The 72,089-nt window shown below is 37.6% G+C and overlaps 1 long non-coding RNA gene and 1 other non-coding gene across 2 annotated transcripts; both read left to right on the plus strand.

The window, feature by feature from the left end:
* The first annotated feature begins 36,319 nt into the window (after positions 1-36,319).
* Positions 36,320-54,429, plus strand: LOC127493989 (uncharacterized). Its single transcript, XR_007924682.2, has 3 exons — positions 36,320-36,395; positions 37,489-37,629; positions 54,303-54,429. It is a non-coding gene; the product is annotated as an uncharacterized lncRNA (long non-coding RNA).
* On the plus strand, positions 50,518-50,624 carry LOC127483031 (U6 spliceosomal RNA). The gene has a single exon (XR_007909005.1). It is a non-coding gene; the product is annotated as a U6 spliceosomal RNA (small nuclear RNA).
* Positions 54,430-72,089: the final 17,660 nt, after the last annotated feature.

Consider the following 72,089-nt stretch of genomic DNA (forward strand, 5'->3'; position numbering starts at 1 on the left):
CAAGAGTGTCAATTTGTTAAGTTAACAACAAGAGTCACTGTGCACTTACTCCTCATGTAGGATCTTTGTCCTTAGTGTGCTGTATATTGTGATTTAATGCTATAACTAGTACTCAAATAGTATTTTTCACTTTATGTTTCTGTGTGGCAGCAAACTGTTGAAATCTTTACTTAATATATGCTAAACTGAGCTTCTGTATATAAAGAGAAACCAAAATGAATCTTGATGTGAATGGAAGGGGAGAGGGAGTGGGCAAGGGGAGGGTTGTGGGTGGGAGGGAAGTTATGGGGAGGGAAGCCATTGTAATCCATAAGCTGTACTTTGGAAATTTATATTCATTAAATAAAAGTTTAAAAAAATGTTGTCTTTGAGCCAGAATCATTCAAAATATATTTATTGTCAAAACTCTTTATAATTCTTTACTGTACTGAAATGTCTGAAATTACCATACAACATCTACCATATCTCCTTAAAATTTCATGCATGGAAAAAATTATACAAGATTTCATTATTTAGCAAGAGACAGTTTTAAAACAAGCTTGGTGAAAATAGTTTGGAGACTCCTCAGAAAACTAAAAGTAGATTTACAGAAGTTCAAAGGTGGCAGAGTTGGGAGGGTGCTTACTGCTCTAGACCAGGAGAGGATAGTTTAAAAAAAAAAGTGGAGAGAATGCAATCTCAGGGAAGAGTTAGTGAGAAAATGGCAGAGGAAACTCTATGTAAGTTAGAGGAAAATGGTGGACCTACTTGAAGGGAGTGGATGCTCACAACTCAGGATTCCAGAAGCTGAGAGCCTATGTACCAGTGTTTGAAAGTGAGGTGAGGGGGGTGGTGCTGTGGCACAGCAGGTTAATGCCCTGGCCTAAAGTGCCAGCATCCCATATCTGTGCTGGTTTAGTCCTGGCTGCTTTTTTCCCAATCCAGCTCTCTTCTTTAAAAAAAAAAAAAAAAAAAAAAAAAAAAATTTTATTTAATGAATACAAATTTCCAAAGTACAGCTTATGGATTACAAAGGCTCCCCCCCCATATCTTCCCTCCCACCTGCAACCCTCCCCCTTCCCCCTCCCTCCCCCCTTCCACTCTCATCAAGATTCACCCTCAACTCTCTCCATATACAGAAGATCAGTTCAGCACACACTAAGCAAAGATTTCAACAGTCTGCACCCACACAGAAACACAAAGTGAAAAATACTGTTCTAGCACTCTTGACAGCATCAAATCACAATGCACAGCACATCAAGGACAGAGATCCTACATGAGGAGCAAGTGCACAGTGACTCCCGCTATTGACCCAACAAATGAACACTCTTTTTTTTTTTCAACAGGCAGAGTGGACAGTGAGAGAAAGAGACAGAGAGAAAGGTCTTCTGTTTTGCCGTTGGTTCACCCTCCAATGGCCACCACGGCTGGCACGCTGCGGCCGGCGGCACCAGCAAATCAACACTCTTGCTTATGGCATCAGCAGCCACCCCAGGCTCTTGTCATGAGTTGCCAAGGCCATGGAAGCCCCCTGAGTTCACCAACTCCGATCATATTTAGACAAGGTCGTAGTCAAAGTGGAAGTTCTCTCCTCCCTTCAGAGAAAGGTACCTCCTTCTTTGATGACCTGTTCTTTCCACTGGGATCTCACTCGCGGAGATCTTTTATGTAAGGTTTTTTTTTTTTTTTTTTTTTTTTTTTTCCCAGGGTGTTTTGTCTTTCCATGCCTGAAATACTCTCATGGGCTTTTCAGCCAGATCCACGTGCCTTAAGGGCTGATTCTGAGGCCAGAGTGCTGTTTAGGACATCTGCCATTCCATGGGTCCGCTGTGCATCCCACCTCCCATGTTGGATCGTTTTCTCCCTTTTTTATTCTATGAGCTAGTATTTGCAGACATTAGTCTTGTTTAAGTGCTCCCTTTGGCTCTTAGTCCTATCATTATGATCAATTGTGAATAGAAATTGATCACTGGGACTAGTGAGATGACATTGGTACATGCCACCTTGATGGGATTGAATTGGAATCCCCTGGTATGTTTCCAACTCTACCGTTTGAGGTAAGTCATTTTGAGCTTGTCCTGAATTGCACATCTCTTCCCTCTCTTATTCCCACTCTCATATTTAACAGTGATCACTTTTCAATTAAGTTTCAGCACTTAAGAAGAATTGTGTATTGATTACAGTATTCAACCAAAAGTATTAAGTAGAACAAACAAAAAAAATACTAAGAGGGATAACGTATTAAGTTGTTCATCAGCAGTCTGGGCAAGGGCTGATCAATTCACCATTTCTCATAGTGTTCATTTCACTTTAACAGGTTTCCTTTTTGGTGCTCAGTTAGTTGTCACCGATCATGGAGAACATATGATATTTGTCCCCTTGGGACTCGCTTATTTCACTCAGCATAATGTTCTCCAAATTCTTAACAGGGATCACATTTCAGTTAAAATTTAAACACCTAAGAATAATTGTGTGTCAATTACAGAGTTCAACCAATAGTACTAGAACAAAGCAAAGAGAAAATACTAAAATGGATAAAGTATTACATTGTACATCAACAGTCAGGACAAGAGCTGACCAAGTCACTGCTTCTCATAGTGTCCATTTCACCTCAACAAGTTTCCCCCTTGGCGCTCAGTTAGTTGTCGCCGATCAGGGAGAAAATATGATATTTGTCCCTTTGGGACTGGCTCAATTCACTCAGCACGATGCTTTCCACACTCCCCCATCCCGTTGCAAATGACCGGGTTTCATTGTTCTCTTCTGTGGCCTGAGAAGGCAGTACAGGATGGCCCAAGTCCTTGGGAGAGACTCCTGGTTCCTGTATTCGGATAGGTGCAGCTCTTTCCATTGTGGTCAACTGTGGAATGAACCAGCAGGTGGAAGACCTCTTTCTCTCTGCCTCTCCTCTGTCTGTGTAACTCTGAACTTCAAATAAATAAATAAATCTTAAAATAAAAGAACGTGAGGTGAGACCAGACAACAGATGACAGCAGTTCAAGCCACTGGTGATAAAGCTTCAGGAAAGTGTAGAGGTAATCTGGCTTGGAGCCCCTTCGGGAATAGTTTAACTGCCAACTAGAAGAGAAAAAAAAGGAGGTACATGTTTCTCTTTCCCCAAGCACTTTACAATGGTGTACTGTAACAAGCCAATAGAGCAAGTACCATTTTGGACATACAAATAGTGTCTGCTCCAAGCAACCAGCTGAGTGGAGATTCCAGATGCTTCAGCTTAGCAGAATAAATTTTCATTGTGATAAAAAAGAGGAGATTTAATGCCCCAAACTTGAGTGTGTCACCTTAGGCACTCCCTTTACCCTGGTAAACTGAACAGAACTCCCCAGACAAAGTCACTCAAGCCTCTATATATTCACTGAATGCAGACTCTCCACTTATCTACAGAATCATAATACAAAGATAAAAGCCACCACAGGGGAAAAAAAGAGGAAGAAACCAAGGAATGTCTCCACAAATGCTAAAAAACAAACAATCAAGAAATAAGAATAAGGAAGACAGTATGATGCTCCCAAACAACACAAAATTTTAATTCTAGATTGTGAAAATGATGTGATGGAAGAAATGCAAAAAATGGAACTCAAGAACTTGATAATAAGATTACATAGAAGTAATCAGAAGCAAATGCATGAACTACTGAAATTTATACAGGACATGAAAGAAAATTTCTTCCAAGAAATTGAGATCTTAAATAGAAATAAAAATGAAATGAAGAATTTGATAGAACAAATAAAAATGTAGTGGAAAGACTTAACAACAGAATCAGTGAAGCAGAAGAAATAATATCCAACCATGAAGACAAAGCACAGGAAATTATACAGTCAAACCAAAAGCAAGAAGAGGAAATTAGAAAATTAAAAAACACAGTTGAAAATCTACACGATATTATCAAATGACCCGACATACAGGCTCTAGGAGTTCCTTAAGCCGTGGAAAGAGAGAAAGGCCTAAAAGGCCTTTTTAGTGAAATAATAACAGAAAACTTCCTTAATTTTGAGAAACAAGGGGACTTTTTTTCCATGTACAGGAAGCAAATAGAAATTCTAAGAGACATGACAAGAAAAGATTTTCACCATGACACATTGTAATCAAACTCACCAGAGTAAAACATAAAGAAAATAATCTAAAATGTGCATGAGAAGAACACCAGATTACTTCCAGAGGCTTTCCAATTAGACTCACAGAGGACTTTTCATCAGAAATCCTATAGGCTAGGAGAGAATGGTGAGATATATTTCAAGTCTTAAGAGAAAGAAAAATCAAACCAGAATACTGAACCTGGCAAAACTCTCATTTATGAATGAAGGTAAAATAAAGACATTCCAAAACAAGTAGAAATTGAAAGAATTTGTCACCATTTGTTCAGCCCTGCAGAGCATGTTTAAGGAGGTGCTGCACACAAAAACACAGAAACATGTTCATCACTGCAAAAGAGGGTAAAGGAAGAAAATATCTCAATAAAAGTTCAAAGGAAATTCAAAGTAAAAGTAGAAATATTTTTGGAAAATTGGCATGGCAGAGTTGTTACTTATCAATAGCCACCTTAAATGCAAATGGTCTCAACTCTCCAGTTAAAAGACAGACTGGGGGCTGGCGCTGTGGTGCAGTGGGTTAACACCCTGCCTGGAAGTGCTGGCATTCCATATGGACACCAATTTGAGAGCCGGCTGCTCCACTTCCTGTGCAGCTCTCTGCTATGGCCTGGGAAAGCAGTAGAAAATGGCCCAAATCCTTGGGCCCCTGCACCTGTGTGGGAGACCTGGAGGAAGCTCCTGGCTCCTGGCTTCAGATCGGCACAGCTGTTGGTAGCAGCCAATTGGGAAGTGAATCATTGGATGGAAGACCTCTTTCTCACTCTCTCTCTGCCTCTCCTCTCTCTGTGTAACTCTGATTTTCAAGTAAAATAAATAAATATTTAAAAAATAATCTAAAAAGACACAGACTGGCTGAAATTATTTAAAAACAAAGCCCATCTATTGTCACCTACAAGAAAGACATCTCACCAACAAAGATGAACAGACTGAAAGTGAAAGGATGGAAAAAGATATTCCATGGTTACAAAAATCAAAAAAGAACTGGTGTAGCCATCCTAACATCAGACAAAATTTACTTTAACAAAAAACTTTTAAAAGAGCAAAGAAGGGCATGATATAATGAATAAGGGACCAATTCAGCAGGAAGATGTACATATTATAAACATATATGCACCTAATTACAGGGTACCTGGTTACTTAAAAGAAATGTTACGGGATCTAATTGGAGACATAGACTCAAATACTATAGTTATAGGGGACCTCAATACCCCACTTTTAGCAAAGGATAGATTACCAGACAGAAAGTCAGCAAGGAAACAGCAGATTTGGTCAACTCTATAGATTAAATGGACCTAACAGATAGCTACAGAATTTTTCATCCTACAGTTGCAGAATATACATCCTTTTCACCAGTGCATGGAACTTTCTCTACGATTTACTGCATAATAGACCATAAAAAAAGTCTCAGAAAATTTAGAAGAATTGAAATCATACCATAAATCTTCTCAGTACATAACTGAATGAAGCTGGAAATCAGCAACTCAGGAATCAATAGAACATATGTAATCATATGGAGACTGAAAAAATATGCTCCTGAATAAACAGTGGGCCATAGAATAAACAAAAAGAGAAATAAAAATATTTCTGGAAACAAATGGAGATGATGACACAACATAACAAATCTTATGGAATACAGCAAGAGTAGTGTTAAGAGGAAAGTCTGTAGAACTAGGAGCCCACATTAAGAAATTGGAAAGGCACCAAAAACATGGGCTATCAATGCATCTCAAAGATCTGGAAAAATAATAGCAATCCAAACCCAAAAGAAGGAGAAAAGAAATAATTAAAATTAGAGAAGAAATCAATACAATTGAATCCAAAAAATACAAAAGATCGGAAAAATTAAGAGCTGATTAAAAAAATTGACACACCATTGGCCCAACTAACCAAAAAAAGGAGAGAAAAAACCCAAATCAATAAAATTAGAGATGAAAATGAAACATAACAACAGACACCACATAAATAAAAAAGAATCATCAGAGCTTACTACAAATCACTGTATGCCAACAAACTGGGAAATGCAGAAGAAATGGATAGATTCCTGGACACATACAACCTACCTAAATTAAGCCATTAAGACATAGAATACCTGAACAGACCCATAACCAACATGGAAATTGAATCAGTAATAAAGGCCATACTAACAAAGAAAAGTCCAAGAACAAATGGCTTCACTGCTGAATTCTACAAGTCATTTAAAGAACTAATTTTAATTTTTCTCAAGTTATTCAAAGCAATTTAAAGGGATAGAATACTCCCAAAATTCTTTTAATAAAGCCAGCATCACCTTAATACCTAAACCTGAAAAATATGCACCAGCTAAAGATAATTACAGATCAATTTCCCTGATGAACATAAATGCAAAAAGTCCACAAGAAAATTATAGCCAATTGTGGCTGGAGCTAGAGCCATTAGTAAGAAAATGAAATCAAAGTGTTACAAATTGGGAAGGAGGTAGTCAAACTATCCCTTTTTGCAGATAAAATGATTCCACATAAACAGGATCCAAAAGACTCCACTAAGAATTTGGAACTCATAGAAGAATTTGGGAAAGTAGCAGAATATAAAGTCAATACACAAAAATCAATAGCCTTTGTATACACAGAGAATGCCAAGGCTGAGAAAGATCTTCTAACATCAATCCCATTCATAATAGTACAAAAAATTCACATACTTTGGAATAAATTTAAACAAGGATGTCAAAGATCTCTATGATGATAATTACAAAACATTAAAGAAATAAATAGAAGGTACAAAAAAATGGGAAAATCTTCTATGTTTGTGGATTGGAAGAATCAGTATTACGAAAATGTCTATTCTTCTAAAAACAATCCACAGATTCAATGTGTCACCAATCAAAATACCAAAGATATCCTCATATCTAGAAAACATGATGCCAAAATTCATATGAAAGCACAAGAGACCTCAAGTAGCCTAAGCAATTTTATGCAACAAAAACAATGTTGGAGTTATCACAATACCAGTTTTCAAGACAAACTACAGTGCAGTTATGGTCAACACAGCCTGGTATTGGTACAAAAACAGATTGATAGACCAATGGAACAGAATAGAAACACCAGAAATCAATGCAAACATCTACAGCCAACTTATATTTGATCAGGGAGCTAAAACCAATCCCTGGAGCAAGGACAGTCTCTTCAACAAATGATGCTGATAAGACTGGATTTCTACATGCAGAAGTATGAAGCAAGACTCCTTCCTTACACCTTACACAAAAATTCACTCAACATGGATTAATGATATAAATCTATGACCCAACCCCATCAAATTATTAAAGACCATTGGAGAAACCCTGAAAGACATTGTCAAAGCAAAGACTTCTTGAAAAAGACCCCAGAGGCACAGGCAAAAAAAGCCAAAATTAACAAATGGGATTACATCAAATTGAGAAGTTTCTGTACTGCAAAGGAAACATTCAGGAAAGTGAAGAGGCAACCGACAGAATGAGAGAAATTATTTGTAAAGTATACAACTGATAAAGGATTAATAATCAGAATCTACAAAGAGATCAAGAAACTCCACAACAACAAAACAAACAATCCAGTTAAGAGATAGGGCAAGGACTTAAACAGACATGTTTCAAAAAGGAAATCCAAATGGCCAACAGACATATGAAAAAATGTTCAGGATCACTAGCCATCAGGGAAATGTAAATCAAATCCACGATAAGGTTTCACCTCACCCCAGTAAGAATGGTTTTCAAACAGAAGTCAACAAACAAAAAAATCACTAAATTTTAAATGTATTAATAATAAACTGTTAAAAATTGTACTCGATTTTAATAATCTGAACATTGCAAAATAATTGAAATCGATCTAATATTATTAAAAAGCATGCACTAGTCAGAAGTAGTTCCTAAATAGAACAGAAACATAATATGATCATTTTTAATGTTTTCCTATTAGTATTTATACTCTATACTTTTACCTCTTGCTAAATTCTAACTGTAGTCAATAAATTTTATTCTAGAGAAAGAAAAGAGCTGGAATTATGATTCAGGTAACAAGTTCATGTTAAGTCCTGCTCTAGAAGTGTTGCTTTTGAATAATCTCTTGTCTTATAAGTAAATGATAGTGCATATTATTAATTTCTTGAGAAAACTTCACTTATAGTTAATGCTATTTTCAATAGTGGCTGCAGCATTCTACTGTACAAAAAACTATAAGTAAGGGTACCATGTTTTCCAAATTCTCTCTAACATATCATTTTTTAAATAATAGGCATCCTAATAGGTGTGATGAAATATTGGGGTTTTATTTTCATTTCGCTGATGATTAGTGACATTAAGCAACTTATCTTCTATCTGTTGGTCACTTGTATGATTTCACTGGAGTAATGCAAATTCACAGTCTATTCAATAAATGGTGCTGGGAAAATTGGATTTCCACGTGCAGAATCATGAAGCAAGGCCCCTACCTTACACCTTACACAAAAATCCACTCAACATGGATTAAAGACCTAAATCTACGACCTGACACCATCAAGTTACTAGAGAACATTGGAGAAACCCTTCAAGATATTGGCACAGGCAAAGAATTTCTGGAAAAGACCCGGGAGGCACAGGCAGTCAAAGCCAAAATCAACTATTGGGATTGCATCAAATTGAGAAGTTTCTGTACTGCAAAAGAAACAGTCAGGAGAGTGAAAAGACAACCGACAGAATGGGAAAAAATATTTGCAAACTATGCAACAGACAAAGGGTTAATAACCAGAATCTACAAAGAGATCAAGAAACTCCACAAAAACAAAACCAACAACCCACTTAAGAGATGGGCCAAGGACCTCAATAGACATTTTTCAAAAGAGGAAATCCAAATGGCCAACAGGCACATGAAAAAATGTTCAAGGTCATTAGCAATCAGGGAAATGCAAATCAAAAGCACAATGAGGTTTCACCTCACCCCGGTTAGAATGGCTCACATGCAGAAATCTACCAACAACAGATGCTGGCGAGGATGTGGGGAAAAAGGGACACTAACCCACTGTTGGTGGGAATGCAAACTGGTCAAGCCACTATGGAAGTCAGTCTGGAGATTCCTCAGAAACCTGAAGATAACCCTACCGTTCGACCCAGCCATCCCACTCCTTGGAATTTACCCAAAGGAATTTAAATTGGCAAACAAAAAAGAGGTCTGCACCCTAATGTTTATTGCAGCTCAATTCACAATAGCTAAGACCTGGAACCAACCTAAATGCCCATCAACGATAGACTGGATAAAGAAATTATGGGATATGTACTCTTTAGAATACTATACCGCAGTAAGAAACAATGAAATCCAGTCATTTGCAACAAAATGGAGGAATCTGGAACACATCATGCTGAGTGAAATAAGCCAGTCCCAAAGGGACAAATACCATATGTTCTCCCTGATCGGTGACGACTGACTGAACACCAAGAGGGAAACCTGTTGGAGTGAGGTGGACACTATGGGAAATGGTGGCTTGATCAGCATAGCCCTGACTGTTAATTAACAACTAAATACATTATCCCTCTTAGTAGTTTTTTTTATCTGTTCTACTTAATATGACTGGTTTAGATCTGTAATTGATGCACAGTTATTCTTAAGTGTTGAAAATTAACTGAAATGTGATCCCTGTTGAACATGGTGGTGGGAATGGGAGAGGGAAGAGATGTATAATTTGGGACATGCTCAGGCTGACTTGCCCCAAGTGGTGGAGTTGGAAGCATACCAGGGGATTCCAATTCAATCCCATCGAGGTGGCATGTACCAATGCCATCTCACTGTTCCAGGTGATCAGTTTCAGTTCACAGTTGGTCATGGTGGAGGGACTGGGAGTCAAAGGGAGCACATAGACAAGTCTAGTACCTGCTAACGCTAACTGATGGAGTAAATAAAGGGGAGAGTGATCCAACATGGGAAGTGAGATACTCAGCAGACTCATAGAATGGCAGATGTCCTAAATAGCACTCTGGCCTCAGAATCAGCCCTAAAGGCACTCGGATCTGGCTGAAAAGCCCATGAGAGTATTTCAGGCATGGAAAGCCAAGACACTCTGGCAAAAGATCTCTGTGAGTGAGATCCCAGTGGAAAGAACAGGTCTTCAAAGAAGGAGGTACCTTTCTCTGAAGGGAGGAGAGAACCTCCACTTTGACTATGACCTTGTCTAAACAAGATAAGAATCGGAGAACTCAGAGGGCTTCCATAGCCTTGGAAACTCATGACTGGAGCATAGGGAGATTACTGATGCCATAGACAGGAGTGTCAATTGGTAAAGTCAACAACAGGAGTCACTGTGCACTTACTCCTCATGTAGGATCTCTATCCTTAATGTGCTGTGCATTGAGATTTAATGCTATAACGAGTACTCAAACAATATATTTCACTTTGTGTTTCTATGGGGGTGCAAACTGTTGAAATCCTTACTTAATGCATACTAAACTGATCCTCTGTAAAAAAAAAAAAAAAAAAAAAAATTATCAATTCTCAACTTGACTCTCACTGGGATTAAACATGACAATAGGTCTGCTCTGATTTCATCATCATTTTAAAAAATCATCTATTATTTTTCACTTTATGTTTCTGTGTGGGAGCAAACTGTTGAAATCCATACTTAATGTATACTAAGCTGATCTTCTGTATATTAAGATAATCGAAAATGAATCTTGATGTGAATGGAAGGGGAGAGGGAGTGGGAAAGGGGAGGGTTGTGGGTGGGAGGGACGCTATGGGGGGAAAGCCATTGTAACCCATAAGTCGTACTTTGGAAATTTATATACATTAAATAAAAGTTAAAAAAAAATTAGGTTGTTTTATTACTGTTGAGTTATTGGAGATTCTTTAATATTTTGAATATTAGATTGTTTGCAAGTATTTTCTCCAAATCTGCAGGATGTCTTTTCACTATTTGATTTTATCTTTTTCTGTATAGAAGCTTTAAATATGATAGAGTCCTTTTTATCTGTTTTTGATTCTGCAGCCTGTGTTTCTCATGTCAATTCTAAGAAATCATTGCCAAGATCATTGTCACAAAATTCTCTGCTTATCTTTTTTTGATGGCATTTTACAATTATGTATCTTATCTTAAAGTCTAACCTATTTGAATAATTTCTGTGTTTGGAACAAGATAATATCCAATTTCTTTCCTTTACCAATTTTCCGAACATCATTTCCTGAAGAGATTAACATCATGCATTTTCTTGGCACCCTTGTCAATTAGTTGAAAGCTATATATATGTGTACATTTATTTCTGAGTTATCTAATCTGCTCCATTACTTTATATATCTGTCCCTATATGACCACTGTAGTGATTTTTTAAATGTTTACAATGGCATACTGCGTCTGTATGTATTTTAGAGGTTCTATGTGATATTTTAATGCATTTATACACTGTGCAATGTACAAATCAGGGTAAGCACATCTATATTGCCAAACATTTATCATTTATTTATGATGAGAACACACAAAATCCTATTTTAACTTTTTAAAATATACAATACATTATCATTATTTATAGTCTGGTGCAATAAAGCACCAGAAATTTTTTCTCATAACTCAATGTACTTTGTCAACTTTCATCAACCGTTCCTTATTCCTTCCTCTGCATTATTCTCCCTACACACTGGTAACCTCTATTCTCTTTCAGCTATGTGAGATTAAGTTCTGTAGGTTCACATGTAAAAAAGTTCATATAGTACTTGTCCTTCTCTGCCTGGTGTATTATGTTTAATGTAATGTCCTTCAGTCCTACCACTGTTGTTTCAAATGGTATGATTTAATATTTTATGACAGAATAAATAATATTCTGCTATACATACATATATCTCATTTTCTTTGGACACTTAATTTAATTCCATTCCGTGGTTATAATGAATAATGCCATAAAAAACATGGGAATACAGATGTCTCTGACATACTGATGACATTTTCATTGGATATACTTTCCTGCTTTGTTCTTTTAGTTCAAGATTATTTGGGTTATTCAGATCTTTTTGTGGTTCTATACATATTTGGGGATTTTTTTTCTATTTCTATGAGGAAATCCATTGGAGTTTTGGAGATTTCTTTGTATCTGTAGATTGCTTTGTCTGTTATGGACATTTTAACAATATTGATTTTTCTGATCTATGAACACTGGATATCTTTTATTTTTGTGCATCCTTTTCAATTTCTTTTTATCTGTGTTTTATGGTTTTCATTATAAGTTTTCAGAATTATTTGGTTAAACTTATTTTTAGGGATTTTATTTTATATTTTGGTGTGTGTTTATCTGTGCATGTGTATATATTTTTTTGACAGCCAGAGTTAGACAGTGAGAGAGAGAGAGACAGAGAGAAAGTTCTTCCTTTTTCCATTGGTTCACCTCCTAAGTGGTCACTACAGTTGGTGCATTGTGGCAGGTGTGCTGCACCAATCTGAAGCCAGGAGCCAAGTGCTTCCTCCTGGTCTCCCATGTGGGTGCAGGGCCCAAGGACCTGGGACATCCTCCACTGCACTCCCGGGCCACAGCAGAGAGCTGAACTGGAAGAGGAGCAACCGGGACAGAATATGGTGCCCCAACTGGGACTAGAACCTGGGGTGCTGGCGCCACAGGCGGAGGATGTCAAGTGAGCCGTGGCATCGGCTGCATGTGTATATTTTAAATGAAGATGATTTCTTGATTTCCTTTTCAGAAAAGTTTCTATGGTATAAAGCATTGGTAAGAATTTTTGTTGGTTGAATTTGTATCCTGCAAATTTACAGAATTTATTTTACTATTTCAAATAGGTTTTTCATGGAATATTTATGATTTTGTATATATAAAGTTGCATTCTCTGCAAAAAACAAAACTTCGACTACCTTCTTTCCAATTTGGATATAATTTACTTATTTCTCTGTCCTACCTTCTCTGGTTAATAATTTCAGTCCTATGTTAAATAAAAATATGGACAGTTGGATTCTTGTTTTATTCCAGATCTTAGAGAAAAACATTCAACTTTTCCTTATTCAGTATAATGTTAGCTCTAGGCTTACTACATATAGTTTTATTAATTGAGATACATTCATTCTTTATCTAAAATTTTCAAACTCTTATTATGGGAAATGTTAATTTTGCTAAATATTTTTTCTACATCTATTCAGTTGATCATATGGTGTTGGCCTTCAGTCTGTAAATGTGGCACACCCTGCTGGATTTATGTGCAGATTTTAAAACTATATAATTAATGGAAAGCAAAATGATAGACAGAAAGAGACATACACTCACAGAGAGGGAGAGAGAGAGAGAGAGAGAGAAAGAGAGAAAAAGAGAGTGAGGGAAAGAGGGAGAGAATTCACCCCACAAATGTGTACAACAGCCAAAAGCTCAGGGCCAATCAGATCTCTTATGGGGTTTGCAAAAAAGCAATATGTGGGCTATCATCTGCCGCCTCCCAGGCATACTAACAAGAAGGTAGGTCAGAAGCTGAGTAGCCAGAACTCTGATATGGGATATGAGCAATCCAAGTGATGGCTTAATCTACTAGGCTATACCACTGGTTCCATGAAATGTATGTTTTTAAATATCCTTGTATCCCTGGAAGGAATCGCACTTCATCACTGTAAATAATCTGCATATGTGCTGCTGGGTTTGCTTTGCTATAAATTGTCTGAATTTTTTTTTTAATCTACATTCATTAGTAACATTGGTTTGTATCTTTCTTTTCTTGTGCATTGTCTCAATTTAGCCCAGAGCACTGCTGGTCTCATATAGTGAGTTTTAAATTTTTCAATAATTGAGAAGAATTGATATTTGTTTTCCTTAGATGTTTGCTAGAAATTATCAGTGAAATTATTAGGTGCTGGATTACTTCAGTGGAAGACTTTATGATTATTTATTAAGTCCATTTACTTAATAATGGTCTGCTCCGCCGGCGCCATGGCTCACTAGGTTAATCCTCCGCCTGCGACACTGGCACCCCAGGTTCTAGTGCTTGTTTGGGCGCAAGATTCTGTCCCAGTTGCTCCTCTTCCTGTCCAGCTCTCTGCTATGGCCCGGGAAGGCAGTGGAGGAAGGCCCAAGTCCTTGGGCCCTGCACCCCACGGGAGACCAGGAGAAGCACCTGGCTCCTGTCTTCCGATCAGCATGGTGCACTGGCCGCAGCGCGCTGACCACAGCGGCCATTGGGGGGTGAACCAACGGAAAAAGGAAGACCTTTCTCTCTGTCTCTCTCTCTCACTGTCCACTCTGCCTGTCAAAAAGAAAAAAAAAAAATGGTCTGCTCAATTTTTCTGTTTCTTCATTATTCAACCTTGGTAAGTTGCATATATCCAGGAATTTTCTTATTCTTCTATATTATCAAATTTTTGGCACATAATTGATCACAATGATAACTAATTATCTTTTATATTTTTGTGCTGTCAGTTATATTATCTCCTTTTCCCCTCTGATATTATTTTAATATTTTTCTTAGTTATTCTAGTTAAGAATGTGCCAATTTTATTTATTTTTTCAAAAAAATTTCTTTTTAATGATCCCATTTTTATGTCTCCATTTCTTTGATTTTCTCTACTGATTTGGGGTTTGGTTTATTTTTGTTTATATAATTCCAACAGGGATAGGGTTGTTATTTGAGATCATTCTTTTTTTTATGTTGTCTTTAATGTTTATACACACTTCACTTAGTACTGTTTTTCTTGTATTCTGTAGGTTTTGTTATGCTGCAAATTCATTATCATTTGTTTCAAGAAATTTTTAATATGTATTTATTTATAAGAAAGGCAGAGTTACAGGGACAGAGAGAGGAGAGACAGAGAGAGTGAACTTCCTTCTGCTGGCCTACTCCCCAAATGGCCTCAAGATCAGATCTGAGCCAGGCCAAAGCCAAGAGCCAGGAGCTCTCTCTGAGCCTCCCACATGGGTAGCAGGGGCCCAAATACTTGGGCTATCCTCTGCTGCCATCAGCAGAGAGTTGGATCAGATGCAGAGTAGGTGGGACATGAACCATGTCCGTATGGGATGCCAGTGTCACAGGCAGCAGCTTTAACAACTATTCTACTGCCCTGGCGCCTTTCAAGAAATTTTTAATGTTTATTTTCATCTACTTGAAAGGGACTGAGGAAGAGAGAGAGAGAGAAAGAGAAAGAGAGTGAGAAATCTATAGAGATCTTTTATATCCTGGTTAACTCCCCCAAAAATGCCATAAAGGCAAGAGCTCGATTGGGACAAAACCAGGAATCCAGAATTCCATCTGAGTCTTCTACAGAAAAAGAAACCCAATTATAGACCCATTATCTATTATCTTCCACTAAAAGAACCTGGGACTGAACTAGTACTGTGATACATTATACCAGCATCCCCAAGCATTGATTTAATCAATAGCACCTGACTCATGAGAAAATTTGCAATTTCCCTTTTAAAATTTTTCACTCATCCCTTGGTTATGCAGGAGTGAGATATTTAATTTCCATTTATTTTTATTATTTCTAAAGTTTCTCTTTTTTCATTTCTAGCTTTATTGCATTATGGTCAGCAAAGACACTCAAAATTATTTCTGTTTTAAAAATTTGTTGAGATTTGTTGTATTGCATATCATGTGTTCTATTTTGGAAAATGTTCTACACATTTTTGAGAAGATCGTGTGTTGCATATATGTTACATGCAATGTTCTGTATGTGTCTGTTACATCCATTTCATTTAGGGCAAAATTTAACTCTTGTTTTTGTTTACTTGTTTTTGTTTTTTTGCTATCTAGATGATCTGTCTATCGTTCAAATTTGGGTGATGCTAAAATCCACTATATTATTCTACTGGAGTTTATCTTTTCTCCTAGGTCTGTGAATATTTGCTTTGTATTTTTAGGTACTCTGATATATAGTTACAATTGACTTTCCCTCTTGCTGAGATGACCTCTTCATCATTAAATAATGACTTTTTTTTGTCACTATTTCTTTTTATTTAAAATCTATTTTAGTTGACATATGTATAGCTATTCTTGATCTTCTTTGGATTCCATTTGCACAGAACGTCCTTTTCCAATCCTTTACTTTCTGTATATGCATATCCTTAGAATTGAATTGAGTTTCTTCTAATTAACATATAGTTTGTTCTTATTTTTTTAATTCTTTTAATCATTCTATGTCATTTAATTAGTGAATGTAATTTAAGGTAACTGAAAAGCCTTACTATCAACATTTTGTTACTTTTTTTCCCTTCCTTATACTATTTTTGTTTGTCTTTTTTTGTGGGGGGAGGTATTGGAGTACTTTCCTATGATAGATATTCTGCTGCCTTATAGCTTCTGGTATGTTTAATATTAGAAAGTTTGGCTTTGTGGCTACCATGAAGATTATGAAAATATATATTTTTGTTATAACAAATAATTTCAACTTTAGCAAGCTAATCAAAGATAAAAGAGATAATCAAAAAGGAAAAAATATAAAAAAGTCATCATTTGCATTGTATCACACTTTTAATTTTTGGTATCCTGTTTTACATCTTATATTATTATTTCTTAATAAATTAATGAAGTTATTTGTATTAACAGTCTGCTTTATAACCTTCATATTAAAGATATAAATGGTTTACACAATTGTCACAAGATTATGGCATTCTGAGTTCATCTGTACAGCTGTTTTTACTAGTATATTTTATCCTTTCTGACGCTTTCTTGTTACTCATTGATTTCTTTCTTTTCATTTGAAAAAGTCCCTGCAGCATATTTTACTAAGCAGGTTTAGTGGTTATTAAGTTTCTTTTCATTTGGTAATATCTTTATCTCTATGCTGGATACAATATTCTTATTTGGTAATTGCTCCTAATTGCTGTCCACTTTAGCATATTGCTTTTTTTAAAGATTTTATTTATTTATTTAAAAATTTATTTATAAAGTTAGAGTTACAGACAGTGAGAAGGAGAGACAGAGAGAAAGGTTTTCCATCCGCTGATTCACTCCCCAAATGGCCACAATGACCAGAGCTGCACCAACTCGAAGCCAGGAGCCAGGAGCTTCCTCTGGTCTCCCACACAGATGCAGGGGCCCAAGGACTTGGGCCATCTTCTACTGCTTTCCTAGGCCACAGCAGAGAGCTGGCTTGGAAGAGGATCTGCTGGGACTAGAACCAGTGCCCATATAGGATGCTGGCACCGCAGGCAGAGGATTAACCTACTGCACCACAGCTTCGGTTCCCACTTTAGCACTTCGAATATGTTTTCCCATTCCCTTTCAGCTTATAAAAAGCTCAAAAAAAGTCTACTGCCATGTTAATTGGAACACTCATCTGCTATTCATTTCTCTTCTTTGTCTGCTTTCAGAATCTCCCTTATTTACTTTTTATTTTACTTTTTAATTAGCTTTTATCAGATTCAATATCATTTGTAGATACAATTATTAGAACATAATGATATTTCCTTCCTCCCTCTCTTCCTCGGTCTGTCCTCTCTTTCCTCCTTTCTTCTCCCTTTTTTTTTTTTTTTTTTTTTTTTTTTTTTTTTTTAGTTTTCAAGATGGCATATATTAAATTTACATTGTAGTAAAAGACTTACTACTTCACTGAATAAGAAGTTAAGAAGTTAAACAAGTAAAAAGCAACAAGGCCCTAGCATCCACTACCCCTTTTGACCATTGAGAACATAATTACAATATATGTTTGGATAGACTTGTTTGACTTGAATATGATATGTTACTTTTGATTTTATTGTACCTGAATATTTGGATCTTTCTCTATGCTTAATAGGTTTTCTGATATTTTCTCTGTGAATAAGCTTCCTACACATATGGAATTCTCAAGTTTTTCAACAATCCCAATAATGTGAACACTTGATATTTTGATTATGTTTTACAATACTGAAACGTTATCTACATAGCTTTGTTTCTCTTTTTTCCTATCTCCTCAGACTGTGTCCTCTCAAATAATATTTGAGTTCATTGAATCCTTTTGCTGTTGGAGTGATTCTATTATCGATGCCTTCCGTTTCACTTTTCATTTTATTTAGTGTATTTTTCAGTTCTAAGGTTTCTCTTTTTTTTGAAATCACTTCAATCTCCCTGCTAATGTTTTCTGGTAAATTATTGAATTATTTTTCTCTTTTCTTTCAATTTGCTATAAATAGCTATTGCAAATTCTTTGTCTGGGAGATCACATAAATCCATCATTTTACGCTTGTCTTTTGGCACCTTATTTTGTCATTTGTGTGATGCCATATATCCATAACTGTTCTGGCTGCTTATTATCCTACACATGCACATTGAAGGATTATGTATTTATTCCACATTTTAAAATTTGTCTTTGTTTGGAATCATCCTTCTAGAAATTATAAGCAGAATCTTTATCATGTTCTTTTAGATTGTGGTGATTGCCGCTATATCAGCACTGGATAGAGTCATTAGCTCAGGTTTTTCCAAGTGAACAGTTGGTGTCTTATCAATTTCAGCACTAGAAGGCACCGAAAGCTAAAGTTTTTCACAAATATATAGCTGTTCTGTTCAAAATGGACTTGGGAAGTGTTTAAGCAGGCTAATATGTCTCACTGAGTCTGTAAATCTTTGTCTGGGGAAATGGTAGGTTTAGACACCATGTCCAAAGTCACTGGGTCATAGTCAGGTGCCACAGGATTCTGCTAAGATCTGGGCCTTACCATAGTGAGACTGGCTTTGAATTCCAAAGCAATATTTTGCAGCTATTTCTGTATTTTATCCCTCATTGAAGAATTTTTATCATGATGTGATAGAAAGCAAGCAATTTCATTGCCAACATGACTACCACAATGCTGTTATATACTTAGTACCTCCAGCCCATTGAGCTCAATACAGTGGAAGAAATAAAACCATGTTGGACTAGCCATGGTGAGGGGAGGGATGGTAGAAGCAGGAAGTTCCTTGGCTACCAAGAATGAAGCTCATTTAGGTCACATCTGAAGAGTACAGCTATAGAGATAGTTGCAGTCCTGAGATCACTCTCTAGACTTAAGCCATAAATAGTAGTAGTGCAGATGGAAAATGTATATCATCAGTTATGGTCATGGATTTATACCTGAATGGTCAATATCTTGGATGAGGGGGATGTTCCATTTTCTGCCATGGAGGGTGGGACTTCCATCCAAGGTGGAAGATGGTGGCCTCCATTAAAAACATATATTTGGTCAGCGCCGCAGCTCACTAGGCTAATCCTCTGCCTGTGGCGCCAGCACCCCGGGTTCTAGTCCCCTTTGGAGTGCTGGTTCTGTCCTGGTTGCTCCTCTTCCAGTCCAGCTCTCTGCTGTGGCCCAGGAAGGCAGTGGAGGATGGCCCAAGTGCTTGGGCCCTGCACTCGCATGGGAGACCAGGAGGAAGCACCTGGCTCGTGGCTTCGGATCGGCACAGCGCACCAGCCGTATTAACCATTTGGGGGGTGAACCAATGGAAGGAAGACCTTTCTGTCTCTCTCTCTCTCATTATCTAACTCTGCCTGTCCAAAAAAAAAAAAAAAAAACACATATATTTGTCCATATGGTGGTCTCCATGGGGACTTCTGCCCTTAAAAGAAAATGGGTAACAGACTCCATCCCAATCACGAGATCCCTGTGGCTGGCCACAGGCTGCATATCTGGTTATCAGAGTGACTTTTTATTTTGGTCTTTTTTAGTTTCTTTAAAAATTATTTTAGCTTATTATTTAAGTTATAAAATAAATAATTATTTTAGTTATGTTTTGGCTGTGTGCTAGACGGTGGAATTCTTGGATTCCCACTCTTTTGTAGTAGACTTTGTTGTGTTTGGGCTGTGAATTGGATTGTGGAATTCTTGGATTCCTATTTTTTAATCTGCTTAGCTTTTTTTGGCTTTGCACTGGTGTTGGCACCAGGTTAAAGTGGATGGAATGCTTCAACATGGGAAATACTCCATACAGAATAGTCATGGATTAGCAATTGCTGTAAGTAACAATTAGCGGCCTGAGAGTCAGCCCATAAGGCATTCTGGTCATGCTGAAAAGCCCATGAGAGAATTTCAGGCATAGAAAGCCAGGACAGTGTTGTAAAAAGTGCCCCCCTCCAGTGAAGGACCTCTCTGGTTGAGACCCCAAGTGGAAAGAAGTGGTCATCAAAGAATGTACTCCTCTCTGAAGGGAGGAGAGAACTTCAACTTTGCTCATAGCCTTCTCTGAAATCTGATGGGGTTTGCAGCTCAAGAGGCTTCCATAGCCTATGTGTCTCATGTCAAGAGCCTCATGTGATCACTGACATCATTCAAAAGAGGTTTAATTATTAAATTAACAACAGTGTCACTGTGTACTAATGTCCCTTGCAGGACCTCTGTCCTCAAAAATTTGTACTATTAGAGTTATTTGTAAAACTTGGTCTCAAATATTTACTTTCTTTAGTGTGTTAAGTACAGGATATTCTTATGCCTCATATATTTTAGTTATGTCTAAGTGTCCAATATATTGCTTATAAGAGATTTTTTAAAATGCTTAGGTGCTTTATTTGTGCTCTTGTATTTAAATTCTTTAATTTTATTTGGTTTAAGGAATACAGCTTTATGCATTTAATATATACAGATTAGAGAACATGATGATTCTTACCTCCCACCTCTCTCACACCCACATTCCAGCCCTTCTTACTCTTTCCTCTTTTCCTTTTCTTATTTTTTACAGAGATCAATTTTTTATTTAATTTTTATACTCATAAAATTAACCCTACACTAAGTAGGGAGTTCATCCATTAGTATGAAGAGAAAAGAAACAAATCAAGAGACAAACTAGAAAAAATATATTGTTCCTTGACAGTCAAGTCAAAGTCTGTTCAAAATCAACATACCTCAAAGTGCAATTTCACTCCTATTGATTACATTTTAGGTACTCTATTAGTTACCACAGATCAAAAGACCATATAATATTTGTCTTTTTGTGACTGGCTTATTTTAGTAAATATAATAGTTTCTACTTGTATCCATTTTGTTGCAAACAATAGGATTTCATTTTGTATTTATTTGCCACTGTGTGGAATTCCATTATGTATATATACCATAATTTTTTATCCAGTAACCAGTTGATGGACATTTGGGTTGATTCTATATCTTAGCTATTTTAAATTGAACTGAGATGAACATGGGGATACAGATCACTCTTTCATATGCTGATTTCATTTCCTTTGGAAAAATTTCCAGGAGTGGGATGCCTGGATCATATAGTAGGTTATATTCATTTTTTTTTCTGAGATATCTCAACATTATCTTCCAAAGTGTTCATACCAATTTACATTTCCACAAACAGTGGATTAAGGTACCCTTCTCCTCACATCCTCTCCAGCATTTGTTGTTTGTTCATTTCTGTACGAGGGCCATTCTAATGGGGGTGAGGTGAAACCTCATTGTGGTTTTGATTTTCATTTCCCTGATGTCTAGCAATCCTGAACATTTTTTCATGTGTCTATTGGCCATTTGAATTTCCTCTCTTGATGTCTGTTCAGGTCCTTTGCGTATATCTTGAGTAAGTTGTTTTGTGGTTGTTTAGTTTCTTGTGGTCTTTATATATTCTGGAAGTTAATCCTTTGTCAGTTGCATAGTTTGCAAATATTTTCTTCCATTCTGTTGGTTGCTTCTTCACTTTGCTGAGTGTTACTTTTGCAGTGCAAAGGTTTTCAGTTTGATGTAATCCCATTTGTTAATTTTGGCTCTGATTGTGCTTCTGGGGTCTTTTGCCAGAAGTCTTTCCCTATGCCAATGTCTTGAGGGTTTCCCTAATATTCTCTAGTAATTTCATGGTATCACAGTATAGATTTATGTCTCTGATACATTTTGGGTTGATTTTTGTGTAAGGTGTAAGGTAAAGTTCTTGTTTCATGCTTCTGCATGCAAAGATCCAGTTTTCCTAGTGCATTTGTTGAGAAGACTGTCTTCGCTCCAGGGGTAGATTTTTGCTCCTTTCTCAAAGATAAGTTGGTTGTAGATGTGTGAATTAATTTCTAGGGTTTCTATTCTGTTACATTGGTCTACCTGTATTTTTTCTTTTTCTTTTTGCAAGAACCAGACTGATTTGATTATATCTGCTCTTAGTATGTCTTGAATCTAGCATTGTGATGCCTCCAGCTTTGTATTTACTGTTTAAGATTTCTTTAGCTATTTTGGTCCCTTGTTTTCCATGTGAATTTTAGCATAATTTTTTCTGTATCTGGGAGGAATGTCATTGGTATTTTGATTGGGATCACATTGAATCTGTAGACTACTTTCAGTAGTATGGACATTTTAAAGATGTTGATTCTTCCAATCCATAAACATGGAAGATTTTTCCACTTTTATATATCTTCTTCTCTTTCTTTCTTCAATATTTTGTAATTTTCATTATAGAGATCTTTGTCATCCTTGGTTAAGTTTATTCCAAGGTATTTAAATATTTTTGTAGCTATTGCGAGTGGGATTGATTTTAGTTCTTTCTCAGCTATGGCATTGACTATGTATACAAAGGCTGTTGAATTTTCTGTGTTGATTTTATATCCTGAACCTCACTAAACACTTTTAAAAGTTCCAATTTTCACTTTATGGAGTCTTTTGGGTTCCCTATATAAAGAATCATGTCAGCACCAGAGATAGCTTGAATTTTTCCTTCCCTATTTGTATCCCTTTGATTTATTTTCTTACCTGATGCTTCTTGCTAAAACTTTCAGAACTATATTAAAATAGCAGTAGTGAGAATGGTCATCCTTGTCTGGAACCAGACCTTAATGAATTGCCTCCAATTTTTCCTCATTCAGGAGGATGTTGATGGTGGGTTTGCTATAAATTATTTTGATTATTTTGAGGAATGTTCCTTCTATACTAACTTTGCTTAAGTTTTTCATCATAATAGAGGTTGAATTTTATTGAAAGTTTCCTCTGCATCTTTTGAGATAACTATGTCAAATTTGGTCTTCAAACTGTTAATGTGAAGTATCAAATTTATTGATTTTTGGTTGTTGAACCATTCCTGCATACCACAGAAAAATTCCACGTGGACCAGATGAATGATTTTTCTGATGTGTTGTTGGATTTGATAGGTTAGTATTTTGTTGAGGATTTTTGAATCTATGTTCATCAAGGATATTGTTCTATAGAAGAGATGTACAATTTGGGACATGCTCAAGCTGACTTGCCCCAAATGGTAGAGTTAGAAACATACCAGGGGATTCCAATTCAATCCCATCAAGGTGGCATATACCAATGCCATCTCACTAGTCCCAGTGATCAATTTCTGTTCACAATTGATCATAATGATAGGACTAAGAACCAAAGGGATCACAGAAACAAGACTAGTGTCTGCAAATACTAGCTGATAGAATAAAAAAAGGAGAGAACAATACAACATGGGAAGCGAGATACACAGCAGACTCATAGAATGGCAGATGTCCTAAACAGCACTCTGGCCTCAAAATCAGCCCTTAAGGCACGAGGATCTGGCTGAAAAGCCCGTGAGAGTATTTCAGGCATGGAAAGCCAAGACACTCTGGCAAAAAAAAAACAAAAAAAAAACAAAAAAAAAAACAAAAAAAAACCAAACCACCTAAATGGAAGATCTCCACGAGTGAGATCCCAGTGGAAAGAACAGGTCATCAAAGAAGGAGGTACCTTTCTCTGAAGGGAGGAGAGAACTTCCACTTTGACTATGACCTTGTCTAAATATGATCAGAGTCGGTGAACTCAAAAGGCTTCCATAGCCTTGGCAACTCATGACAAGAGCCTAGGGTGATTACTGAAGCCATAAACAAGAGTGTCAATTTGTCAAGTCAACAACAGGAGTCCCTGTGCACTTAATCCTCATGTAGGATCTCTGTCCTTATGTGCTGTACATTGAGATTTAATGCTATAACTAGTACTCAAACAGTATTTTTCACTTTGTGTTTCTATGCGGGTACAAACTGTTGAAATCTTTACTTAATATATGCTAAACTGATCTTCTGTATATAAAGAGAAAGGAAAATGAATCTTGATGTGAATGGAAGGGGGGAGGGAGCGGGAAAGGGGAGGGTTGCGGGTGGAGGGAAGTTATGGGGAGGGAAGCCATTGTAATCCATAAGCTGTACTTTGGAAATTTATATTCATTAAATAAATGTTAAAAAAAAAAAAAAAACTGATGTGATGGCAAGGCAAAAATAAAGTTACATTTCTCTGTCATGTCTTTTTCCGGGTTAAGTATTAATGTGATGCAGGCTACATAAAAGGAATTTGGGAGGATTCCTTATGATAGATTGTTTTGAATAACTTGAGAAGAATTGGGATTAGTTCTTCTTTAAATGTCTGGTAGAATTCAGTAGTGAAGCTATCAGGACTGGGCTTTTTTTTGTTGAAAGGGTTTTTATTAATGATTCAATCTCTGTCTTGGTTATTAGTTTTTGTAGGCATATGTCTTCATGATTCAATTTAGGTAGGTTGAATGTGTCCACAAATCTATCCAATTCTTCTAGGTTTCTTGATTTTTTTGGCATACAGTTCCTTATAGTAATTCTTGATGGTTCTTTTTATTTCTTATTTTTAAAGATTTGTTTATTTATTTGACAGAGTGAGTAGGAGAGGCAGAGAGGGAGAGAGAGGTCTTCTATCCACTGGTTCATTCCTTAGCTGGCCACAATGGCCAGAGCTGTGCCAATGTGAAGCCAGGAGCCAAGAAGTTCTTCCAGGTCTCCCACACAGGTTCAGGGGCCCAAGGACTTGCGCCATCTACTACTGCTTTTCCAGGCCACAGTAGAGTGCTGAATCAGAAGTGATTCAGAGCTGAACCAGCACCCACATGGGATGCTGGCACTACAGGTAGTGGCTTTACCCACTACACCACAATGTCAGCCCTGATTCTTCTTATTTCTGTGGTATCTTTTGTTATATTTCATCTCTGATTATGTTGATTTCTCTCTCTTTTTGGTCAGTTGAGTTAATAGTATGTCAATTTTATTAATTTCTTCAAAAAAAAGTTCTTAATTTTATTGATCTTTTGGATTTTTTTGGTTCGAATTTAGTGAATTTCTTCCTGAATTTTAATTATTTCTTTCCTCCTACTAATTTGTGGTTTTGTTTGGTATTGTTTTTCTAGGTTCTGGAAATACATTGACAGCTCATTTATTTGTTGACTTTCCAGTTTCTTGATATAGGCATTAATTGCTGTAAAATTTCTTCCTAACATTGTTTTTGCTGTCTCCCATGGTTTTGATATGCATTATTGTTATCTAGATTTGTTTCCTGAAATTTTTTTATTTCTCTTTGGATTTCTTTTATGATCTGATTTTCATTTAGGAACATATTGTTTAGTCTCCATGTATTTGCATATATCCTTGAGATTTTCGAGTTTTGGTTTTGAGCTTCAATCCATTGTGATCTGAATAGGCTCATGGTTGATTTTGATTTTTTTGTATTTGCTGAGACTTTATGGCCTAGTATATGGTCTATCTTAGGGAAAGTTCCATACATTGCTGAGAATAATATGTGTTCTTCCACTGTGGGATGAAATTTTCTGTAGATATGGGTTAGGTCCAATTGGTCCATAGTGTCGATTAGCTCTGTTTTATTTATTTTTTTTTTTTTTCTGTCTGGTTGATCTAGCCAGTGAAGAAAGTGGGGAATTGAAGTTCCCCATTATTGTATTGAAATCTATATCTCCTTTTAGATTTGCTAACATCCTTTTAAATAGCCAGGCACCTTGTATTTGGGTGTACATACATTTATTATTGTCATGTCTTCCTGTTGCATTGATCCCTTAATCATTATATCGTGTCCTTCTTTGTCTCTTTTAACAATTTTTTGTGTTAAAGTCTATTTTGTTTGATGTTAGGATGGCTACACCTGCCCTTTCTTTTCTCCATTAGCATGTGGTATCTTTCTCCATCCTTTCACTTTCAGTCTATGTGTATCTTTGTTGGTGAGCTGTGTTTCTTGTAGGCAGTAAATAGATGGGTTTTGTTTTTTCATCTGTTTTTAACTGAACAGTTGAGGCCATTTACATTCAGGTTAATTATTGATAAGTAATGGCTTGGCCTTTCCATTTTTTCATGAATGTGGGAATTACCTGAAAGTGTGGAAAGAGAGAAGGAACTAGAAAGGCTACTTAGTGAAATAATTACAGAAAACTTCTCTAACTTGGAAAAAGAATGGAATGTCCAAGTACAGAATGCGCATAGAACTCCTAACAGATATGACCAGAAAAGACCTATACCATGACACATAATAATCAAACTTTCAACAATAGAGCATAAAGGAAAGATTCTAAAAGGTGCACTGGAGAAATGCCAAATTGTTTCTTTAACACCATTTTTAAGTTTTCTAATTTCCTCTTTTTGTTTTTGGTTTGACTGTAAAATTTCCAGAGATTTGTCTTTTAGTTCAAATATTCTTGCTTCTACCTCACCAACTCTGCTTTTAAGACTATACACTGCACTTTTATTTTATCTAAAGAATCCTTCATTTCTTATTTTATTTTGCTTTCTCTTTAAGATCCCGATTTCATGGGAATATTTTTATTCATGTAATAAATAGTTATCTTTTGTTCATGAATTTGCTTCTGATTACTTTTGAGTAATCTGATGATTAATTTTTAATTCCATTTTCATCATATCCTCAATCTCTTCATCTTCACATTCTAATATTAAAATGTTATAGTGTTTCTTTGGGGGCCTCATAATGTCTTCTTTATTCTTGTTTCTTGAATTTTTGCTTTAATTTTTAGCATTTATAGAATAATTTTTTATGTGTGTCTGATGGATTTTATTTTTGATTTGTGCCTCTGTGGCTTGGTGGAACATCTACACTTTCACTTCCCAAAACTTCTGTCTGTGTGTCTTCCAGTCCACTGGATCAAGTCTGATCCTTTCAACAAGATTCAATGTCAGTGAGGAACATTGGTTTTCTCTCTGGTTACATCAGTGGTTTGCAGGTGCACAAAGTACCCGCCCTCCACAGCCCCCCTCCATTCAAGATTGTGCTGGCACATTTAAGATTCCTGCATGTGTCTCTTCCCTACTATAGGGGTGGCTCTCCCACCCCTCATGTTGCTGGGTGGGTACAAATGGTGTGGTGGAGTCCTTCTCCCTCAGTTTCTCCTGAATTATTGTGATGGCCCTCACCAACTGTGAGGGGGGTGACCCCAGTAACTTCTGGATGCATGTACAGAATCTGGGGTGGCTGCTACCTGCCTATGTCCAAAAATAGTGCCTGCCCTCCCACCACTGGCTGCAGGTATCTTTAGAAGCAGGGAGTCGGGGGAGAGAGACTGCTCCCCCGCCCCAGCCTCTGGGGGTCTGGGTAGGACTGTAAAAGGAGCAGTTCATTAAGCTCTCCCTTCTACTGTTTCAGAAGCTCCATGGGCTCTTGGAGTCTGCTCTCACATAGTTTGCCAGGGCAGACACCTCATCCCCAGATCCAAGCTGGTGGCTTATTTGTTGTGTGTCTGCTCTTTCAGCATGGGTCTGGACCATTTCTAGTGCTTTCACAGGATTTCCCACTGTGGTTCCCCTGCAGCTTTACCCTGAGAATGTACTTTCTCCTTTTTTAAATATTAGTTTTGCCTAGCTTAAATCAGGCTGTCCTGTTTCTATTCTGCCATCTTGGGTGCCCTCCCCTCCTTAGGTGCTTCTTAAAGTTAATTAAGTTTTCAAACATGGACTCTTGGATCCATATCTTCCTGTACTACTCCTATCTTGTATATTTGAAAGTCAAATGGGAAGTACAAAATATTTAAAGGCCCCAGGGATATTAATGAGAATCTAGATGTTGAGTAGTTTACTGCTAGAAGAAGCTACGTGAAGGAAGGAATTAGAAAGGATGTAATGCAATAGTAGATCTTACCCAGGTAATAGAAGCTCATGCATTGCCAAGTAATACTTCAGCTCAAAGTGCTGAACTTATTGCAATAACTAAAGCCTTATAATTAGGAAAAGGCAGCAATTTAATAAGTATACAGACTCCAAATACACTTTCCTTGTGTTATATGTACATGCAGAAATTTAGAAAGAAAGGTTTATTGACTGCAAAAGAAATTCCCCTGTTAAATATGCATAGGAGATATTAGCTGTATTTCAGGTAGTACTGTAACATTCAGCAGTAGCTGTCATTCATTGTAAGGAACATCAGAAGGAAGACAATTATGTTTGCAAGGGAAATGTACTTGCAGACAAAGAAGCAAAAAGAGCTGATACATAGGAAGTTCTGGAAATGGCTCTAATACCTCAGCCTACAGCAATGACTATAAAGCCTCACTATACTGAGTCTGAAATAGAATGGCCCCAACAGTGGGGTTATGCTAAAGATGCTAGCGGATGGTGGACTTTAGATAAGATTATGCTTCCAATGTCTTCTCAATGGGAAATTATTAAGGGAATGTATGACTCCACCCATCTGAGGAAAAGAGCTTTAATGCGTATTTGGATGATAAGGACTATGTGCTGTCATAAAGGAAAAACTTGTTATTGCCCACTTTGTTTAAAAAATAATTCTGGTGTTTAGGTAAAGCCACCTCCCTTGCTTACGCCTGTACAAAGGAGAGGGATATACCCAGGTGAAGACTGGCAGGTTGACTTTACTAACACGCCTCCAAAGAATAATTATAGATATCTTCTAGTTTTTATTGATACTTTCACAGGATGGATAAAAGCTTTCCCAACCCCAATAGAAAAGATACAAGAGGTATCCAAAACCTTGTGAAGGACATTGTGCAATGCTTTGGACTCCCATGGTCACTCCCAAGTGACAATGGACCTTCATTTTTGTCTAAAATAACTCAACAGGTAGCTGCTACTCTAGGAATTTCTTACCATCTCCATGTCTTAGACACCTCAGTCATCAGGTTAATTTGAAATGGCTAACTATAGTCTTAAGAAATCCTAGCTAAGCTTTGCCAAGAGAACTCGGAAATGTGGCTTCAACTATTGCCTATTGCCCTCCTTAGAATAGCATCCAAGACTGACGTAAACCTTATGAGGATGCTATATGGAAAGCCTTTCCTCACCTCTCACCTCCTCTCTTTTTTTTTTTTTTTGACAGGCAGAGTGGACAGTGAGGGAGAGAGACAGAGAGAAAGGTCTTCCTTTGCCATTGGTTCACCCTCCAATGGCCGCCGCGGCCAGCGCACTGCGGCCGGCACACCGCGCTGATCCAAAGGCAGGAGCCAGGAGCCAGGTGCTTCTCCTGGTCTCCCATGGGGTGCAGGGCCCAAGGACTTGGGCCATCCTCCACTGCACTCCCGGGCCACAGCAGAGAGCTGGCCTGGAAGAGGGGCAACCGGGACAGAATCCGGTGCCCCGACCAGGACTAGAACCCTGTGTGCCGGCGCCGCAAGGCAGAGGATTAGCCTAGTGAGCCACGGCGCCGGCCTCACCTCCTCTTTAATTCATAGATTCAAGATCAGATAAAGTATATTATCAATTTAGGTCAAATACAAAAGGCTTTGATATAGTGTGGTAATAAAGTTCTGCCAGTGCCAGATTCTAAGACTCATGAGCAGCCTATTTCCCCAGGAAATTTAATTTTATTAAAAAACTAGGAAGGAAGGATCAGGCCAATTGCATCCTAACTGGAAGGGTCACTATCAGGTGCTGCTGAGCACACCTACCACAATGAAATTACAGGGCCTCTCAAGCTGGGTTTGCCAATCATTAAAGTTCTACCTCTTGAGTCCTCACAGGTGCACTTAAAAGATACATCTACCTACTCCCGTGAGCCAACCGAAAAATCTTAAATACCTCTTCAAAAAGCAAAAAGGTAAGTTTAAAGCTTTTGCCTTCATCACATCAAGATTGCTGCACTTTAAGGCAGACATGTTGTACCTATCTCTTCTTTTGATTCTTTCTGGGAGCTGTTATTAGCAGAAAAACTCCTTAGTGGGATTTTCAATTATAATACTAGAAGATCCTGGTGAGCTACATGAAGCTAATTTTAAAAATCTGACCGTTGCTTAAGGCAATCTAGCTTACACTTTAGGCCAAATTTTACTGCAAGTACGTATGTCTATGGATACTCCAAGTTAGTTATGGACCACACACATGCCTTGGGATATATACTAATAGAACAAGGAAGAATATGCACAATGATTTATGGAATCTGTCACATTTACTAGAACAGTAGTATGCTCACTGAAAGACACAATAAAAATCTCTATCGGGTTAAGTGGTTTTATAATCTGAATAATGATAGCTTATTACCACCTACTATCTGGGAGTCTATGTTCTTACTATCTTAAAGGGCACTCCACTTGCAATTTGTTTTGTTACAATTCTGCTCAGGCTGATGGATAAATATTTGAGTTTCAAAACTCAACAACTTCTCAGAGTAATGATGACTAGGCAGGTGAAACAGCCATTGGCAGAGACTGAAAATACTCCAGCTCATGAAATGAATTTATTAGATGAGACAGGAAGAGATTTCCAGACCCAGAACAGGCAGGGTGTGCATCCATGATCGGCAGGAAGTAGATATAGAAAGTATGATGAATCTGTGCCCTTCAACTTCCTCTTGAGATTAAGGGTCAGGAATCTCTGAGGGGGGAATGATATGGGCCTGGTCAAGGAGTTAGATTAGGCTCCGGTATTAGAGGCCACACCCTCCTTGTCCCCATGTACTCTCACCTGTATCCACCCACCTGTCAAGCAGACTATGTAACCATTCCCATTTGGGAAGGGAATAAGAGGCCTGGAGAGTGCAGGGCTCTCTCTCTCTCTCTCTCTTGCCAACTCTCTAGCCCACGTGCCTTCTCACTTGCAGCCTCTGGCCTCTCTCCTTGTGGACCCTGGGAAAGACTGGTATGGAACTCCCTATTTACTCTTCTTGTTCCTCTCTCCCTTAATAAAGCCCTCATGTTCCTGTGTATTCTTCTCACTCTCTAAACAAATTCTAAACCTTATCATACTGCATGTCTTGTTTGAGTTGGTGCTCAGAATTCTTCTCTAAGTAAATGGCAAGAATCTGAAATATTAAATTTTGGCTTAATTTAGCCCATAACATAGCCATTAAGCCTTTGACTGTAATTTAAATGAAAAATGTCATCTCAAAAATAAACTATTAAGTTAAAAAAACGAATACAAAAATGAAAACACATAACATCTGATAAGTCATACACAACTGTTATTTATGTTGATGTTTTAGTGGGGCAGAAAAAAAGATTATTGTGGGGAAAACTGAACATATTAGTGGAACAATTTACACATGAGGTGCAAGGAAGTCAATCAGGTAAAAATGAAAGATTAGTAAATAATGGCCATGTTGTATGTTTCATTGTTGTAATTATTGAAATTAAGGAACCTAGCTATTGATATGCCTTGAACCACAGTCACAAGTATTCTATATACTCCTTCTAAAATTAGCCAAGTTATACTCAATGCCCAGACCTTGTTCTAATAAGTAGCTTGTGCTGTTTCCTTTCTTTTCATTGGAAATAAGTTAGTGACGGAGTTATTTGAAGTTAAGTCCCATTTTCATGCTTGGCTACAACTTGGTTTAACCTAGTGCAAATTATTTGGTACTTCATATGCTGCATAAAATTGATAGTTCTCAGAAAACGTTTTATTTAAGTATTTTTCCATCTGGGGCACTTAGTCTTTGACACAGATCCATAGCAAATTCCTTGTAAAGAACAGTGTTAAAGTTTAGTTGCCCTCCTTTTGTTTCTCATGGAATGACAAAGTAAAGTGAGTAAAATTTCCGTTTCCCAATGTGTTACACAAACCACTGTAAAATCATAATGTTTGAACAATGTACCCTCTTCCAAAACTTGGACACCATTTATTTAAGCTGCTCTCTATCATTAGCTAGGACAGTTGCCCTAAATTCCAGAAAAATCTCAGTGCAAAATGAGATTTTCCTGATCACTGCCTTCCCTGTGTTCACATTAACAGAAGCATTGATGACTTTAAAACTTTTTATACATATTGACTTTACCACCCATGAATTGTATTTCTCCTTATTTTTGGCAATTCTCAGACTGAGACAACATAGGACATTTTCAAATGGAACAGTTTTACTTCTGATACATAAAATATTCTGAAATTGTCTTCCATTAAATAAAACTAAAAAGTGTTTTCTTCTACATTAAGCACACTATGCACTCTTCTACAAAAAGTCCACTCGTTATGAATTGTCCAAAAATTGGGTCAAAATTTTATGATATCAGAATTATCTACAAACTGATCTCAATTTATTTTTCTAATCTGTATTCCTGTAATTTCCTGCATAATCTCTATAGTGCCCTTGCATATGCAATGCTGAAATATTATTTTTGCTAATTTTTCTTGCTTTTCCAGAAAGGAACTTGTCCTTAATCTCAGTATGTCAGCATCCTCGTATTCTTGGAGAAACCATTTAAGGTACATATGAGCTCCTCTAGTATGTCTTAATAGCAAAATATGTACTATTTGGATTATTACAGTTGGTAGTATCCCGATTTGCATATGAGAAAAATTCTGAAACAATTTGCTGTTGAAAGGTTATAAAGAATGCTTGCTATTTCTGAAATGTAGTAAGTATTCTGCTCAAATATGCAAATTCATGCAAGGCTGAATAAACCTGCAGCATATGAGGAGCAAAGATCAATTGTTTTCTCTTCATTGCTACAGCTCTCCCACGGTTTAGGCCATCGGCAAATATCATTTGGACTCCTGACAAAATTGTTCTTCCCACAAAACAATTCTCCATACTGCAATCTGAGCTAAGGTTTTGAAATTTAAATATGATTATACCATTCCATAGCTTTCATTCCCTGAATGATTTCACATTACTGAAGTATGGACTCCAATCTATTAATGTGGCTTTCGAGGCTTTGAGGTACTTTATTCTATTTAACACTTTTCCCACCTTCCATTCGTATTCACCTCTTAAATTCTATACCTCCATTTTTTATCAGGCTGGTTGTTGTCAATATAACATCTGTACTCTCACTGATGGCCTTGGTACATGCTACTTTCTTAGAGTATGTTTTCTCATGCATCCTGCAGTAATGAGTGCCTATCTAACTCATAGCTTTTTATTTTGCTTCAAATTCCAGTGTAGCCATCGTTTCACTTATAAATTCATCCCTTATCCTCTATGCTTTTCTAAGTGATACAATAACACTGTACTCCCATTATCATAAATATCTTATTTCCAAATATTTGTTCACTGCTTTTCCTGGAAAAGTAGTTGCTCACCAATCCCAAGAAAAATCAATTTATTGTGCTTTACTCTTTCTTCACCACACTAAATAGTTGTAGATGTGTAGTAATTATCCAGTCAATATTGGTTAAATAAATACATGTGGATTAGGCGACTAAAGTTCACGATTCTGTAATATAACTGACATAAAGAACAGAAAGAGAGGGGTTTGTAGGCTCCAACAGAAAGTCAGCATGAAGTGAAGAGCTAGTTGTATGACTTCAATGGTTTACACTTTGTAGATATGTTAAAATATTACACTGTACTGGCCAACGCCGTGGCTCAATAGGTTAATTGTCCACCTGTGGCACCAGCACACCAGATTCTAGTCATGGTTGGGGCACCGGATTCTGTCCCGGTTGCCCCTCTTCCAGGCCAGCTCTCTGCTGTGGCCCGGGAGTGCAGTGGAGGATGGCCCAAGTGCTTGGGCCCTGCACCCCATGGGAGACCAGGAGAAGCACCTGGCTTCTGGCTTCGGATCAGCACAGTGCAATAGCCGCTGCACGCTGGCAGCAGCGGCCATTGGGGAATGAACCAATGGAAAAGGAAGACCTTTCTCTCTGTCTCTCTCACTATCCACTCTGCCTGTCAAAAACAACAACAAAAAAATATTGCACTGTACTGCATTAACAAGTACTACATGGTAATCCAAAATCTAAATAAATAAATAAATAAATAAACACTTCGAATGCCAGCACAAGTATAAACAAATTCTTTTTGCTGGAATTGTTGCCTAATCTAGACCCTCTGAAATGCCATAAGATATGGTAATAAGCTCACAAAGAAAGAAATGTTTGAAGTTCACAAAATATTACGTTGTAGGCTAAGCTGTGAATTTTGGGAGAAAGATTCTCCCTCATCCACAAATAAATGAAAACATATTTAACTAAATATATAGAATGTAATAGAGGTCAAGTGGAGAGGGAAGGAGGATGTAGCTGAGGTTTTTGAGGACTATGTTGTTAAAGGGTCACATATATCTCTCCTAGGATTACAGATTACAATTTCATTTACTTGTCCTGTTACAATAGTTTGCGAAAACCTCAAGTTTAAAGTAATCTCCAAAATCTTAATATTTCCAAGTATGGGAATGTTTACCAAAACCAGTCATTCCTTGTTTTTAATGCTACTAGCTCCAAGGCCACATGCCAGGAGTGAATGTAGAGTATCCCAAGGAGTCATGTGTTACAGAGACTTTTAGAAGAACAAGTAAAACTAAAATTCAGTATGATGAAATACAGAGACTACATTTGACCAACACTAAGAAAATCTGAAGTATGCAAATTTCATCATAAAACAATCTCCAGCAACCCATGTTATGTCCTGTGTGAGAGCCTCTGATTCTAGGAACCCACTCTCAACCCCTGGGCAGAACTCTGCTTGCTTCTTGTTTGGTTCTCTTCTGCTCAATCCTTTTTTCTTTTGATTTTACTGTTTTACATGATATTGTTGAGTTCATTGATGAACTTCCCAATAGATTCTAAGACACAGAAGAGCTAGTATGCTATAGGTTGTGTTAATATTCCCCAACACAACACCTAGCTTAGTGTTTACTGAAATGAATTACCTTTGTCATTACACACTATTTAGTTTTTTTTTTTCATTTCATAGCTTAAGATTTTTTTTAACTTTTATTTAATGAATATAAAGATTACAATGGCTTCCCCCCCATAACGTCCCTCCCACACACAACCCTCCCATTTCAAACTCCCTCTCCCCTTCCATTCACATCAAGATTCATTTTTGATTCTCTTTATATACAGAAGATCAGTTTAGCATACATTAAGTAAAGATTTCAACAGTTTGCTCCCACACAGAAACATAGTGAAAAATACTGTTTGAGTACTAGTTATAGCATTAAATCTCAATGTACAGCACACTAAGGACAAAGATCCTACATGAGGAGTAAGTGCACAGTGACTCCTGTTGTTGACTTAACAAATTGACACCCTTGTTTATGGCATCAGTAATCACCCTAGGCTCTTGTCATGAGCTGCCAAGGCTATGGAAGCCCCCTGAGTTCACTGACTCTGATCATATTTAGACAAGGCCATGGTCAAAGTGGAAGTTCTCTCCTCCCTTCAGAGAAAGGTACCTCCTTCTTTGATGACCCATTCTTTCCACTGGGATCTCACTCGTGGAGATCTTTCATTTAGGTTTTTTTTCCCCTAGAGTGTCTTGGCTTTCCATGCCTGAAATACTCTCATGGGCATTTCAGCCGGATCCGCATGCCTTAAGGGCTGATTCTGAGGCCAGAGTGCTGTTAGGACATTTGCCACTCTATGGGTCAGCTGTGTATCTCACTTCCCATGTTGGATCATTCTCTCCCTTTTTGATTCTATCAGCTAGTATTTGCAGTATTTGTGAAAAACAGTGACTTGATCAGCTCTTGTCCTGATGGTTGATGTACAATGTAATACTTTATCCATTTTAGTATTTTGTTTTTGTTCTAGCACCATTGGTTGAACTCTGTAATTAACACACAATTGTTCTTAGGTGTTTAAATTTTAACTGAAAAGTGATCCCTGTTAGGAATTTGGAAAACATTATGTTGACTGAAATAAGCCAATCCCAAAGGGACAAATACCACTTGTTCCCCTTGATAGGTGACAGCTAACTGAGCACCAAAAAGGAAACCTGTTAAAGTGAAATGAACACTATGAGAAACGGTGACTTGATCAGCCCTCACCCTGACTGTTGATGAGTAGCTTAATATGTTATCCCTCTTAGTATTGTTTTTGTTTGTTCTACTTAATACTTTGGTTGAATACTGTAATCAATACACAATTCTTCTTGAGTGCTGAAACTTAACTGAAAAGTGTTTGCTGTTAAATATAAGAGTGGGAATAAGAGAGGGAAGAGATGTGCAGTTCAGGACATGCTCAAGCTGACTTGCCTCAAACGGTGGAGTTACAAACATACCAGGGGATTCCAGTTCAATCCCATCGAGGTGGCATGTACCAATGCCATCTCACTAGTCCCAATGATCAATTTCTGTTTACAATTGATCGTAATGATAGGACTAAGAACCAAAGGGATCACATAAACAAGAATAGTGTCATAGCTTAAGATTTTTTTAATTCCAAATGCTGCCATCAAAATCCATTTCTTCTCTCCCTAAAATACCAAATGTCAATCATTTACAAGTTTTTCAGTTGCATTTAAAGTCACTTTTATTATATTCTCCAGAATACTTGAAGAACATATCTTATCTTCAACTGGGAGCAAGTGTTAATCTCCATTAACAGAAGCAAAGTAAGCAGGTAAGAAAAATCCCCTCCACCTCTTCCACTAAGTAGCTCTCTTTCATTCATCAGGAGGATGCTCAAATATGACTTCTTCAAGCAAGTTATCCAAGTTACATTGCTATGAAAAAGATTTTTGTCATAATTTGAAGTGTTTATTCATATGTAATAAACATTAATATTGTATAATTATTTTTATTCAATACTCATGTCCCTCTCTTCAGCATAAACTCTTTGTGCCAGGTGGGAGTCTCTTGCTCATTTCTTAGAACACTGTTTTCAGTACATAGCACAGTGTCTGGCATATGGTTAGTATGCCACAAACATTTTCTGAATAAAATATTGTTACTCTGAAAAATATATCCTGCTTGGTGACAGAAAACATAATTCTATTACTCTGTCTCTAGCCACCTGTCTTGTTTTACAGTTTTTTAAATTATTTTTACTAAAAATGCATAAGGTGTGACTTGTTCAGTAACATCCACCTGGTTGCTTGGATTTTCTTCAGTCTTAGGTATCACTAAAAATGGTGTCATCATAGCATATTTACATGCTGCCACCACATCTACCTAAAGCATATGCCATGTGCTATAAGTGTATTCTCTCTGTTCTTACACTTTATTGCCTTTCTTTTCATCATATTTCATTCAAATTTCCATGGAAACAGTAAGAAAAAATAAATGTCCTAAGTATACCAGTTTAAAAACATTTTTGCATGGGATTATCATTGAGCCCACTAATTAATTAGGTGTTACAAAGTGGTAATATTCTATCATTATTTCCTATTTATTTGAGAACCTAGAATAATTCTCTATAGCAACTTCTAAAATTGAAAATCTAAAATACAGATCAAAGAGGAAAAGAAGTGTATTCAACATTTTCAATCTATTTTCCAAGTTTTTAAAATAAACTTATTTTTGAACAGTTATAGATTGACAAAAATCTTGTCAAGTTAATACAGAAATTTCCATGAAATCCAAAGTTTCCCCTTTTGTTATTATCTGATACTAGTATAATACATGCATTGAACAATGAACTCATTATTAGCTTCATTGTATAGTTCATTCACATTTCCTTATAGTTTTTATTGAATACTCTTTTCATTTTTCAGGAAATCCCCCAAGAAAACATCATATTTAATCATCATTTCTCATTAGATTTAGTTTTATTGTACCATGTTCTCAAGAATTCTTTGATGACTTTCATGGTTTTGAAGCAGTGTGAAGTTTTGTGCAGTGTTTGTCATGAACAGGTGGGGGTTATTAATTATTGAAAACATGATCATAGAGTTAAAGTTTCTTTTGGTCACATCACATCAATGGTACATATTTTCAAAATGACATTACACTGATTACCTTGTTGAACTAGGATTAATAAGGTTACTCTGCTATAAAAACTTTTTAAAATTTTCCAGGTCAGAGCAAGATGGCGGAATAGGAAGGGAGCACACTGATAGTCTGGGGAGAGATAGTTTAATAAAAGTGGAGATACTGCAGGTTCAAGGAAGAGTAGGGGAGGAAACAGCAGAAGAAACTCTTCCGGAACGCGTGACTCACAGCGGACCTGCGTGGAGAGCGTGGGAGCCCACAGTTCGGGACATCAGCGGCAGACTCAACACACCAGCGCTGGAACGCGAGGTGAGCCGAACCTCAATAGCCCGAGACACCGGCAGGCAAGCGGAGAGAGGAGACTAGAGGGAACGACCCCCGGCGGGGGAAGTTCACAAGGCTAACTGGAAGAGAGAGAGAGAGAGAAAAAAGGGTGACTAGTACGGACACGGGTTTCTCTCTCTCCGCTCACCTCTCAAGGGCGAGCAAGACAAAGAGCAGGCGCCATCTTGGACATACGTCATAAGCAGAGCGACCTCAGGTCTGCACCGGCCCTGAGCCTAGCAGAAAAACCTGACTCTGGGTGGGGCGAATTAACAGGAAATTAGGAGCTAGTAAATTTGTGGTGCTACTGAACTGAGACTGTGAAAAAAGAGACGGTGGGGGAGAGAACTCACGGAATTCACGTGAGCACTCTCCAGAGACGCTACAATTCCGTAACTTTGGCAACCCAGTGGGAGGCTTAAGTAGAATTTGAGCCCACTCTGAGGGCCGAACAGATTCCCTGTGGGGATCTTGGGAAAGAGCTTCCGATCTCTGGCTCCTGTGGGTATATCATTTGCCTGCTAACTACCTCCAACTTCGTTCAGCTGTGCAGAATTACTTCCCTTTTGAATCAAAAAAAAAAAAAAAGAGAGAGAGAGAGAGATTTACCACGCCTAACCTGGGAGTGTCACCTTTGGCACACCAAACAGAGCTCTCAGGCCACACCCATCTCAAGCCCTAAGGCTCCATCAAAAACAGATAGTCCACTTAATCTAGAGTCATAGTATAACAAGAAAAAGCACCACAGTGAAGAAACCAAATATCTCCAATATGCCAAATAACAAACGCAAAAACCGAGGTAATAAAAACAAGGAAGTCACCATGATGGCCTCAAATGAAAAAGACACCCCAATTCAAGATTATGAAGATGATGAGATAGAAGAAATGCAAGAAGCAGATCTCAAAAAATTGATAAGAACATTAAGAAGTTCTCAAAAACAAATTCTGGAACTACACAAATCCTTACTGGACAAGATAGAAAATCTCTCTCGTGAAAATGAAATATTAAGGAGGAATCAAAATGAAACGAAACAACTAGTACAACAGGAAACTGTGATAGTGACTGAAGTGAAGAATTCAATAGATCAAATGAAAAACACAATAGAGAGCCTTACAAACAGAATGGGTGAAGCAGAAGAGAGAATATCGGACTTAGAAGACAGAGAACAGGAAAGGATACAGTCAGACCAAAGAAAAGAAGAGGAAATTAGAAATCTGAAACATATTGTCGGGAATCTTCAGGATACTATTAAAAAACACAACATTCGGGTTCTAGGAGTTCCTGAAGGCATGGAGAGGGAGAAAGGATTAGAAGGCCTCTTTAGTGAGATATTAGCAGAAAATTTCCCAGGTTTGGAGAAGGACAGAGAAATCCTAGTACAGGAAGCCCACAGAACCCCTAATAAACACGACCAAAAGAGATCCTCACCACGACACGTTGTAATTAAACTCTCCACAGTGAAACATAAAGAACAGATCCTAAAATGTGCAAGAGAGAAACGTCAGATTACTCTCAGAGAATCTCCAATCAGACTCACAGCTGACTTCTCATCAGAAACTCTAAAAGCTAGGAGGGAATGGCGGGATATAGCCCAGGTACTAAGAGAGAACAACTGCCAGCCCAGAATATTATATCCTGCAAAGCTATCATTTGTGAATGAAGGTGAAATAAAGACTTTTCATTGCAAACAGAAATTGAAAGAATTTGTTGCCACTCGTCCAGCCCTGCAAAAGATGCTTAAAGATGTGTTACACACAGAAACACAGAAACACGGTCATCAATATGAAAGAAGGTAAAGGAAGGAAACCAAGGAAGGAAACCTCACAGCAAAAGATCACAGGGAATTCAAAGCATATATTAGAACTTATCTTTGGCAAATGGCAGGGCAAAGTTACCACTTATCATTAGTCACTTTGAACGTGAATGGCCTGAACTGTCCAGTTAAAAGACACCAATTGGCTGATTGGGTTAAGGAACAAAACCCATCTATTTGCTGCTTACAAGAAACACATCTTTCCAACAAAGATCCATACAGACTGAAAGTGAAAGGCTGGAAAAAGATATACCATGCCAACAGAAATGAAAAAAGAGCGGGCGTAGCCATCTTAATATCGGACAACATAAACTTTACCACAAAAACTGTTAAGAGAGACAAAGAGGGACACTATATCATGATTAAGGGATCAATTCAACAGGAAGATATAACAATTATCAATGTATATGCACCTAACTACAGGGCACCAGTTTATCTAAAAGATTTATTAACGGACTTAAAGGGAGACTTAGACCCCAATACAGTAGTACTGGGGGACTTCAATACTCCACTCTCAGAAATAGACAGATCATCCGGTCAGAAGATCAACAAGGATACAGTAGATTTAAACGACACTATAGCCCAAATGGATCTAACAGATATATACAGAACTTTCAATCCTACAGCTAAAGATTTTACATTCTTCTCAGCAGTACATGGAAGCTTCTCTAGGATTGACCACATACTAGGCCGTAAAGCAAGCCTCAGCAAATTCAAAAGAATTAGAATCATACCATGCAGCTTCTCAGACCATAAAGGAATGAAGTTGGAAATTACCAACTCAGGAATCCCTAGAGCATACGCAAACACATGGAGATTGAACAACATGCTCCTGAATGAACAATGGGTCATAGAAGAAATCAAAAGAGAAATCAAAAACTTTCTGGAAGTAAATGAGGATAACAGCACAACATACCAAAACTTATGGGACACAGCAAAAGCAGTGTTAAGAGGAAAGTTTATATCAATAGGTGCCTACATCAAGAAATTGGAAAGACACCAAATAGATGAGCTTTCAATTCACCTCAAGGATCTGGAAAACCTACAGCAAATCAGACCCAAATCTAGTAGGAGAAGAGAAATAATTAAAATCAGAGAAGAAATCAACAGGATTGAATCAAGAAAAACATTACAAAAAATCAGCCAAACGAAGAGCTGGTTTTTTGAAAAAATAAACAAAATTGACACCCCATTGGCCCAACTAACTAAAAAAAGAAGAGAAAAGACCCAAATCAATAAAATCAGAGATGAAAAAGGAAATGTAACAACAGACACCACAGAAATAAAAAGAATCATCAGAAATTACTACAGGGACTTGTATGCCAGCAAACAGGGAAACCTATCAGAAATGGATAGATTCCTGGACACATGCAACCTACCTAAATTGAACCAGGAAGACATCGAAAACCTAAACAGACCCATAACTGAGACAGAAATTGAAACAGTAATAAAGGCCCTCCCAACAAAGAAAAGCCCAGGACCAGATGGATTCACTGCTGAATTCTACCAGACGTTTAAAGAAGAACTAACTCCAATTCTTCTCAAACTATTCAGAACAATCGAAGAAGAGGGAGTCCTCCCAAATTCTTTCTATGAAGCCAGCATCACCTTAATTCCTAAGCCGGGAAAAGATGCAGCACTGAAAGAGAATTACAGACCAATATCCCTGATGAACATAGATGCAAAAATCCTCAATAAAATTCTCGCCAATAGAATGCAACAACACATCAGAAAGATCATCCACCCAGACCAAGTGGGATTTATCCCTGATATGCAGGGATGGTTTAATGTGCGCAAGACAATCAATGTGATACACCACATTAACAGACTGCAGAAGAAAAACCATATGATTCTCTCAATAGATGCCGAGAAAGCATTTGATAAAATACAACACCCGTTCATGATGAAAACTCTAAGCAAACTGGGTTTGGAAGGAACATTCCTCAATACAATCAAAGCAATCTATGAAAAACCCACAGCCAACATCCTATTGAATGGGGAAAAGTTGGAAGCATTTCCACTGAGATCTGGAACCAGACAGGGATGCCCACTCTCACCACTGCTATTCAATATAGTTCTGGAGGTTCTAGCCAGAGCTATTAGGCAAGAAAAAGAAATTAAAGGGATACAAATTGGGAAGGAAGAACTCAAACTATCCCTCTTTGCAGATGACATGATTCTGTATTTAGGGGACCCAAAGAACTCTACTAAGAGACTATTGGAACTCATAGAAGAGTTTGGCAAAGTAGCAGGATATAAAAATCAATGCACAAAAAATCAACAGCCTTTGTATACACAGGCAATGTCATGGCTAAGAAAGAACTTCTAAGATCAATCCCATTCACAATAGCTACAAAAACAATCAAATACCTTGGAATAAACTTAACCAAAGACGTTAAAGATCTCTACGATGAAAATTACAAAACCTTAAAGAAAGAAATAGAAGAGGATACCAAGAAATGGAAAAATCTTCCATGCTCATGGATTGGAAGAATCAATATCATCAAAATGTCCATTCTCCCAAAAGCAATTTACAGATTCAATGCAATACCAATCAAGATACCGAAGACCTTCTTCTCAGATCTGGAAAAAATGGTGCTGAAATTTATATGGAGGCACAAGAGACCTCGAATAGCTAAAGCAATCTTGTACAACAAAAACAAAGCCGGAGGCATCACAATACCAGATTTCAGGACATACTACAGGGCAGTTGTAATTAAAACAACATGGTACTGGTACAGGAACAGATGGATAGACCAATGGAACAGAATTGAAACACCAGAAATCAACCCAAACATCTACAGCCAACTTATATTTGATCAAGGATCTAAAACTAATTCCTGGAGCAAGGACAGTCTATTCAATAAATGGTGCTGGGAAAATTGGATTTCCACGTGCAGAATCATGAAGCAAGACCCCTACCTTACACCTTACACAAAAATCCACTCCACATGGATTAAAGACCTAAATCTACGACCTGACACCATCAAGTTACTAGAGAACATTGGAGAAACCCTTCAAGATATTGGCACAGGCAAAGAATTTCTGGAAAAGACCCGGGAGGCACAGGCAGTCAAAGCCAAAATCAACTATTGGGATTGCATCAAATTGAGAAGTTTCTGTACTGCAAAAGAAACAGTCAGGAGAGTGAAAAGACAACCGACAGAATGGGAAAAAATATTTGCAAACTATGCAACAGACAAAGGGTTAATAACCAGAATCTACAAAGAGATCAAGAAACTCCACAAAAACAAAACCAACAACCCACTTAAGAGATGGGCCAAGGACCTCAATAGACATTTTTCAAAAGAGGAAATCCAAATGGCCAACAGGCACATGAAAAAATGTTCAAGGTCATTGGCAATCAGGGAAATGCAAATCAAAACCACAATGAGGTTTCACCTCACCCTGGTGAGAATGGCTCACATGCAGAACTCTACCAACAGCAGATGCTGGCGAGGATGTGGGGAAAAAGGGACACTAACCCACTGTTGGTGGGAATGCAAACTGGTCAAGCCACTATGGAAGTCAGTCTGGAGATTCCTCAGAAACCTGAAGATAACCCTACCGTTCGACCCAGCCATCGCACTCCTTGGAATTTACCCAAAGGAATTTAAATTGGCAAACAAAAAAGAGGTCTGCACCCTAATGTTTATTGCAGCTCAATTCACAATAGCTAAGACCTGGAACCAACCTAAATGCCCATCAACGATAGACTGGATAAAGAAATTATGGGATATGTACTCTTTAGAATACTATACCGCAGTAAGAAACAACGAAATCCAGTCATTTGCAACAAAATGGAGGAATCTGGAACACATCATGCTGAGTGAAATAAGCCAGTCCCAAAGGGACAAATACCATATGTTCTCCCTGATCGGTGACGACTGACTGAACACCAAGAGGGAAACCTGTTGGAGTGAGGTGGACACTATGGGAAATGGTGGCTTGATCAGCATAGCCCTGACTGTTAATGAACAACTAAATACATTATTCCTCTTAGTAGTTTTTTTATCTGTTCTACTTAATATGACTGGTTTAGATCTGTAATTGATGCACAGTTATTCTTAAGTGTTGAAAATTAACTGAAATGTGATCCCTGTTGAACATGGTGGTGGGAATGGGAGAGGGAAGAGATGTATAATTTGGGACATGCTCAGGCTGACTTGCCCCAAGTGGTGGAGTTGGAAGCATACCAGGGGATTCCAATTCAATCCCATCGAGGTGGCATGTACCAATGCCATCTCACTGTTCCAGGTGATCAGTTTCAGTTCACAGTTGGTCATGGTGAAGGGACTGGGAGTCAAAGGGAGCACATAGACAAGTCTAGTACCTGCTAACGCTAACTGATGGAGTAAATAAAGGGGAGAGTGATCCAACATGGGAAGTGAGATACTCAGCAGACTCATAGAATGGCAGATGTCCTAAATAGCACTCTGGCCTCAGAATCAGCCCTAAAGGCATTCGGAGCTGGCTGAAAAGCTCATGAGAGTATTTCAGGCATGGAAAGCCAAGACACTCTGGCAAAAGATCTCTGCGAGTGAGATCCCAGTGGAAAGAACAGGCCATCAAAGAAGGAGGTACCTTTCTCTGAAGGGAGGAGAGAACCTCCACTTTGACTATGACCTTGTCTAAACAAGATAAGAGTTGGAGAACTCAGAGGGCTTCCATAGCCTTGGAAACTCATGACTGGAGCATAGGGAGATTACTGATGCCATAGACAGGAGTGTCAATTTGTAAAGTCAACAACAGGAGTCACTGTGCACTTACTCCTCATGTAGGATCTCTGTCCTTAATGTGCTGTACATTGAGATTTAATGCTATAACGAGTACTCAAACAATATATTTCACTTTGTGTTTCTATGGGGGTGCAAACTGTTGAAATCCTTACTTAATGCATACTAAACTGATCCTCTGTAAAAAAAAAAAAAAAAAAAAAAAAAAAAAAAAAAAAAGAAAGAAATTATCAATTCCCAACTTGACTCTCACTGGGATTAAACATGACAATAGGTCTGCTCTGATTTCATCATCATTTAAAAAAATCATCTATTATTTTTCACTTTATGTTTCTGTGTGGGAGCAAACTGTTGAAATCCATACTTAATGTATACTAAGCTGATCTTCTGTATATTAAGATAATCGAAAATGAATCTTGATGTGAATGGAAGGGGAGAGGGAGTGGGAAAGGGGAGGGTTGGGGGTGGGAGGGACGGTATGGGGGGAAAGCCATTGTAATCCATAAGTCGTACTTTGGAAATTTATATGCATTAAATAAAAGTTAAAAAAAAAAATAAATAAATAAATAAAAAAAAATAAAATTTTCCTTCTTTATGATATCTGAGAAATTAATCACCCACGATTGAGAAATGTAAAATTGTGCATATATCAAATTTCATATACTCTTACTATAAATACCTCTCTGTATAATGTTCCGTGTTTATATTTAGCTAACCATCAGTTCATGATTTTATTACCACCCTTAGTCTATCACTACATGGCTCATTTCACCCTCCTTACCTTGTTTATCTCTAGATTCCTGAATCCACAGTGAGAATGTGGCTCCCATCATTTTTTAATTTAATTCTATCATGCATGTAGAATAGTATCACAATTGTTAATCTGTATTCACAAGGGAAATTATAAAGTCAGTAATATTACGGATATGTAGTTTCTTTTAGCTTTCCTGACTCCCACACGGATGGCAGGAGCTTAAGCACTTGGGCTTTCTTCCATTGCCTTCCCAGAAACATTAGCAGGAAACTGGATTGCAAGCGGAGCAGCTGAAACTCAAACTGATGCTCCAATAAGGGACACTGGCGTTGCAACAGCAGCTTAACTTGCTATATCACAATGCAAGTCTCTATGGTTTGAATTCCATTGAATTGTCAAACTGTCTTCAAAAATTCTGCAACATTTTGCATTTCTACTAACTGTGACAGAAATTTCTTCATACACCATATCCTCAGAACTTTTGTTATCATTATGTTGTTTCTCTTCCTTTTTTTATATTCTGACCTTTCTAAAAATGAATATTTTGTATCTTGTTTTACTTGCAATTCCCTAGTGACATAAGAGAGTTAAATATGTTTTCCTATGTCTATTTGACATTTATACATCTTTTTGAAAAGTATCTATTCAGATATTTGTCCATTTTAAAACTGAATTACTGATTTTCTTTTGTTAAGATTTTTCTTCTTGTTTAGAATTTTTTGTGTATTATAGGTACAACTTCTTAGTCATGAATTTTGTTTGAAAATACCTTCTTCCAGAGTTTAGGTTATTATTTCATTTAATTGTTTATTTTTCATAGTAGAAGTTTTAAATTTGAAAAATATTCAATATGTTTTCTATGGTTTGTGTTTATTTATATTTAAAAATACTGTTAAGCTTAAGAATACTAGATTTCCTATATATTTCCTTCTAGACATTCTATGAATTTGGCATTTGGCATAGCAGCATGAGTTGCTACCTGAGATATCTACATCCTTTATTGGACAGCTTGGATTAAATCCTGGCTACTCCACTTCCAATCTGGGTTAATATTATTATGACTCCTGGGAGGTAGTAGCTAATGGCGCAAGTACTTGATTCTCTGTCAACCATGTGGGAGGCCTGGATGAAGTTTAGGTTCCTGGCTTTGGACTGGCCTTAGCCTGGCCTAGCCCTGACTGTTGCAGGCATTTGGGGAGTGAACCAACAGATGAAAGATCTCCCATTGTTTATCTGTTTATCTTTGTCTCTCTGCCTTTCAAATAAAGTATGATTAAGTTTTTTAAAAGTTATTTTTGTAAATTATCTATTTTGAAATTTTTTGAACAGTTTATGCAATTTGTCTAGTTTTATTTTGTTTTTGCATATGATGTCCAATTGTTCCAGCACTGTTTGTTGAAAGATCATCTTTTCCATTGAACTGCCTTTGAGGCTGTATGTATATAGAACTTTTCTGGTGTTCTTTTTTCTATTCCTTTCATTTGTGTGTTTATGATATTTTCTACAAATACTGTAGTACCTAGATTGCTGTTACTTTATAATAAAGCTTAAACTTGAGTAGGATAAATCTCCCAAATCTTCCCCAGTATTGTGGTGACTTTTCTGATTCTTTTTTTTTTTAACTTTTATTTAATGAATATAAATTTCCAAAGTACAGCTTATGGATTACAATGGCTTCCCCCCCATAACGTCCCTCCCACCCGCAACCCTCCCCTTATCAACTCCCTCTCCCCTTCCATTCACATCAAGATTCATTTTCGTTTCTCTTTATATACAGAAGATCAGTTTAGCATACATTAAGTAAAGATTTCAACAGTTTGCTCCCACACAGAAACATAAAGTGAAAAATACTGTTTGAGTACTAGTTAGAACATTAAATCTCAATGTACAGCCCACTAAGGACAAAGATCCTACATGAGGAGTAAGTGCACAGTGACTCCTGTTGTTGACTTAACAAATTGACACTCTTGTTTATGGCCTCAGTAATCACCCTAGGCTCTTGTCATGAGCTGCCAAGGCTATGGAAGCCCCCTGAGTTCACTGACTCTGATCATATTTAGACAAGGCCATGGTCAAAGTGGAAGTTCTCTCCTCCCTTCAGAGAAAGGTACCTCCTTCTTTAATGACCCTTCTTTCCACTGGGATCTCACCCACAGAGATCTTTCATTTAGGTGTGTGTTTTTTTTGTGTGTGTTTTTGTTTTTGTTTTCCAGAGTGTCTTGGCTTTCCATGCCTGAAATAGTCTCATGGCCTTTTCAGCCGGATCCGCATGCCTTAAGGGCTGATTCTGAGGCCAGAGTTCTGTTAGGACATCTGCCATTCTATGGGTCTGCTGTGTATCTCACTTCCTATGTTGGATCATTCTCTCCCTTTTTGATTCTATCAGCTAGTATTTGCAGACACTATTCTTGTTTCTGTGATCCCTTTGGTTCTTAGTCCTATCATTATGATCAACTGTGAATAGAAATTGATCACTGGGACTGGTGAGATGGCATTGGTACATGCCACCTTGATGGGATTGAATTGGAATCCCCTGGTATGTTTCTAACTCTACCGTTTGAGGTAAGTGACTTGATCAGCCCTCACCCTGACTGTTGATGAGCAGCTTAATATGTTATCCCTCTCAGTATTTTTTTTTTGTTTGTTCTACTTAATACTTTTGGTTGAATACTGTAATCAATACACAATTCTTCTTAAGTGCTGAAACTTAACTGAAAAGTGATCACTGTTAAATATGAGTGCGAATAAGAGAGGGAAGAGAGATGTGCAATTCGGGACATGCTCTAGCTGACTTTTCTGATTCTTTTATCGGAAAACCTTGAGTTGTGGACTGAGGATGGCACTAGGGCTCCATGCCAATTAGCAAAGAGTGATTTATGGAATAGTCCACACATGCTCAACACTTTTATGCAGGGTTTTGTGAGTGGTTGGTCATCTCATCATATTGGGAACATAGAGAAGCTGTACATATAATTTAAATAACTTGCATTTATCTTTATGTCTCATTGCCATGGTATCATTGTTAATAAAAAAGAATGTTCATGTATTTCTGATATTTAATTGTGGTTCTTGGAAATTGTTTAAAGAGATTAGTAAACAAGAGAATGTGCAAATCACAAAACAAGAAGTCCAAATTTTAAAAGGCAGAAAATCTCACACATTCTCATATAAAATCAATAGAATTTTTAAAAGGTAAAAAAGGCTGGTAAATATGTTTTATGTGAAATTTTCCCTAGGAAAGGGCCATATCAAAAGCATTTTTTTAACACCAGCATATACGCTGGGCAAGCTAAAACACCTCTGTTTATCTGGACTACCTTTATTACATCACGCTTGTCTTCATTAGGCCTCACTTTCTCCTTTGTCACAGATGGGTGTGGAGAACTCTAATCTCTTCCAACTATTTAAACAAATTATATTGCAGGGCCGGAATTGTGATGTATTGGGTAAAGTAGTCATCTGCCATGCTAGCATCTCATGTGAACTCCAGTTTCTATCTCTGATGCTCCATTTCAGATCCAGCTCCCTGCTGTTGTGCCTAGGAAAGCAGTAGGAGATGGACAAGTGTTTGGGCTCCTGCACCCATATGGGAGACCCAGATGACTCTTTATGGTCCTGGCTTTGGCCTGGCCCAGCCTTTGTTGTTGTAGATAAAAGATTCTCTTTCTCTCTCTCTCTCTCTCTCTCTCTCTCTCTCTTTCTCTTTGATATTCAGGTAAATAAATAAATCTTTTTTTTTAAAGGAAGAAATGGCATTAGCAGTAACTCAACTGCATTTCAGTGGCAAACCTAATAGAGATTTTCATGAAATCTGGTATTACATATCTCTAGTTATTTTTATTTCAACAATTATTTATTTGCAAGGCAGGGCAACAGAGAGAAGGAGAGAGAGAGAGAGAGAGAGAGAGAGAGAGAGAGAGAAATCTTCCATATGCTGGTTCAATCCCCTGGTGGGCACAACCACCAGGTCTAGGCTGTGCAGAAACCAGGATCCATTAACGCCATCCTGGTCTCCCATATGGGTAGCAGGGGTGAAAGAACTTGGGTCACCATCTGCTGCATTCTCAGGTGCATTAGTAGGAAGTTGGATTGGAAGTAGAGTAACTGGGACTTGAACTATAAGAGACTTGGACCTATACTCCTATATGGGATGTTCACAAGCAGCCGCTTAACATGCTATGTCAAAACACCAGTCCTAGCCGGCGCCGTGGCTCAATAGGCTAATCCTCCACCTTGCGGCGCCGGCACACCGGGTTCTAGTCCCGGTTGGGGCGCCGGATTCTGTCCCGGTTGCCCCTCTTCCAGGCCAGCTCTCTGCTATGGCCAGGGAGTGCAGTGGAGGATGGCCCAGGTGCTTGGGCCCTGCACCCCATGGGAGACCAGGAAAAGCACCTGGCTCCTGGCTCCTGCCAGGATCAGCGCGGTGCGCCGGCTGCAGCGGCGGCCATTGGAGGGTGAACCAGCGGCAAAGGAAGACCTTTCTCTCTCTGTCTCTCTCTCTCACTGTCCACTCTGCCTGTCAAAAAAAAAAAAAAAAAAAAAAAACAAACAAAAAAAAAAAACACCAGTCCTATATCATTGGTTTTTAAAATGATTTTTATAACTATCTTAGTTTTCATTTTTCAAGACAGAAGTCATGGATGTGTTTTGTTCATGTAACTTATTTTTATTAGGCAAGAATGAAAAAGAAATTTGTGTCAAAGAGAAAAATTCAATGTGACTATTTCATCCATCTTAAAATTAGCTTGCAATAGTTCAGCTCTTAGAAATGGTCTTCTAAAAGAATTTTGAGAAATTAACAAGACTATTTTTATAGATTTGTTTCTGTGAGAAATACACTGGCTTGTAGTTTTTTTTTTTTTTCTCTGCAGTAACCCAGACAAATTGAAAACAGAAAAATACGTAATTATACACTCAATTTGTTGTGAGAATGAATGATACTCTAATTCCCAATAGGTAAAACTAGCCCCTCTGTTAGAATTTTAGCTGCTACCAATTATAAATATAAAATTATGTTAGGAACGTTATGACAGCATTAGAGATTAGCCAAAGGAAATGAAATCAGCATATGAAAGAGTTATATGTACTCCCATGTTTGTTAGAGCTCAATTCACAATAGCTAGGTTGTGGAGTCAATCCAAATGTCCATCAGCTGGTGACTGGTTAACGAAAATATGGTATACAGTGCTCGCTTCGGCAGCACATATACTAAAATTGGAACGATACAGAGAAGATTAGCATGGCCCCTGCGCAAGGATGACACACAAATTCGTGAAGCGTTCCATATTTTTATGCTAAACTGATCTTCTGTATATAAAGAGAATCGAAAATGAGTCTTGATGTGAATGGAAGGGGAGAGGGAGTGGGAAAGGGGAGGGATGCGGGTGGAAGAGACGATATGGGGGGGAAGCCATTGTAATCCATAAGCCGTACTTTGGAAATTTATATTCATTAACTAAAAGTTTAAAAAAAAAAAAAAGAAGTGGAATGAGGCCAGTGCCAAGGCTCACTAGGCTAATCCTCTGCCTGCGGTGCCGGCACCCTGGGTTCTAGTCCCAGTCGGGGCACTGGATTCTGTCCCGGTTGCCCCTCTTCCAGGCCAGCTCTCTGCTGTGGCCTGGGAAGGCAGTGGAGGATGGCCAAGTCCTTGGGCCCTGCACCTGCATGGGAGACCAGGAGAAGCACCTGACTCCTGGCTTTGGATCAGCACGCCGGCCGCAGTGGCCATTGGAGGGTGAACCAATGGAAAAGGAAGACCTTTCTCTCTGTCTCTCTCTCACTGTCCACTCTGTCAAAAAATAAAAATAAAATAAATAAAAAAAATTGATAGACTTCTAGAATAGCTGGTAGAGTTGGTGTAGTTATCAGTAAGAACAGACAACCACCTGACATTCTTCAGCAGGACTGACTTGGTGTTTGGGACAAGTCTGAACTCTTTTAACTGTGCACACTAACGTGTCACTTACCAGCAGAACTCTGGGATAATCCAAGCCAAACTCTCATGGTAATATTATTATTTTCCCTCATCAGTCTGCTCACAAATTTATTCTCCTCTTCATCCTCTATGGTAACAATAGTTGCAGAATGATCTGTTGAAGGAAAACAAACCAATTAATTAGCTTTATGAAAACTAGGAAAGTTATTTATTCTGAATGAGCCATATGGAAAAAAAATATTATGAACAGAATCATTCAGAAATTCAAGCTTTACACAGAGTCTGCTTTTAAAGACTGGCATTTCCTTAAGGCACGTGGATCCGGCTGAAATGCCCATGAGACTATTTCAGGCATGGAAAGCCAAGACACTCTGGAAAACAAAAACAAAAACACACACACACACAAAAAAACCTAAATGAAAGATCTCCGCGAGTGAGATCCCAGTGGAAAGAACAGGTCATCAAAGAAGGAGGTACCTTTCTCTGAAGGGAGGAGAGAACTTCCACTTTGACCATGGCCTTGTCTAAATATGATCAGAGTCAGTGAACTCAGGGGGCTTCCATAGCCTTGGCAGCTCATGACAAGAGCCTAGGGTGATTACTGAGGCCATAAACAAGAGTGTCAATTTGTTAAGTCAACAACAGGAGTCACTGTGCACTTACTCCTCATGTAGGATCTTTGTCCTTAGTGGGCTGTACATTGAGATTTAATGTTCTAACTAGTACTCAAACAGTATTTTTCACTTTATGTTTCTGTGTGGGAGCAAACTGTTGAAATCTTTACTTAATGGATGCTAACCTGATCTTCTGTATATAAAGAGAAACGAAAATGAATCTTGATGTGAATGGAAGGGGAGAGGGAGTGGATAAGGTGAGGATTGCGGGTGGGAGGGATGTTATGGGGGGGAAGCCATTGTAATCCATATTCTGTACTTTGGAAATTTATATTCATTAAATAAAAGTTAAAAAAAATATGGTATACATACACTATGAAATATTATTCAGCCATAAAAAAGAATGAAATCCTGTCATTTCCAACAAAATTGATGCAACTGGAAACCATTATGGTTGGTGAAATAAGTCAGTCCCAAAAAGACAAATAATATATGTTTTTCTGATTTGTCGTAATTAATATACTGAACACCAAAAATGTAATGTATATGTGTGAAATTGACAATTTGAGATTTGATTATTGCTTACAATCCTTGTCTATACTCTTGAGGAACAGTGGTTTTTCTACTTACTATTTGTTGAATTCTTTATTTGGTGAATGGTTAAGTTTGTGAATATAAACCAAACTAAAACATATCATTATAAAAGTTAAAAGAAAAAATAGGAAAGGAAGGAAGGTAAAGTCGGGAGCATGGAGGGGGGCGATAGGGTAAAAATTATCTTTATGCTCTTAAATCAGCATGTATGAAAAAATGAAATATGTTCCCCTTATATAAATTAAACATTCTAAAAAAGAACATGTGCTGAGAATTAACAATGATGTGGGGTATATTAAAAATATATTAAAAATAGTGTAGTGCTGGCATCCCATATGTTGCCAGTTCAAGACCTGGCTGCTCCTCTTCTGATCCAGCTGTCTGCTATGGCCTGGTAAGGCAGTAGGAGATGGCCCAATTTCTTGGGCTCTGCATCCACGTAACAGATCAGGAAGAAGCCCTTGTCTCCTGGCTCCTGGCTTCAGATCGGCCCAGCCCTGGCCATTGCGGCCATTTGGGGAATGAACCAACAGATGGTAGATCTCTCTCTCTCTCTCTGCCTCTGCCTCTCTGTAACTCTGCCTTTCAAACAAAACAAATAAACCTTAAATAAATAAAATAAAATAAAATGTATTAAAGGGTAGATCTCATGTTAAGTGTTCTTGTCATAATTGAAAAAAAGTCTCTAAAAAAAGGAGAGGTTACTTTAGGCAGACCAAAATTATTAACTGCATGAAATAAATAAGAATATTCTAAACACTTACCTCACACTAGGTACTGTGATCTATGCTGTGAAAATTATAACAAAAGAATGGATGTCCATGAAAAATTCACAATGACACAGACAATAAAGTTTTTCTTTTGTAATACATGATTATCTAACTCATTTGGACATGAAAGTGAGTCCTGAACTTTTGCTGAAAATTTACTGAAAATAAAAAGCAAACAAAGACCAATTAAAGTCTTAGAAGCATTGCTCTTTTCTTAAGACATTTTGAACTGTTGCTTACAATATTTAAGGATACAAGTGTGAGCAAAAAAGTATCTGAAAATTCTCCATGGGAATATTTCAGAAACTGCAACAAGCATCCGGCCTACAAGTTAATAAGCCCACATCCCACGCTAGAATGCCTGTGTTTAATTCCTGGGTCCAGATCCTGACTCTAGTCAATTCATACCCTGGGAAGCAACAGTAATGACTTGGGTAATTGGGATTCTGCTGCTTATGTAGGAGACTTGGAATATGTTCCTGTCGTCTGGCTCTGGCCCTGGCTCTGGCCCAACCTTGGCCACTGTGGACAATTGTCTCTCTAGTAAACAATTCTTTTTTTAAAAATTCAGAAATTGTTGTGTCATGAATAAAAGAAAGAATAAAAAAAAATCTACTAAATGGAAAGCCCATGTACTTAATAAAAACACAAACATTCCATAAAGGAATTAAATAAACAAAAGTAATTCTGTAATTAATCCAAAAATATGTCAATGTGGTCAATTTGATGAAGTAATTTTATAGTTTAGTGAATTAAGGAACCAATGTAGTTATTTGCAGTGACTTGGACACTCCCTGGTAGTCTACATGTCAAAAAATTATCTTAGTCATAAACGCTTTTTTTCTTTTTTATCTGATTAATGTATCTCAGAAATGCAAGCAAAATATATTTTTCAGTCCCCTTTGTAATGAACCTAATGGAAGAAAAACAAACATCAGTTGTATGTGTTAATGAATTCTTTTTGTAATTAAAAAAAAACTATTTAGAAACTGATATAAGATAAAGCACCATTATTTTTACTAATTACAGTTAAATTGTTCTTTTTTTCCTGAATAGGTCTCGATTCTCATGTGGATATTACAAGCCAGTATATACATTCCATTACACTAAACTCTGTTATTTAGGGGCAAACATTTCATCTATGACAGTTCACTTAAAAGCAATAAACATACTTCAATTTGCCAAAACAAGATAATTTTTGCTTGCACTGCCTTCATTACATGCCTCAAAATATTATCTTTTTCCAAAAATTTGAGTTAATGATGCTTCTTAGAATCTTAATATTTATGCAATGTAAAGAGAACACTTTCTATTAATTTCTGGACCCAAGAAATTGAGGTTGGAAATTTCAGTAGACATGATACTCTGGTTACATAATTAACAGAGTACTGAGATTTTTATCCTTTTCCCATTATCTCCTATTATCATTTTATTCTCAAATATTTAAAAAAAACCTATGTATTCACTGGGGAATATAATAATTACTAACAATTATAGGATACTTACTCTATTCAAGATATTTACAAATTTTGGTTATATAATGCTCACTATCATCCCATGTGTACATAATGCTTCCAGAAAAAAGTTTTGGGTTATTCTGTCCCTACAGTTTAATAATATGGATTAAGATCTGTGAACTTCTTAGAGTCAACAAAGAAATACTGGGGAAGTACAGTGGAAAATGTAAGAATAGATGGCCTGTCCTCATGAAGCCTAAGAGCTCAATGGGAAGACCTGGAAATGGGGTGTGAAGTGGTATAGAGTAAGGAGGCCAGTTCCTCCTTTTTGACCAGGAGTAGGTAATTACAGTGATATAGAAGTGGTGTGTATTCAGTGCTGTGCAGTCACTAAAGGGAGTTGCCTTGAAGGACTCTGGTCCCCTGGTTGGCCACACCCTCTTATACATTTGTCACTCAGGGGCCGTCATTTGGAGGTGCTGTTATTGGGACGGTAAGCAGACGTTGTCCTTAGGAACCCATATGGAGATTTTCTTATGTGTGGGAACAAAGATGGGGAAACTTGAGGACACTTTCTCTCTACTCTTACTCAGTATGTAGTTTTCACTGCTAACTGCTGCTCCCACTCCCCCCAGTTTATAAAACTCCAGTGTATTTTGGCTTTGGGCTCCCTATTCAGTGGGATCCCCTAATTTTCTGCTTGTGTTGATCTACCAGTTAATGCAGTGGGGCCATTCTGTAGGGTAAAATGAAACATGAGGGAGTTGGCGGCCTCTCCACAGTAGTATACTACAGCAACTGTTGGATACTTGACTGTTATAGTCATTTTGGTTTGTCTCCTTAAGCATCTACTTGCACACCTAGAAATTCAGTTTTCCTTTGTGTTCTGCTAAGCTCCTATTACAGGAAAGCTTATACATGAAAATGACCTCAGCATGGACTAAGGGATCTGAGAAAATGTGAGAATTAGAGAGGAGAGTGGCCTCTAAAGAGACAAACATGTAGGTCATACACTAAAGCCTGGGGTCCTAAGAGAGAGTAAGATGACGAGGAAGCCATCAGCTTGGTTCAAATGAAGACTTCTGGGTGAGTTTACAGGAAGTTTTTCTAATTAACCAAGTGGGAGCATTTTATATTTAAACTGGAATTCAAGAAAATGTTTTTATCCTCCACAATGGGAAAGCTATATGTTTAGTTGAGAAGTATACCATAACGCGTGCACGGTGGCAGCATTTCACCCAGCTATCTGGCCAATCTAGTTAAGAATTTATTGAGAACATATCCTTGAAATGTATTTTGCAAGATATGGGAATGTCTTTGAATAGCTATCTCATGAACCAAGGTGATGTGTTGAAGCCAAGACTAAAAATTAATCATATAACAGGACTTAATAGAGGTCTTCTAACAAAACTATGGTGAAATAGAGATATAACTGGGCAATTCAGGCTACCTCATAGAAGACTACACACAATGAGGATAATAAACTACATTTTAAAAATATTTCAGATTATAGGAAGATGATAAGTACTTAAAAAAAGATCTCATAATCCCAAAACCTAGATTTTCACCTAGACATTCCCTGAACTTCATTTCATCCTTTCGAAACTGTGAAAGTTACATTTTTCATATTAAACTATAAAAATTATTTTGTCAAACAAGGAAAATATAAATAAACACACAATATCCTTATTATTAACATTGAATCTCTATATTTATAAAGTTCTGGCTAATGCTTCCTAAAATTATAAACAATATATAGTTTACCTATCTTGTTTAATTTTCCACCAATTTTCATTAAGGATATTTCATTTTTACCAAGCCAGGTTACAAGTGAAACTGTCTTACCCTAAATCATCTACACAAGGGGCAAGGTTTTGGCACAGCAGTGAAGATGCTCCCTGGGACATCTGCATCCATATCAAAGTGCCAGGATTCAAGTCCTAGCTCCTCTACTAATTCAAGGTTCCTGCCAATGTTCATCCTGGGAGGTACTGAGGCAGGTTCAAGTACTTGTGTTCTTGCCACCTATGTAGGAGATCCAGATTGATTTTCTGGTTCCCAGCTTTGCCCTGGCCTAGTCCTGGCTGTTGTAGGTGATTGGCAGAGTGAACAAGGAGATGGGAGATCTCTTTCTCTCTCTCTCTGTGTCTTTAAAATGCATAGTGTTTTTTTTTTTGGTAATAATTAAAAGAAAACCTGCTATAGTAATTTTAATGAACTATATCCAGCAAATCAAGAAATTATTTAAAATTTTTAAATAGACATTATTATCATTGTGTTTTACATGACCTAGTCATTTATCAAAGCATAGGTTATAGGGTCATTTCTTTACCTTTGTTAATGGTATAGTTGATTAAATTTTGATATTACCTTACTTCTGACTCTTCAACATAATCTAATTTTCCAGCTTGGATTTCTCTAATAAAGAGCATATCTGAAGACATTTTCCCAAAATTCATTCTAGATATTTATGTGTAACTTTCAAATATCACATTACTATTATCTTTTCACATCAAATTTAAGAATTAAATTTGTCTCACCTTTGTAAAGTAATTACAAGTAATTTAAATTGTTCATCATATCAACTATTTTGAAGTCATGTAGTTTATTTATGTATTATAATAATTGCATAATTACAATAATTATTGCCAGTAGCAAAGAAATTATTTGAAAAATACTATTTTGTTTTAATTTAAAGAATTATTTTATTTTCTTGAAAGACAGAGTTACAGAAAGAGGTAGAGCCAGAGAAAGAGAGATCTTCCAATCCGCTGGTTCACTCCCCAAATGACCACAACGGCCAGAGCTGAGCTGATCCGAAGACATGAGCCAGGAGCTTCTTCCAAGTCTCCCACGTGGGTGCAGGGGCCCAAGGATTTTGGCCATCTTCTACTACTTTTCCAGGCCAAAGCAGACAAATGGATTGGAAGTGGAGCAGCTGGGACTCGAACCAGCACCCATATGGGATGCTGGTGCTGCAGGCTGGGGCTTTAACCCACTGTGCCACCGCGCTGCCCCCCCCCTTTTTTTTTTTATAAAAGATGTGTATATTTACTTGAAAAGGCAGAGTGACAGAGAGGGAAAGGAGAGAAATGCAGAGCAACAAAGAAAGAAAAATCTTCAGTATACTGGTTCGCTAATCAATGGCCACTCAATAACCAGGGCCAGATCAAAGTCAGGAGCCAGGAGCCCCATCCTGGTCTCTGACATGATGGGAAGAGTCCATGCACTTGGGCCATCTTTTGCTTCCTTCTCAGGCTCACTAGAAGGAAGTTGGATGTGATGCAGAGCTTCTGGGCTTGAAGCAGCCTTCCAACCTGGTATGCTATTGTTGCAAATAATGTCTTAATCTGCTGCATCACAACACTGCCCCACTGATTTGATGATATAATTTAACACAAAAAATAAGTTTGTACACTATAGTATTTGCCTGGTCATGAACATTTTGGATGCTATGTAAGTATTCTTAATACTTTGCTTATATATGGAGGCTTCAAGAAGTTCATGGAAAGCCTGAATATTTAAAAACGTGTTTGTTATGTTTATCTATTTGACAGTCGGAGAGATAGACAGTGACAGAGTTCCTACCTACTGGTATGCTCATCAAATACTCACAAAGGGAAAGGCATGGCCAAGCCAAAACTGGAAGTCAGGAACTCAGTCAGTATCACCTACACTGGTGCCTGGAAGTCAATCATTTGAGTGATTAACTGCTTGCTGCCAGGTGTACATGAACAGGAAGCTGGAATTGTAAGCAAATCTGGGAGTGTAATCTAGGCATTCCATTATAAACTCTAAGTCTCAAACAGCATCTTAACCAAATGCCAGCTCCCGTATTATTTTTTCTCTTTTTTCTTTATATGAGGTGAACAAATTTAATGTGTTTCATATATGCAGAGTTAGAAGCATAGTGATACTTCTCAACCTACCCTCCCTCTTCCCTGGTCTCCCACCCTCCTTCCTCCTTCCTTTCTTATTCTTTCTCTTAATTTTTACAATGGCATGCTATCATAAGATTAACCCTCCCTAAGTAAAGAACTCAACAAATAGTAAGAAGATAAAAACACTGCTCCTAAACAGTAGTTAACACCATTTTTCTTTGAATTGTTGAAGCATCTTTGCAGAGAGAAAGTTATCACTTAATCTAAGCTAATGAATTAGATGGATTATGTTATGAGTCTCTACTATATTAATCATTATGTTCTGAATTCTCATCTATTTGCAACTGTTGTTTCATTTGTGAAAATGTGTGCTCAGCTGCCATCATAGGGAATTACTACCCATTTTTCATGATTTCAAGATAAGCAATTTCCCTGAAAATTATTTCTAGATTATTTTTTTACTAAAAGCAGTCTGGCATGTAAGTTTTGATTTCATTCTTTGAACTGCTGTTGTTAACTCTTTTTTCACAATCATAACTAACAATTACTGAGCAAATTTGCAGCTCATTACAATTATTTGTAAGCGCTGTTTTCAGTAATTTACCAGTATCAACTTATTTAATCCTCTTAGCACCCTATGACATAGGTACTATCATTTTCATTTTCCTACATTTTATAATGATTAAAAAAGCATATAGAATTTGAGTAACATGTATAACGCAGCAAAGTTATTAGGTAGAAATGTCAGGATTCAAAATAAAGCATTCTGGCTTAAGAAGTTATGTTTTTAGAGACTTCCCTAGTTGTCATGAGACATTGCACTTCAGTTCTTGCTACTCATAGTAAGCTCTGGTTATTGATATCATAAGTATGTCCTTTTCTAATGTCTTTAGTAAGGAGTACCACACCTAGCAAATAATACTGTTCATCACTTTATTTAAAAAGTTAATGACACTTCAGATGGAAATGCTTTTTAGCCACTGGAAAATTTGAGGGCTAACTGTGTAAGACAATCTTTTAAAGAAAGAAGGTCTAGTGACATCAGCTGAAGAGGGAATAAAGAAAGCATGGTATACCTGTATGATGAAATACTACTCAACTAGAAAAATTAACAAAAATTCTATTGTGCAATAATCAAATTCAACTGAAGATCATTATATTTAGTGAAATAAGCTAGACCCAAAAAGACAGATTTATATGTTTTCTCTGATTTCTGGTTGCTGATATATGTAGTGCAAAAAACCTTTAATGTAGGTGAGTTCATTTGAAATCTTGGGGTTTGACTATTTTTTATAATCTTTGTCTATATTCCTGCTGAGAAGTGTTGTTGAAGTCTTTAGTGGAACATTAAGTCTTAAACTATACAGTAATTTTTTAAACTTTCATTTAATAAATATAAAATTCCAAAGTACAGCTTATGGATTACAATGGCTTCCCCTTCCCAACTTCCCTCCCACCCACAACCCTCCCATCTCCCGTTCCCTCTCCCAATCCATTCACATAAAGATTCATTTTCAATTATCTTTATATACAGAAGATCAATTTAGTATACCAATTTACCCAAAGGAAATTAAATTGGCAAACAAAAAAGCTATCTGAACCTTAATGTTTATTGCAGCTCAATTCACAATAGCTAAGACCTGTAATCCACCTAAATGCCCATCAACAGTAGACTGGATAAAGAAATTATGGGACTTGTACTCTATAGAATACTATACAGCAGTTAAAAAAAAAACAATGAAATCTGATCATTTGCAACAAAATGGAGGAATCTGGAACACATCATGCTGAGTGAAATAAGCCAATCCCAAAGGGACAAATATATGTTCTCCCTGATCGGTGACAACTAACCAAGCACCAAAAAGGAAACCTGTTGAAGTGAAATGGACACTATGAGAAATGGTGACTTGATCAGCTCTTGTCCTGACCGTTGATATACAATTAATATTTATGCCTTTTAGTATTTTTATCCTAGTTAATACTATTGGTTGAACTCTGTAATTAACACACAATTATTCTTAGGTGTTTAAATTTAACTGAAAAGTGATCCCTGTTAAATATAAGAGTGGGAATAAGAGAGGGAAGAGATGTACAATTTGGGACATGCTCAACTGGACTTGCCCCAAATGGTAGAGTTAGAAATGTGCCAGGGGATTCCAATTCAATCCCATCAAGGTGGCATGTACCAATGCCATCTCACTAGTCCAAGTGATCAATTTCTGATCACAATTGATCATTATGATAGGTCAAAGGGATCACATAAACAAGACTAGTGTCTGCTGATACTAACTGATAGAATTAAAAAGAGAGAACAATCCAACATCGGAAGTGGGATACACAGCAGACTAAGAATGACAGATGTCTAAATAGCACTCTGGCCTCAGCATCAGCCCTTATGGCATTTGGATCTGGCTGAAGAGCCCATGAGAGTATTTCAGGCATGGAAAGCCAAGACACTCGGGCCAAAAAAAAAAAAAAAAAAAAAAACACAAAACCTAAATGAAAAATCTCTGTGAGTAAGATCCTGGTGGAAAGAACGGTCCATCATAGAAGAGGTACCTTTCTCTGAAGGGAGGAGTGAACTCCACTTTGACTATAACGTTGTCTAAAAAAGATTGGAGTTGGCGAACTCAAAAGGCTTCCATAGCCTTGGCAACTCTTGACAAGAGCCTAGGGAGACTGGAGTCACTGTGCACTTACTTTTCATGTAGGATCTCTGTCCTTAATGTGTTGCTCAATGTAAATTAATGCTATAACTAGTACTCAGTCAGTATTTTTTTATTTTTCTTTTTTTATTTTTGATAATTTTATTTCATTTCTTTTTTTTAAACTTTTATTTAATGAATATAAATTTCCAAAGTACAGCTTATGGATTACAATGGCTTCCCCCCCCCATTACATCCCTCCCACCTGCAACCCTCCCTTTTGAACTCCCTCTCCCCTTCCATTCACATCAAGATTCATTTTCATTTCTCTTTATATACAGAAGATCAGGTTAGCATACATTAAGTAAAGATTTCAACAGTTTGCTCCCACACAGAAACATAAAGTGAAAAATACTGTTTGAGTACTAGTTATAGCATTAAATCTCAATGTACAGCGCACTAAGGACAAAGATCCTACATGAGGAGTAAGTGCACAGTGACTCCTGTTGTTGACTTAACAAATTGACACTCTTGTTTATGGCCTCAGTAATCACCCTAGACTGATGTCATGAGCTGCCAAGGCTATGGAAGCCCCCTGAGTTCACTGACTCTGATCGTATTTAGACAAGGCCATGGTCAAAGTGGAAGTTCTCTCCTCCCTTCAGAGAAAGGTACCTCCTTCTTTGATGACCCATTCTTTCCACTGGGATCTCACTTGTGGAGATCTTCCATTTAGGTGGTTGGTTTTTTTTTTTTTTTTTTTTTTTTTCCAGAGTGTCTTGGCTTTCCACTTTGAGCCCAGGGTGATTACTGATGTCATAAACAAGACTGTCAATTCGTTAAGTCAACAACAGGAGTCCCTGTGCACTTACTCCTCATGTAGGATCTTTGTCCTTAGTGGGCTGTACATTGAGATTTAATGCTATAACTAGTACTCAAACAATATTTTTCACTTTATGTTTCTGTGTGGGAGCAAACTGTTGAATTCTTTACTTAATGTATGCTAAACTGATCTTCTGTATATAAAGAGAATCGAAAATGAATCATGATGTAAATGGAAGGGGAAAGGGAGTGGGAAAGGGGAAGGTTGCGGGTGGGAGGGACATTATGGGGGGGAAGCCATTGTAGTCCATTAGCTGTACTTTGGAAATTTATATTCATTAAATAAAAGTTTAAAAAAAAAGAATCAGTGTCACACAAACCATGTGAGTTTATGGATTTTTTCATATAAACTGTCATCTTGTCTCTGCTGTTATATTCTGTTTGCTATTACAACAGCGACTCAAATTGTCATTTTTAACAATTGCTAACTCACTACAAAATAACCCATTGTATTTTTGACCACCCATTTAAACTGTTTATTGATATCTAAGGTTTTAGTTTTTCATCCTAAACAGGAACATAAAGATTATCTAGATTTTTTGGATAGTGACATATGTTTAAAAATATATCTTACATAGGAATCTCACTGTGACTAGAGATTACTTTGGAAGTCAGGGTTGACTTATTGATGTAACATTGTGCTCTCCTTTCATTCATTTCTTTCTAACATTTACTACTCAGCATAATATGACCATATTTTTTAAAGATTTATTTATTTCTTTGAAAGTAAGAGTTGCACAGAGAGAAGGAGAGGCAGAGAGAGAGAGAGAGAGAGCGAGGTCTTCCAATTGCTGGTTCATACCCCAATTGGCCGCCATCCCTGGAACTGTGCCTATCTGAAGCAAGGAGCCACGAGCTTCCTCCCGGTCTTCATATGTAGGTGCAGGGGTCCAAGGACTTGGGCCATCTTCTATTGCTTTCCCAAGGCCACAGCAGTGAGCTGGATAGGAAGTGGAGCAGCTTGGTCTCAAACTGTTGCCCACATGGCATTTCGGTATTGCAGGTGGCGGCTTTATCTGCTAAGTCAATGTGACCATATTTTAAGATGACTATTTCCAATAGTGCCCCGTGATTGTTAACTCTATAAATTTGTTGTTTATGTAGGTATCTGTGTTCACATTAACCGAGTACCACACACAATCATGAACATCAATCAAAAAGACACAGTTTTCCGTAAAACTGAGAAATTCTGTGTTCTGAGTGATGCTTCCACATTTAGATAGGAATACCATGCTCTTTAAAGGTTTATTAAGGAATTGGCAAAAGGAGATCATACGAAAGACTACTCAGGTAGTGCTTAAATCATAATTTATCTTACAGAGAAAGTAAAAAAGAAAATGATAGGAACTGGTAAATAGCCAGGAAGGATTGGAATTGTGTACATCAGCAAGAATATGTGTTTCTTTGTCACGTTTGTGCTTATATAACAGGAATCCACTTAAGAAATGGACAAAGAACATGAATAGGTATTTTTCAAGAGAGGAAATTTAAATGGCCAGTAGACACATGAGATGTGGACAGTGGGTTAACCCACTGCACTAGTGTCAGTCCCTATTATATTTTAAAACAAACATACTAAGAATTTTAAGCAGGGCATTAATGTAATCAAATGTATGCTTTAGTGTTTGCAGCTGTTTAAAGTATCAAAGTGGGAGAGAATAGAGAAAGAAAGACCAAATATGCTGTTTTAAAACAATTGAGAAATAATTGGATTCTGTACTGTAGTAGTAACCATGATGGTAAGGAGAAAGAATGGATTTGAAAGAATTTAAATTGAGAATTAATAGCACTTGGTAAATCACAAAACTTAGAGGACAACAAGAGTAGCAAGGAAACAGGGAGAAGTCAAATAATGGCTTGAATTCTGATCTGCGCAACTAGGTATAGCTCACTGAGATACTAAAGGGGGATATTTAATTGTTTTGGTGTGATAAGGGAATTTGAAGTTGAGTAGAAAGTTTTATATAGTATGAAGAATTTGCAGTGTTTATTACATACATATGTAGGAAGACAGAGACAACTGGGCTCGTGTGTGAGATTTGGATTGCCAGTGCAAATTTGCAAATCCTCATTATATACAAGTTATGAAAGTCACAGGTGTGAGGCTGATCACTAACACAAGTCTCAGAGTTGTACATGGCCATCAAGTAGGTAAAGAGAAATGTCAAAATATCACCAAAATAAAATAAACTCTGCACTCTCAACTTCCCTGCTCTATCACTCACTTTTACCTCCTTAATGTTGATGATGTGATCTTCTGTAAACTTCCCTCTCAATCTCCATCTCACATCCTCCTTACTGACATTAACCAGCTGCACCTGAGATGTGAGTTAGGCACTGGAATCTGAAGCTGGTATAGAGCCAAAAGAGCCAGCAATGTTCAGTTTTTAATTTCAGCCATCCTTGGGCACTTGTGAACAACCAGTTAAAATGTTAACTGTTCCTGGGGCTCCCAGATTATACTTTGTTGCCTGAAAATCCTTTTTTTTTATAATTTGCATGATGCTTGGAGAATTGGTTTATATGCAGCTATTTTCAAACACTTTTCCTCTCTCAGCTTACAAATTATTCAAATTCTTCAGCCTTCTTGTGGATCATTTTTGCTCTTCCAGTAAGCAGATACCAAAATAGGATTAGACTTCTAAAATATTTACCGAGGGGAAGATCTGTGATGGTTAAAGCAGATATGGCAGAGGATTAGAAGAGTGCCTTCAGACCAGATGAGATCTGACAGTTTTTTAAGGAGAATGAGGAAAAATAAAAAAGATTCAGGACATAAAAGATTCACACCTAGGTGCAATTTTCATGACATCATCAGTGATTTTTAAACTGAAAGCTGAGGAAAATTTGAATAAGCCATGAAATGATTTCTTCTTTAGTTTTCCAGAAAGATGTGTCATCATACATCCTTATCTGCCACACTGAGTAATATCAAGGCTGTATTGTATGAATCCAATGTACAATAATTACTTGTTATGTGATTTGATGAATAAAATAGAGTTTCATAGGCATTTGGCTCAATTTCATTTCTTTTAACCTTATAAAATGGACTTTATCTTATTCCTTTTTTTTTTTTTTTGACAGGCAGAGTGGACAGTGAGAGAGAGAGACAGAGAGAAAGGTCTTCCTTTGCCGTTGGTTCACCCTCCAATGGCCGCCGCGGCTGGCGCGCTGCGGCCAGCGCACCACGCTGATCCAATGGCAGGAGCCAGGAGCCAGGTGCTTTTCCTGGTCTCCCATGGGGTGCAGGGCCCAAGCACCTGGGCCATCCTCCACAGCACTCCCTGGCCACAGCAGAGAGCTGGCCTGGAAGAGGGGCAACCGGGACAGAATCCGGCGCCCCGACCGGGACTAGAACCCCGTGTGCCGGCGCCGCTAGGCGGAGGATTAGCCTAGTGAGCCTTATTCTTTTTAAGTCAGATGGAAATTTGAAGGACAAATAGTAAGAAATCAACAAACTCATAAGGACTTTGATCTCATAATGATCACAAAAGAGTTAAAATGACCAACCAGGTAAATTACATATTTTCTTTTTTTTTTTTATTTGACAGGCAGAGTTAGACAGTGAGAGAGAGAGAGAGAGACAGAGAGAAAGGTCTTCCTTCCGTTGGTTCACTCCCCAAATGGCCGCTATGGCCGGCGCGCTGAACCAATCTAAAGCCAGGGGTCAGGTGCTTCCTCCTGGTCTCCCACGCGGGTGCAGGGGCCCAAGCACTTGGGCCATCCTGCACTGCCCTCCCGGACCACAGCAGAGAACTGGACTGGAAGAGGAGCAACCATGACTAGAAATCAGCGTCCATATGGGATGCCGGCACCTCAGGCAGAGGATTAACCAAGTGAGCCACTGTGCTGACCCCTAAATTACATATTTTCTATTTACATCCTAGTTATCAGCAAACATATTTTAAGAATTCATGTCTATTTGATTTAATTTTTATTCCTTAATTAAAAAGCAATGGCTACTCTCTGCTCTTTAATATAAAATAATAAAATATCTCTTAATCATTTCTATAATTATACAGAAGGAAAGTTAATCACAAAATAACACCATACTAATAAAAATACTGTTAAATATCGATTGCTGTAGTACAAATTAACATTTGAAACTAAGAGAAATGTGCTTTTAAGAATTTTTACTGCATATCTAAGATGGGTGAATAGAGAAGAAAAGAGCTGATTTTGATCATAGGAAAATACCAGAGGAATAAAAGGGAGGAATCATATTCCAAGGGGACAGGCAGGAAAAGTTTTCAGTGGAAAGTCTACAGAAATAAGAGCGACTCCACAGAGCGCTGAAGACTGTGCAATCACATAGCAGCTTTTAGGACCTTACCGGTGATTCCTGAAGCTGGCAGACCAAGGTGAGAGGAATCTGTAGCAGTGATAATCTTGAGTAAGGGAGAGCCTGAGATCCTCACAGACTGCCTGAAGAACTGGTCGTAGGTCAGGGTACCAACATAACCAAGTGAAGGAAAGGCAAATAAATTGCCTGCCCTCATACACTAAGGCTCACCAGTGGAGAAAAAGTGTGACTTTCTCAGAATAATGTCAGTGAAGACAGCTGTAGTGCACTTGTTGCTGCTGGGGTTTGTCTAAGGAAGAAAATCATGGTCCCCACTGACTCTGAGTCCAGTCTGGAGAGCTGGTAGGAAGGGCAGAGTACCCACTTGGTTAACTGAAGGGAGAACATATTGCTCACCTTGACTTACCCAAATGGCCTCTGTCAGACAAGTATCTGCCCCAGGGAACTGGTCAGTTCTCTCTTCGGATGGAGAGGCTCACAGGGCAGGGCGTGAATGTGGAAATCTTCTGACTGTGTGATAGGCCAGGAAACTGAGAAGAATGTGTGGCATGGCTGGGTTTTTACGCAATCACTGGATCTGGTATCAAAAGCTTGTAGCTACCTTAGGGCTGGGGAGAGTCATTGCAGAAGGTTTCCTTTTCACACTCAAGCACAAAGATCATTTCTCTGGCTTGTGCACCAGAGCGAGTAGGGTGTGCAGGGCACATGGGCTCACCTGGGGCAGTTGGTTCACATTGGAAGAGAGGGGCTGAGGTTGAGAACATGCCAGCCAGCATGACCATCCCCTTCTGCTGCTGAAAATAGAGATTATCATACCCAACTTGGGTGTCACTATGAACTATTGACCAATCCTCATGCTCTGGTCAAAGCTCCCTGGCCACACTCAGCACAAATTCTGCATATCTTCTGAAGGAGCAGACATTACATTAAACCATAAAGGCACATTACAAAGAATAAAACATTCAATGGAAATTTCAACAAATGTTTACCTATATGTGTAATGGGATACAGGAAAGGCAATGTTATGAGGGAAGTTTATAGTAATTAGTGCCTGTATCAAGAAATTGGAAAGCTGTCAAATAAATATTCTAACTGCATCTCAAGGACCTAGAAAAACAAGAACAAACAAAACTCATAGTTAGTTTTAGAAAAGATATTATTTTTTTAAACTTTTATTTAATGAATATAAATTTCCAAAGTACAGCTTATGGATTACAATGGCTTCCCCCACATAACGTCCCTCCCATCCGCAACCTTCCCCTTTCCCACTCCCTTTCCCCTTCCATTCACATCAAGATTCATTTTAAATTCTCTTTATATGCAGAAGATCAGTTTAGCATACATTAAGTAAAGATTTCAACAGTTTGCTCCCACACAGAAACATAAAGTGAAAAATACTGTTTGAGTACTAGTTAGAGCATTAAATCTCAGTGTACAGCACACTAAGGACAAAGATCCTACATGAGGAGTAAGTGCACCGTGACTCCTGTTGTTGACTTAACAAATTGACACGCTTGTTTATGGCATCAGTAATCACCCTAGGCTCTTGTGATGAGCTGCCAAGGCTATGGAAGCCCCCTGAGTTCACTGATTCTGATAATTTTTAGACAAGGCCATGATCAAAGTGGAAGTTCTCTCCTCCCTTCAGAGAACGGTACCTCCTTCTTTGATGACCCATTCTTTCCACTGGGATCTCACTTGTGGAGATCTTTCATTTAGGTGTTTTTTTTTTTTCTTTTCCCCCCAGAGTGTCTTGGCTTTCCATGCCTGAAATACTCTCATGGGCTTTTCAGGCGGATCTGCATTCCTTCAGGGCTGATTCTGAGGCCACAGTGCTATTTAGTTTTAGAAAAGATATTATTAATATTATGAAAAAATAAACAATAAAATATCTTAGGAATAAATAAACAAAAATTAAAAATTTGTTACAAAGATACCTCAGGAATAAAAACAATCATCAGGAATTACTATAAACAACTAGAGGACAAATTTGGAAAAATATAAAAGAAGTAGATAGATTCCTAGAAACATACAATCTACCAAAATTGAGACACAAAGATCTAGAAAACCTAAATATATCAGTAGCAATGACTGAGATTCAATCAGTAATAAAGAACCTCCCGATAAAAACAAGTCCAAGACCAGATGGATTCAAATTTGAATTCCATCTAACTGTTAAAGAAGAATTAATTCCAGTTCTTCTCAAACTATTCAAAGAACCAAACAGAAAGACCTGACTTTGGTGGGGAGTAATAACAGGAGACTAAGACCTAGTGAATGTTTGGAGCTTATGAACTATTACTGTGAAAAAGAAAAAAAGCTGAGGATGTGTGGGAGAACTCATGGTGTGGCTGAGATGTGAGTAGTCTCAGTGGGAGACACTACAAGCTTGGGTGGCCTTGGCTACCTGTGAGAAACATTGCAAGGGAATCTGAACTTACACTGAGGACTGCACAGATATCTTGTGTGGTCCTTGGAACAGAGGAGACAAATATTATACCCACTGGGGCTAGCAATCAGGCACTGATTGCTGTAAGAAGAAGAGCTCAGTTGAGCAGAATTAATTCCCTTCTGAATAAAAAAAAAGAGAGAGAGAGAGAGATTTACCATGCCAAACCTGGGTTTGTCACCTTTGGCACACCCTGACCACTGAAGAACTGGACAGAGCTCTCTGTCCACACCTACCACAAGCCTCTCACCAAAAGCAGACAGTCTACTTAATCTAGAGTCATAGTATAATGAGAAAAGCCACCACTGGGGGGTGGGCATCGGGTGAATGACAGGAGAAAACAAAGTATAGCTTCACAATGCCAAGCAACAAATGCAAAAACTGAGGAAACAAGAACAAGGAAGACATCATAACATTCCCAACAGAACATGACACTCAAATACAATATTATGAAGATGATGAGATAAAAGAAATGCAAGAAGTGGAACTAAAAAATTATAAGAATATTTAGAAGTAATCAAAAAATGCATGAACTACTGAAATCCATGCAGAACATGACAGAAAATCTCTCTCATGAAAATGAACTCTTAAGGAGGAATCAAAATGAAATGAGAAATTTAGTAAACCATGAAATTGAGATATCAAAGAGAAATCAAAATGAAATGAAGAATTTAATAGAACAAACAAAAAGCAAATTTGAGAGCCTTAAAAACAGAATCAATGAGGTGGAAGAGAGAATATAGGACTTAGAAGACAGAGCACAGGAAAGTAAACAGTCAAACCAAAGAAAAGAAGGGGAAAGTAGAAATCTAAAAAATATTACTGGGAATATACAGGATACTACTAAAACCCAAAATTTGGGCTCTAGGAGTTCCTGAAGGCATGGAGAGAGAGAGAGAGAGAGAGAAAAGATTAGAAGGATTTTTAGTGAGATACTAGCAGAAAACTTTCTGGGTTTGGAGAAAGAAAGAGACAGCCAAGTACAGGAAGCACATAGAATCCCCAATAAACATGACCGAAGGGATCCTCACCACAACACTTTGTGATCAAACTTACCACAGTGAAACATAAAGAAAAGATTCTAAAATATGCAAGAGAGAAACACCAGAATACTCTCAGATCTCCAAATAGACTCACAGTAGACTTCTCATCAGAAACCCTAGAGGCTAGTAGGGAATGGCGTGATATAGCCCAAGTACCAAGAGAAAAAACTTCCATCCCAGAATATTATATCCTGCAAAGCTCTAATTTGTGAATGCAGGTGAAATAAAGACCTTTCAGAGCAAACAGAAATTTAAAGAATTTGTCACCACTCTTCCAAGATGCTTAAAGATGTGTTAAACACAGAAACGTGGTCATTAATACGAAAGAAGATAGAGGAAGAAAATCACTCAGTAAAAGATCACAGGGAGTTTGAAGAATATATTAGAAATATCTTTGGAAAAATGGCAGGGCAAAGTCACTACTTTTCAATAGTCATATTGAATGTAAATGGCCTCCACTCTCCAGTTAAAAGACACAGACTGGCAGACTGGATTAAAAAACAAAACCCATCTATTTTCCGCTTAAAAAAAACACATCTTTCCAACAAAGATGCACACAGACTGAAAGTGAAAGGTTGGAAAAAGATATTCCATGGCAATAGAAACCAAAAGAGAGCTGGCGTAGCCATCTTAGTAGCAGACAAAATAAACTTTAACACAAAAACTGTTAAGAGAGACAAAGAGGAGCACATAAAATGATTAAGGGATCAATTTAACAGGAAGATGTAACTATTATAAACATATATGCACCGAGCTAAAGGGCACTGGATTATTTAAAAGATATGTTAAGGGACTTAAAGGGAGACTTAGACTCCAATACAATAGTATTGGGGGACTTCAATATTCCACTTTAAGCAATAGACAGATCAACCAGACAGAAGATCAACAAGGAAACAACAGATTTAATAGACACTATAGACCAAAATGATCTAACAGATAGCTACAGAAATTTTCATCCTACACTTGAAGAACACACATTCTTCGCAGCAGTACATGGAACCTACTTTAGGTACCTACTCTAGGAATGACCACATATTAGGCCATAAAGTAAGTTTCAGCAGATTCAAAAGAATTGAAATCATACCATGAATCTTCTCTGACCATAATGGAATGAAGCTAGAAATCAGCAACTCAGGAATTCCTGCAGCACATGCAAATGCATGGAGACTGAACAACATGCTCCTGAATGAACAGTGGGTCATAGAAGAAATCAAAAGAAAAATCAATAACTTTCAACAACACAACACATCAAATCTTATGGGATACAGCAAAAGCAGCATTAAGAGGAAAGATTATAGCAATAGGTGCCTACATCAAGAAATTGTAAAGGCACCAAATAAATGAGCTATCAATGCATCTCAAAGATCTAGAAAAACTGCAGCAAACCAGAACCAAAACTAGTAGGAGAAAGAAATAATTAAAATTAGAGAAGAAATAAACATAACTGAATCAAATAAATTACAAAAGATCAGCAAAATGAAGAGCTGCTTTTTGACAAAATAAACAAGAGTGACACACTATTGGCCCAACTAACTAAAAAAAGAAGAGAAAAACCCAAATCAATAAAATCAGATGGAAAAAGGAATGTATCAACAGACACCACAGAAATAAAAAGAGTCACAAGAAATTACTACAAATAGTTGTATGCCAGCAAACAGGGAAATCTATCAGAAATCGATACATTCCTGGACACACACAACTACCTAAATTGAACCATGAGAACATAGAATACCCGAGTCAGAAATTGAAACAGTAATAAAGGCCCTCCTAACAAAGAAAAGCCCAGGAACAGATGGATTCAGTGTGGAATTCTACCAGACATCTAAAGAAGAACTAACTCCAATTCTTCTCAAACTATTCAGAACAATCGAAGAAGAGGGAATCCTCGCAAATTCTTTCTATGAAGTCAGCATCACCTTAATCCTTAATTCCTAAACCCGAAAAAAGATGCAGTAGAGAAATATAATTACAGACCAATATCCCTGATGAATATAGACACAAATATCCTCAATAAAATTCTTGCCAATAGAATGCAACGACACATCAGAAAGATCATCCACCTAGACCAAGTGGGATTTATCAATGTTATGCACGGATGATTCAACGTTCACAAATCAATCAATGTGATACACCACATTAACAGACTGCATAAGAAAAACCATATGATTATCTCAATAGATGCA

This window comes from Oryctolagus cuniculus, chromosome 4, assembly GCF_964237555.1.
Source record: "Oryctolagus cuniculus chromosome 4, mOryCun1.1, whole genome shotgun sequence".
Classification (NCBI taxonomy): Eukaryota; Metazoa; Chordata; class Mammalia; order Lagomorpha; family Leporidae; genus Oryctolagus; species Oryctolagus cuniculus.